Source organism: Kogia breviceps, chromosome 7 (assembly GCF_026419965.1).
Source record: "Kogia breviceps isolate mKogBre1 chromosome 7, mKogBre1 haplotype 1, whole genome shotgun sequence".
NCBI lineage: Eukaryota > Metazoa > Chordata > Mammalia > Artiodactyla > Physeteridae > Kogia > Kogia breviceps.
In genome coordinates this window covers 18417087-18486798 of record NC_081316.1, presented here as the reverse complement: position 1 = coordinate 18486798, position 69712 = coordinate 18417087, and the positions used below count along the sequence as shown (strand labels likewise).

The 69712-nt window shown below is 57.9% G+C and overlaps 1 protein-coding gene and 1 pseudogene across 2 annotated transcripts; one reads left to right on the top strand and one right to left on the bottom strand.

Moving 5' to 3' along the window:
- Positions 1 to 10864: 10864 nt before the first annotated feature.
- Positions 10865 to 42716, bottom strand: TPCN2 (two pore segment channel 2). 2 transcript variants are annotated; one of them, XM_059069328.2, is made up of 25 exons: positions 42527 to 42716; positions 37818 to 37882; positions 37010 to 37086; positions 36472 to 36649; positions 35044 to 35160; positions 30617 to 30723; positions 30051 to 30123; positions 28588 to 28687; positions 27558 to 27623; positions 27057 to 27121; positions 26453 to 26553; positions 25768 to 25849; positions 25507 to 25593; positions 21774 to 21893; positions 21614 to 21673; positions 19425 to 19553; positions 18687 to 18736; positions 17203 to 17302; positions 15118 to 15189; positions 13848 to 13921; positions 13264 to 13345; positions 13093 to 13175; positions 12723 to 12804; positions 12254 to 12348; positions 10865 to 11743 (listed from the first exon to the last, which is right to left on the bottom strand). In XM_059069328.2, the coding sequence occupies exons 1-25, from the start codon at positions 42636 to 42638 to the stop codon at positions 11665 to 11667; spliced, it is 2256 nt and encodes a 751-aa protein (XP_058925311.1). In that variant the 5' UTR covers positions 42639 to 42716; the 3' UTR covers positions 10865 to 11664. The 2 variants fall into 2 exon arrangements, with proteins under 2 accessions (XP_058925311.1, XP_066893894.1); XM_067037793.1 differs by lacking the exons at positions 36472 to 36649; positions 37010 to 37086 and having other exon boundaries at positions 42527 to 42705.
- Positions 42711 to 50384, top strand: LOC131759769 (serine/threonine-protein kinase TAO2-like; annotated as a pseudogene).
- The last annotated feature ends 19328 nt before the right edge of the window (positions 50385 to 69712 follow it).

Sequence of the window (69712 nt, the reverse complement as noted above, 5' to 3'; positions counted from 1 at the left end):
CAGGGGCAGCAGGAAGAACCTGCATTTCCTGTCCCCTGAGTGTCTGGTGGATTGACAAGGCTCCCACTCCAGGCTCACAGGCAGCCCTCCCGTCCTATCTCGCACACCGGGCAACTAAGACCAGAGGAGAGAAGGGGCCCCCGTCACAGAGCAGGGTCCTACTTGGCTGGCGTCAAGCCCTGGCCTGTGTGACCTCCAAGCCAGATGGTCACCTGTGCTCTGCTGTGGGTCAGCAAATCTCCCACTCCGTCAGTGGGCTCCTGGGAGGTCCCCTAGACCCCTGTGGCTTATGGGGCCACACTAGGACGGCTGGTAGCCCACGGGTGGCTGGAACGCCCACCTCCATCGCACAGCCGCAGGCCTGACACGTGGACCCATGCCTTAGGGCCCCGGGCAGGCTGTTTGGATCGTTCCCGTGGTACCTAGACCCCGAAAGTCACAATGTACATCTTCTTCCCGGCTCACGCAGGCTCACCCTTGGGGCCACCACTTAGGAGATCCCCAGACCCAGGCTTCTTGGGCCCATATGTGTCCCAGAAGTTGCTTTGGGTCACCTCACTAAGAACAGCGGGAAACAGGACAAAGCATCATCTGTTTTGCTTTTTTTCCCTTGAGCACTGGCCCCACTGGACGGGTCCGGGCCACCTGGAGCTTGTGATCTGAGGTCTCAACGAGCTTAGCAAAAAAAGAAAAGCTGCAGCCGCTTTGCACATTGTCAGGGGCTGCGTGAGTGTCCTGGGGTGGCCGTGACAAGGTATCACGAACGGCGCTTTGGACGCTCCTCCCAAAGGCTCTAGGGGAGGGTCCTTCTTCCAGGGGCTCCTGGTATCCCTGTGCTTGTGGCCACATCCCTCCAGCCTTGCTTCCGTGACCACGTGGCCTCTCCTCCGTGTGTCTCTGCGTCCTCTCCTCTTCTTGTACAGAGGCCTCATCCTGTTCAGGGTCCACCTTCAATCCAGGGTGACTTCATCTCAAGATCCTTAACATAATCACATCTGCAAAGACTATTTCCATATAAGCGCACATTCACAGGTACCAGGGGTAAGGACTCGGACATATATTTTGGGAGGGGTCACCACTGATTTCCCTATAGTGGTGCCAGGGAAGGGAACGCCCCCAGTGGCTCCCAGAGTCCTGCCCCTAGCCAGCAGCAAGAGCATCCCCTAGGAGCTGGTTAGAAATGCAAATTCCCAGGCCGACCTCCCCAGGCCCTGCTGAATCAGAAACTCCAGGGTGGAGCCCAGCAAGCTGTGTTCCGTAAGCCCTCCAGGCATCCCAAGATGTGCTCAAGTTTGGGGACCACCTAAATGATACCAGAAAACATCCCTTCCTGCCTCACTAACCCATACGCACAAGAGTCCTGCTTGGGGTTGCACTGGGTGCCACGTTCACTGGGACTCATTTTACATATTGGGATCCAGGAGACATGAGACATCTCGTTCCCAGGCCCACACCCACCTGTGACTTAGGGGTGGGGTCAGTGGTGGAACAGACAGAAAAAGGGCATTAGGAACTGGGGAGGGGGGTTCATTCCTGCGGGGAGACCAGAGAGGCCTCCCGGCAGAGGGGGCTGGGCCAGCCACGCCCGACATCAGGATTGAGCTACTTTCACCATCCTAATTCAGCGAACACGGGTAAGAATCCTGCCACGGTCCTGGCCTGTGAGCGTGCGTGGGAAAAATCCAACTCTGAGGGCTTCCCCGGTGGCGCAGTGGTTAAGAATCCACCTGCCAATGCAGGGGGCACGGGTTCGATCCCTGGTCCGGGAAGATCCCACGTGCCGCGGAGTAACTAAGCCCGCGCGCCACAACTACTGAGCCTGCGCTCTAGAGCCCGCGAGCCACAGCTACTGAAGCCCGCGCACCTGGAGCCTGTGCTCCGCAACAAGAGAAGCCACCGCAGTGAGAAGCCCGCGCACCGCAACGAAGAGTAGCCCCCGCTCGCCGCAACTAGAGAAAAGCTCGCGCGCAGCAACAGACAAATAAATAAATTTATTTTTTTAAAAAATCAAACCTCATTGTGTCATTCCCTTCTATATGAACACAGGCCACAAGCCAAGGTGACGGTAGGACCACCGGCCCGTCATCAGCAGAAATCACAGGCACATTTCTCACTGTGGCCACTGTTGCCCGTGTCTCAAAACAGGCTGTGGGTCTGCTCTGTCACGCATGTGGATCTGTTGCTGTTTTGCTGACAACTTTTCAATATCATTTCCCTGCACCCCGTGTTTTTTAGGTTATGTTTTTGGCAGGTGCCCAAGGGCCGCTGGCATCACGAGGCTTTAACCCTCTGTCCAATCTAGAACTTTCTAGTTCATTTTAAAGCAGTTTGCCCCTACTTTTTCCACCATCAGGACATAGTATGGAGGGAAGGGTGGGCATTCAGTCCTTTCTTTAAACGTCTGTCACGTTCCCGCCATCCAGAGGAAAGACCCGCCAGCCCGAGAACTTCTGGGTTTGCCTCTGTGCAGACACCCCAGAGGGCAATGCTACAGATGATGTTTCCACCTGCACCCGAGAGGCGTGACATCCCAAGGTCGGAGCCCTTTGGACGTAAAAAGTATCGACAAAGGAGAGGGATAAAAACCAGCTCCCAGATTCTTAAGCCCCCGTGTCCACTTGAGACTAGAAAGCGCCCAGCGGGGGAGTAGGTAGGATTTGCACCGCTGTGCTGCACCCCTTCCCCACATCTGACAACACCACACCTTACTGGGCTCAGGGTCCCCTGGAGGGCTGTACCCCACAACTGGGGGCCATGCACCGAGGCCAAAGCAGCACGGCAGCACCCCCAAACTCCAGTCAGTGGGGCCAGGACCACCTGAGGCTTCCCGGAGCCAGGTGTGGGTGATGCGGGAAGGGGAGAGGATGCCGGGATGGAGCCGTTTGAAGACCCGTCCAAAGGGACCCCTGGGAGGACAAGGGTCTCCAGCGGCGAGTGTCACCCCCGGGGACAGGCATGGCACCTGTCACAAGAGGCACTGGACGGGTGGGAGAGACCCAGCAGAGCCCCAAGGAGTCAGCTCTGAACTTGTGCCACCTTCATCCACCCGGGAAACCGTGCCCTTCACCTGGCGCCCCCTCTCCCCTGAGCCCACTGCAGGGCGGGGCCTCCGTCCGCAAATCAGGGAGGAAGAGCCGGGATGGGAGAAAGCAGCGACCACCTACCGGAGCTCCGGCCATGGACCGCGGGACGTGTCCCGGGGAGCTGGGAGCAGCCCAGCCTCCTCCCTCCCCCTTCCCTCTGCTGCGCACGTCTCCAGGTGATGCTGTGGGACAGGAGAAAGGAGGGCACGCGAGCCTGTGCTGTCCACATCCTTGGCCACGAGGTCCTTCATGCCTCCCTCCCTTGAATGGTGGGACAGCTGTATGCACTTCGGAAACTGACTATCAGAGCCAGAGTTTTACTTTCTTTTTGGTTTTTTTTCTGTTTGGTTGGTTGGCTTTTTCTTTTTGTGTGTTTTTGTTTTTGTTTTTGGCCGTAGCACGTGGCATGCGGGAGCTTCCCCAACCAGGGATCAAACCCGTGTGCCCCCTGAAGTGGAAGCATGGAGTCTGAACCACTGGACCGCCAGGGAAGTCCTATTTCTTTTTGTTTTACATTAAGAACCTGTGAACTTTTGGAGAGGCTAAGTTGACCGTGTGCCCTGGGTGTGCCTCATGACCCCGTCTGTGTCCAGGGCTGGACACTGTCTTTCTCCTAAGTGAGAAAGGGAGCTCGTGAAAGCTCACAGGCGGGGCGGGTGAAACTCCCAGAGGGAGCCCACCGGCCTCAGTGACCCAGCCCAGGGCCTGGACTCTGTCCAGGGGGCTGACGGGGCCTCTGAGGATACTCCTAAACATCCAAGTACAGCTGATACACTAGGTATCAGCGGGTACCCGGCACTGGGCTGGGAGAGGGGAGGGGAATCCCCCCACGGAAGGCTCAGCCCTTCCAGGTGGAGCCCACCCAGAGCCCCTCCCCGCCTCAGCCACTGCCAAGCTCAGGGTGACAAGGTGCTCGCCGAGGGGCCCGTTGCCGGCCGAGGACGTGAGTACAGAGAAGCCAGTGGTCCACGAAGACCCACAGTCATTGCTGTGGAGCCAAGGGCGGGAAACCCAGGAGGCCACACACAGGAAATTCATGGCCACAGCCCGTGAGGACAGCAGGCTGAGAGAGCACCTGGCCTCCGAGACAGCCCTGGGCTCATCCTCTGCCTTGCCCCCTGTGGGCTTGGGCCCCTGAACTCTCTTGTGCCTCAGTTTCCCCACTTGCAAGACGAGGACAATGACCCCCACCTACAAAGAGCTCAGCAGTGCTATTTGCACGTGTCTGAAGTGCAAATACTGCGCCTGAGCCGCCTACCCATCTCCTTTTCCAGTGAGGGAACCAGTGCCCAGGAAGGCCAGCCACGCATCCTGGCGTGCAGAAGGCAGGGTGCAGACCCAGGCCTAGGTTCCGGGTGCCCTGGGCTACTTTGGATAGTGGCTAAGACGGGAGAAAGTCACAAGGAGCCCAGCCTGCGCCCTGAAGGTCACCTCATCATGCGTGCCACCTCGCACCTCCTGTGGCGACGCACGGAGCCCACCAGGGCCTCAGTGACTCTGGCAGTCCTGCAAGTTACACCTGACGCTCCAGCACTTGCTCTGTGAATTCTCCCACTGACGCACGGCGGGATGGAAACAGAGACAAGTCTGGGCCAGGAGAGGAGGCAACGCCGTCACCAGCTGTGTGGCCATGAGCAAGCGACCCAACCCCTCTGTTGCCTCAGCTTTCCCACCTGTCAGGGGTGCCACAGCTGGGGACTTCTCAGGATTAAACTAGCCAGTTTAAAGTGCTCAGAAAAGCACCCCAGAGAGCAAGCACTCCAACCGTGGTTTTTATTGTGACTAAACATCACCGTAACTATTATTGTCCTGAGGGTTCCCTTAAGGGAAATAAAACGTTGACACTTTCTGTGTGTGCTGCTTCACAGACTTGAAAGGAGGTGTTTTCACATCCTTACCTCGTGGGGCCCCCACGGTGAGCCCTGAAACACGCGGATGACAAAACCGAGGCTAGGGAGGCTGCTGTGGGTAGGGGCTCATTTCCCTTTTCCCAGAGGCTGCCAGGAAGCTCGGAGCTGGCCTGCAGCAGCAGAAGGTCTTCAGGTGTGTTTGCAGTCCCTTCTCTTCCTCCTGGCCCCGCCTCTTCTGTTTTCACCCCCTTTCACTTCTCTCCCCCACTTCTCGTTGGCTGCCGGCTTGAGTGTGGCTGCCCAGGTTCCCTGCTGCTCCGTTTGTGTTCTGGTATATAGTGGCCCCCGGGACATATTTGTAGAGCAAATCCTAGTGTTTGACACGGGACTCTTTGTGTCCTCTCCGGCATCACATGGTGTGAATAGCTGCGGATTCTTTCACGCACAGATATTGGCTGTGCGCCAGCTACACACTAAGCACCACAGGCCCTGGGGACAGAGGAGGGAGTGGGAACACCCCACTGTGGGCAGGGGGGTCCAGGGGGGCAGCGTGAGAACACAGAGCTGCGGACCTGGGAGCGGGTGGCTGGACCCCCATCTCTCCCCACTTCTAGCCCGGGAGCCCACTCCACCCAGCCCACCCGAGACTGGCCGGGGCCCCCAGGGTCCAGCCGGCTCTCCACGGCCCGTCACGCAGTTAGGGCACAGACCCTGAGCCAAGGATGGGCGGCGCCGTCTGCCTGGACCCTGCTGCCCAAGACGTGCGTCCTGTTCAGCTGACATCTTTCCCTGAATCCTCTGCCCAGAGCAGACAGTTTGGGCTATTCTGACCCCCCCAGAAAGGGGTCCTTTCTGTAATAGCTCCCTCCCAAAACGTTGCTTTTTAAAACTTTACCAACGGCAGCGATGTGTGCGCGTTACGTACTTGCTCAAAGAAAGCAAACAAGGGAATGGGGTGGGACATTCTCTACCTGTGGTCTCTGGACCGGCAGCAGCGTCACCTGGGAACTGTTAGGAATGCGGGTTCCCAGGCCCCCGGCTGCTGTGCGGTTGGGGCGCAGGACTGGTGTTGACAAGCCCTCCTCCAGGGGATTCTGAGGCCCCCACAGGTCAGAGCCGATGGCAGAGACTCCTGCCCGACGCTCAGCCCTCAGACGGCACCAGGCTTCAGCAATGGGTGCGGCTGTAGAATGGCCTCGGCCGTGGATTCTGGCGTCAGCAGCTCCCGTATCCCCACACATCTTCCTGCCCGTTAACTGCGATGAAAAAGCAAAGGCCAAGCAGGTCTGGCTCACCTGGCGACAGGGGTTGCAGGGCCCAGGCACGGATTAGCCGACTGCTGTTGCACCCAGGGCGGCAGCCGGGCCGCCCAGGTCCTGCAGGTGTGGGCCGGCCGCCCTGGGGGGGCTCCAATTGTGTTTCCCAAGAGAATAGCTCGGCCGATCAGAGGGCCCGGGGTGGGGGGGGGGGGCGCGGCAGCTGCTGGCCGCTTTGACGTGAGGGGCGCTGTGAGGCCCACGCCCCCTTCTTTGGTTTTTAAGAGTGGCACCGCGTGGCTGCCTCCCACTTTTTTGTTTTAAGCGAGGAATTGTTCTCATGTCTTAATAAGAACCACCAATGAGCAGCAAGGCAGGAAACCAAACCCTGGCTGTTTTGGTGAAGGACAAGACTCGGAGGAGACCACATGAAACACGCACACCCGCTTGCTGGGACTCCGCTCCGAGGTTCCACCGACAGATCGGGCCCCGGGCCTGGACCCCGCCCGGCTGCCAGGGCTGGGGGGCGGCTCTTGGGAGGGGACCCAGGAAGGGACCTCGGTGACCGCCGTTGCTCCCACGAGGAACCTGGGCCTGCGGAGCCGGCAGGAACCCCACACACAGATGCTGCCGGCCGCCTCTAGGCCGCACAGAAGCCCCCCAGCCTGCCCCACGCCCCCGCTGCTGCCTACTGCCCTGGTCCAGGGGGCCATGCCTGTCCCCCACTCCAAGCCAAGGCTACAGCCACTCCCCTTCTCACCCCTGGGTCCCCAGATCTCCCCCATTGTCCACACAATTTCTCCCACGTAAATAACCGATGTTGTCTTGACCCCCCCGCCTTCCACACACCACTCCCATGTCTCTGCTCCCCTTGGCAACAGAATTCCCAGGAGGAGCTGCCCGTACCCTGTGTCTTCAACTCCCCTCCTCCTGTGCTCTCCCGTTATTATATTTTAATATATTACATCTTGGTATGTACAAAAGAATATACAGTAAGTCTCCTACATACGAACGAGTTCCATTACGAGAGCGCATTCGTAAGTCCAATTTGTTCGTTAAGTCAAGCGAAGTTAGCCTAGGTACCCAACTAACACAGTCGGCTGTATACCGCTGCTTTTACACTTGCTTCTGGATATCTGGGCTTGAAATAAAAATACTGTGCTACTGTACTCTATACAGTACAGTACACAAAAGCACAGCCACTTGTAGAGGATGCATGCACGTGACAACGTACGCCAGACACATGAACTAACTTACGTGATTGGGCACGCGAACGCACATTCGCATCTTTGAAAGCGCGCAGCTTGAAGGTTCATTAGTAGGGGACTTACTGTATGTCAATGTATGTCCACTATAAAGTTTAATAACACACCTGTATTACCCAGATGGCCCTTCTCACTCCGCCCCCGACTCCCCAGCGCTGACCCTTCTGCTGGATTACGGGCTGCCCCTGTGTTTCACTTTTGAGTAATCCTACTGCCAGTGTGTACATGCCCACACTATAGGGTTTAACTGTGGTTTTGAATTTTATAAATAATATGGTGCCACATGGAGTCTTCTGGAACTTGCTTTGTTCACTGGACATTGTGTTTCTAAGACTTGGTCACATAGTTGTTTGTGGCTGGAGATCATCCATGTTCGCTGCTGCGTAATATTCCACTGCATGAATAAACCTCAGCGTATGTGCATTCTGTTGGGGACATCTAGGTTGTGTCCTTCTCTCTGCAGGGCTCACTTTGCTCTTTTGCACATTTTACCACCTGGCACACGTGGGCAGGGGGTTCTCTCGAGTGTGTACCTTGCAGGAGAATAAGGTATGTCATATTCAACTACAATAAATAAAGCCAAATTCTTTTCCAGAGAGATTGAGTCCATTTAAATTTCCTCCAAGTATACATAAAAGTTCTAATCATTCAGTTGGTTAGAATTCTTCAGTTCTGACCTTGTAGTGACAGTGAAATTATTGCCATGTGGTTTTACTCTGCGTGTCACTAATTACTGGTGAGACCGAGCATCTTTTCACATACTTGCTGGACTTGGGAGTTTGCTTTCCTGTGAAAAGCCAGTTCAAGCCCATTTTTTTTTCATTGGTTTGTTTGTATTTTCCTTGCTAATTTGTAGGCGCTCTATATGGGGTCTAGATACAAGTCCTTCATCAGTTATATCTGTTCCAAATATCTTCTCCCAGGTTGTGGCTTGCCTACCTTATGGCACCTTTTCTTTTTCTTTTATTTATTTGGCTGTGTCAGGTCTTAGTTGCGGCACGCCATTTCTTTAGTTGCAGCATGCGGGATCTTAGCTGCTTCTCTCTGGTGTGGGCAGCCCCGGGCCCAAGGTCCAGGCCACGGGCACCCACACACCCTACCCCACCTGTGCCCCTGTGCTGCCCCACAGCCCTGCCCTCCCGCTCCAGCCATGCTCCCAGGTGGGTGCCAACCCCTTCCCCCTCCCCCCGGGCCTGCCCCCCCCCCACCAGGCCGGCTGTCTCCAACCTACTTCCTGCCAACACCCAGCCCAGGGCTCCCCAGTCGCTGGAGACACAGGCCCCGCCTCACACCCTAACCCCAGGCCCCAGGGCTCCTCCAGCCACAGCCGCATCCCAGCACGCTTCCTTCTGTCTTCAGCAGGGCAGACACAGCAGATCCTGGTGTCCTTGACTCCTGCCACTGTGCTGGGCAACCCCAGGGTCCTACAGGGCTGAGCCCCCCGCACCTGACACTCAGCCAGAGTGCTGGGGGGTGACCAGAGCTGCTGCAGCACAGGAAACAACAGGAGACCTCACCAGGGCCGCAAGGGTGTAGTGAGAAACGCGAGCACGTGTTCTTTGTCAAACGCATCTTTGGTGCAGCCGTGATATCCTCCTGAGCTCCACGGAGCGCCTGGCTGGGGACAGAGGACGCCGGGAGCGCTGCAAACCGGGTGACCCCCACCAGCCCTGCCCCCCTTAACGAGCAGCCAAGACCCAGCTCTGCCTTGAATCCGGCCCTAGTCCTCGTTCAGACAAAGGCTCAGAGGCTGACATCACTTGACACAGGGAACTGACGCAGGGACGGGTGCCCCAGCTTGTGTTCAGAAGGCACCGGCACAGTGGGCACCAGCACTGGCTTCAGTCGTGCCCCCAACCCCCCGAGGGCACAGCCCGGGCCCTCTCTGCACACAAAACATGGAACGTGGACCCTCTGAGGTGGACCCTCAGCTGGGACCGGCGCAAGGACAGGGCAGAGGGCACATCGCCCACGAGAACCAGGCTCACTCTGGGTGGACAAGCTTGCAGCCCAGGGAGGCCGGGCTCCCAGCCTCAGATCACAGGCGGGGGCACAGAGGAAGCAGACCTTCAGGGGCCCTGGGAAAAGCAAGGCCCTATCCCCTGGGGATCACGGGGTCCAGCTTACACCGAGTCAGGTCAACTGAACCTGAATCCACCACTAGATGGCGCTCAGAGCTGGGTGGGCGGTGGATATACAGCCAGAAGGCACAGCAGCTGACCAGACAGGCCTCACCCTCATCCCCAAAAGAGCAGGGCCTTGCTGAGGCAAGCTGGGTATCGACTTCTAAACCACGCTCCATGAGAGCCTCCCCACCCAAAACCAGCCTTCCAGGAAGGCAGCCTGCACAGGGGGGCAGGTCTGGGAGAGTCCTGTCTACCTCCAAAGGTCCCCAAAACCTGAGGAATATTGGGTGAATGCCCACAATTTCAGAAAAACTCTGGGATCAGAAACCCAATGTGCTTGGATACACAAAAAGTTACCAGCAGTTAGAAAACCTCAAGCAGTTGGATTTCGTGACATTTTAGAAGTGCCGTTTTTTAGTTAAGCTTTCCTCATCCAATTTCCCAGACAAGCTGGGGAAGATTGAGATCACTCCCTGCAGTGGAGTCAGCATCTGTACCCTGATTTCCCCTTCGGTACCCACAGCAGACATCACTAATAGATCCCAGCACCCCTTCCCATGAAGATTCCAATCCTTCTCAACAGAACCGCCAAGAGCTACCACCAACCACTCGAACTGGCCCTTGAAATGAGAAACCCATTTATCAATCTGGATCGATGGCAGACCAAGTGGCAACGTGGCCTGCCACACACTGCTCACTTTCCCCTCCTCCCCACCCCAGCCCCCTCTGTCACACACCCTGAGGACACACAAAGTAGGGCCACCGCTGACTTATACATGTCTTTATGCAAATTAGAAAAAGGTGTCCCCCTCCTGGGGTAGACAGTCAATGCCAGGACACACCCTTGCAGCCAGGTACCCTTGTGCAGTGCACAACCTATACAACCATACCCGAGGTAGTGTTAAGCTCCGACAGTTGTCTTCTTCTTTTCTGTAATGCAAGTACCTGTTTTAAGCTTTGACTGCAGAGGCGTCCACTTCAAACACGGCTATCTCAAACACTTTGGCAGCTGCTCGATGAGACAAAGAGCCAGGTCACCTTCCTCCATTGAGGCTCCTTTATTTTAGAAATCTTGGTTGGTTTTGATAACTGACCATTTGGACCACTTTTTTTTTTCTTCCTTGGCTTTAAATTCCTGCTCTTATGTTTTAAATTCACCAATAAAGAGTAAGCCCCTGAAACCCTCGCTCCCAACAAAAGCATAACCCCAGGCCCACACACACTCTCTCTTTCTACCCAAGACCTCACTGTGTGGCCCCAGGTGTACTACGTAATTTCCAGGTCTTGTAAGTAATGAACCTTTATTTTTTCAAAGTTTCCTGACGGTGGTTGCTGAAAGGCATCTTGCTAACACAGTACAAACCGCAAGCGCTGGTCCGACCACAGCACTGGCTCCTGACAGGCTGAGACCTGGCTCAGCCAGGTCTGGCAGCCCTGTTCCAGAGAAGCACAGTCGTGTCAGAGTAAGGAGGACAACCTCATCGGCTGCAAGACTTGTTGATGAAGATGACTGTCATTCTCACCCACAAAGAAACGCACCCAACCACACTCACACGAGCCATAAAATAATAAGACGCAGCCCAGATTCTTATCATGTAAAACCAGGATCCCAAGCTTAATGCCCTGGAAAGCTGCCGGTTGGCCTGTGCGGGCCTCACGTGGGCCTCTGGTCCCTGAAGGCCACCAGCAGTGAAGGCACCACGGAAATCACAGGGCACAGGGGGAGGGCCACTGCATCTCCCTTTCACACTGTCTCAAAGGCCCCTGTGGAGACACCCTCTTTCCAGATTTAGAAAAATAAGTCTCAGGGAAGTGGCTTATAAAAGAAAGCGGCATGGACAGCGCCCGAGGGGCCGCAGAGGTGGTCCAGCTCGGCTGCAAACCAGGGCCTGCGTGTGTCCCAGCGTCAGCGTGCGTCGGCGTGCACGGTGGTTCTGTCCAGCGTTGGCGTGCGTCGGTGTGCACGGTGGTTCCGTCCAAGGGAAAAGCCCCTCTGGTGGGCCGCGGCCGCCTCCTCCCCAGGCCGGCGCCCATCCCGAGGCCGCATCACCTGCCGCCGCCCCAGCCAGGAAGGCGCCTGGACGTCACCTGCACAGCTGCAGGTGTGGGTGGTGGCTCAGCTTCTCTATCAGCTCCTCCTCCGTGGGCTCCTCCAGGACATCCCTGCGGAATCGGGGACAGGATGGATGGGGAGCCCTGGGCGCCTCCAGAGGAGCAGTTGAGCAGAGCTGACGCAGAGGCCCCATCGGTGCTCGGGACGAGGGGCCCCTCGGAACCACCCCCCAGGGACTCGGGTCCATGTCTGGGATTCTTACATGGCGTCCCTCAAAGCCCGGGAGGACACCTCTCCACGTGGCTGTAACAACACAGCAAACGCTCCGAGACGGCAGTTTGACCACCCGGGGCTGACTCTGGGACGACTGTCACTTCTCTGCATCAGCAGAGGGACAAATCTCCAGGTTACCATGGAGACGAGAAGGGCGAGGCTTCCTCGGGCCACCTGTCTACGCCCACCAACAGAATCACCTGGAGACCAACGGAACCTGAGCGCGCTTCCCCGAAGATACTCACCGGAGAGCAGGACAGAGGCCCGGCCCCACGACAGCAGCAGAGGCAGAGACCCCGGGCTCGTGGGCACCAACCGCCCGCCCACTGCCTCCCCTCTCCACGCACCTGAACAAGAGCTCCACGGTCACCTCAGAGGTGGCCTCGAGGTCCCCCGTGAGGGACTGCAGGTGACTGCGGCGGTCCCACTTGTGAAGGAAGTTCTGGCAAGAGGCAGGGAGGGACGGGTGGCCAGTAGGCGTGGGCCCTGCGTGGAACCAGCCTCGTCCCCTGCCCCGACCCCACAGTGTCGGCCTGGCTGAGAAGCCCACCCTGGACACCGGGATCCAAGGCCACCAGCTCCTACGGGAGCAGATGCCTGAGAGCCCTCCTCCAGCCCGCCTCCCACAGGTCAAAGGTCAGGAGCATTCCAAGAGGCCCCCAGCAGCCAGGGCGAGCAGCCCCAAGGGAGGACGGAGCCTGAACCCACCAGGGCTGCCCAAACCCAGCACGGCCTCTTTGGACCAAGTTCCGGCTGGGCCCCCGCCAGCAAGTTATCAACTCCGACCGAGAGGAGCCAGGGCAGGGTCGCCGATACCTCCAGAATCAGAGCCAGGAACAGGCTGACCCAGATGACGGACGACACCAGCCACCACAGCACAAAATAGATCTTGGACCAGCTGCGGAGAACAAGGAGGCCACCGGGGCCGCCCCGTGAGCCGTGAGCCGAGCTGCTGCCCAACCCGCGACGTCGCCGTTCCCGCCCTCGAGCTTGCCCAGCCTGGCCATAAGGGGCGCTCGGCCAGCTGCCGGGCGGCACGGCCGGCGAGAGCAGGAGCCGGTCTGAGCTCTGCAAGCTCCAGGCTGAGCCCCTCCACCCCACGCGCCCCGCCATCCCCAGGGGGCGTAGAGCCAGACGCGCATGCGGCGCACGGCCGCGGTCGGGGCCGCCAGGACGGGTCACTCACGGGCCTGCGTAGCGCCGGAAGGCGTCCAGGAACACCTGCCAGTTATTCACCACCATCACGTCCCACAGAGTGACCAGGGCGGCCTGTGGGGCGGCAGACGCAGGGTCCAGGAGGCCGCGGGAGGCGGAGGCGGAGGCGGGGGTCCCGAGGGGCGGGGGGCACAGGACTCACGGCAAAGTCGTCAAAGTTGTTGGTCCAGTACTCTAGCTGCTCGAAGCTGCCGCACGGCGCGGAGCCGTTGTCAGGGGCCAGGCTGGGGGGGCACGAGCCGGGTCGGTGGGAGGCGGGGGCAGGACACACAGCCGGGCGCCCTGGCTCCGCCGCGGCCCCTGCTCGGCGCGGACCCAGCTGGGCCCCTGAGGAAGCGGGGGAAAGAGGAGACGGCCCCCGACCTCGGAGGTGCTGAGGGCGGCGAGGAGGCCAGCGCTGTGGACACACAGGGCCAGCGGCCGGCCCGGGGGGGCCCTCGGCCCTACAGTTCAGGCCTGGCCCTGGACGCCCCCCTCCACCACCGGCGCGCGGCCTGGCCTGCAGGCCCAGAAAGGCGCACAGCTGGGGACTCCGAGCCGGCACGGGAAACACCCTCGGTGCAGGCTCGAGGGAGGGCTTCGGTGAGGGGCGGGCAGGTGGAGAGGCCAAGGAAGAAAGGGGCCTTCTGGCTCCCTCCTGGGGAGCTGCGCCTCACCCCTCCACCCCCCGCCCCCGCCCCGTCACCCGCGGCTCCAGCACCCCCTGCACCTCGGAGCCCCCCTCACCTGCTGTTTCCAGGAGCCACGATGACACCTCGGAACAGGATGATGCCGATGACGGCAAAGATGTAGTAGACCACCTAGGGAGGCAGGTGGGGCCTGTCAGCACCCCCCAGAGGGACCCCCGCAAAGCCAGGCTGAGGGTTGCAGGGATTCCCAACTGTGGGCACCGCCGGCCTCCCCGGGACACTGGGGCTCCCAGGCACCTGCACCAGAGCGAAGCGGGGAGGAGCCACTGTGGGGAACCCCAAGATAAACCGGGGGCCCAGGCGTAAGAACTGAGGCCGTCCGCCCCTCCTCCAGGGCTGGTGTGGCAGGAAGAGGGTTCCACTGAGAATAGGGCAGCGAGGGCCAGGGGACGGCGTGTCGTGGAAGGGTGGCCGGGAGCCGGCCAGGCCCCTCCGGAGAAGTCCCACCACACTCTCCCCACGCCCATCAGGAGACGTCTGAGTGCACCACTGGGAAGCCTTGTGCCAGTCAGAGAAGGGGCTGCTGGCCGCCCCCGACCTGTCCCCAGCATGCCCGGTGTCAGGAGAGGGGTGCGGGGAAGAGGCACCCACCCCAGGCTAATCCAGCCCCCCTCTGGGCCTCAGTTTCCTCCACTGTTGCAAATAGGGGTCTGGGGGGCAGTGCCCGAAGCAACGTGCCACCTCTAGCATCCCATGACAGCCCATAGCACCACAGGAGCCCCCTTATTGTCCAAAACAAGAAGCAGCAGGGCTTTGTCACCCTCCCTCCTGCCCTCCGGGCCTCGCGCCTGGAGCAGCACCCAGGGTCCCTGCTCACGGGGCCCTGCACCGCCTGGGCCACAGGGTAGAGTCAACAGCGGCGTGGGGGGAAGGGCTGACCCCAGGGTGGGGGACATCACGGCTCTCTCAGCAAAAGTGACTGTGAGTTCTAGAAATCTCTCTGAGCAAGGATGGTTGGCCAACCCCCGCTGGGGGCTCTGGGGGCCCTGAGGGGTCCCTGGTGCCTCTTACATCTTTCATCTTCTCAGTGCGGCCCCTGGCCCAGGACACGGGAGGGGTTCAGAAGTGAGCGAGAGGATCTCTGGCACGGGAAGGGGTGTGGTCAGGCAGCGCCTCCAGCCAGACCAGCCCTGAGCTCCTCTCTCTGGCTTCCTGCCCCGCCCCGTGCTCCCTGGGCCCTGGTCACGCGCTCCCCTAACACAGGGACCCTCCTTCCGAAGGCCACCAGCTTCCTGTTGAGCTCTGGCTCCCCATCCAACGGCCCGGCTCCACTCCCCCGAGGGGCCAGCGCAGGCAGCCAGACTCACCGCCAGGATCCCGCCGAAAGCCCGCATGTTTTTGATCAGGTCCAGGATGGTACTAGCCACCACGGCCATCAGCTGAGACAGGGAGAAAGCACAGACCCGGTTCCTCCTGGTCCCACTGAGGTGACACCAACCCGCCCACCACCCAACACTGACCTGGAAAGGCAGGAGGAGACTGGTGACTTCCCAACCGACACACCTGTACACAAACCCCTCAGGCATCCAGACATACCTCACCTGTACACGCACCTGTACACACCCACAGCCCCCATACACACCTGTACACACACACCCAAGGCCTCACACACACACCTGTACAAACACCCACAGCCACCCATACACGCCTCACCTGTACACACACACACACAGGCCCCATACACACCTGTATACACATACCTGTACACACACCCCACAGCTACCCATACACGCCTCACTTGTACACACACCCACAGCCACCCATACATGCCTGTATACCCATCCCTGTACACACACACGCTCATACCTCCACGCCCACCCATACATACTCACACGTGTATACACCCACCCACACAGATGCATTACCCCCCTCCCTGCAGATACCTCCACCCACCCAGCCTCGGATGGGTCTAAGTCCAAGACCCTTGGTGAAGCCATGGTGTGCAGGGCCTGGGCCAACACTGCCCACCAACTCACTAAGGCTGGGTCAGCTCCACCCTGGTCTGGAGGCTCCTAAGAAACGCCAGCCTGGAGACGGCCAGTCAGCCCTGGGTGATAGGGTCTGAGATGGGGCCTCAGGGACCCCGTCAGGAACCCCGGCTACAGGCCACCCTGAGCCCCAGAGAAGGGCTCTCCAAGCAGCCTGGTTACCCTACCTGGTAAGTTAGGAGAACACAGTGCTGCATGGTAGCAGGCGGGGACCATGCTGTACGTGTGTGCACATGTGATTGTGTGCATGTATGTACATGCACATGCGTGTACAGGTGTGTACAGGTAATCACGCATGTGTATATGAGCGCACACGTGATTATTTGTGTGTGTATATACAGTTGTGCTTATATACACATATATCGTGTGTGCTCTAGAGTATGATTATATGTATGTGTGTGATTACATGCACGTGTATATACAATTGTGTGTGGTTACACGTATACACGTGTCGGTGTGTGCACGTGTATAGTCATGTGTACGTATAAGATGACGCATGTGATTGTGTGCATGTGTGATTATGTGTGCATGTGTATAACTGTATGTGTGCTTGTGGGTCTGTGTGTGTGATCACATGCCTGTGTATACTATGTGTATGTGTGTGTATAATCGCACGGGTGTGTGTGTCTGTGTCTGTGTGTGTGTGTATGAAGGCCTCAGGGCAGCAGCCCCCCTCTGCACCCAGGACCCCCGAGCCACCTTCAGATGGGAAATACCCCTGGGTGACAGGTCACTCCCCTGACAGGCCAGGAGCGCAGCTTGGTAGGAAGGACAGACATGCACAGGGGAAGGACCTGGACACTTAGAAAGGGGTCAGTTGTCCTCGGTTTCTTTTCTCCTGAAAAGTGCTTAGGAAAGCAGACGGGAGCCTCCGAGCCGGGCGGGAGCTGGGCCTGAGCACCCGCCTCCCACCCCCGCTCCCCTCAAGGCGGGTGTTACTCCGGGTGGGAACATTAAGAGAAACCGAGGCTCAGAGACGGTCACAGGCCGCCCCACTCCTGCTCTGGGGGTCCTGGAAATGAGCACTGGTAGCCACCAGCAGCCCGTGCCGAAGGCCTTGCAGAAACGCAGGATGCCTGGGAGCGCACCAGTTCCTCGCAAAGGTCAGGGACTCCAAGGATCACGAGGCCACCCCTGCAACCGGCCGAGGGGCCTCACACGGGTCCCGCCTGCACCCCCTCGCTGTCCTCACCCACAAAGCAGGGCTGGACACTCATACTTCCAACCGCCGCCAGCATGGCCCAGCCGCAGGGCAGGGCGGGCCGCAGCCTGAAGGGCCGCAGGTGGGGGGGGGGGGGTGGGCGGGGCGGACAGTGCTCGGCCCGGGTCCCTGCCCGGCAGGCACACCCACTCCCAGAGCAAGGCCACGGCGTGCGCAGGCGCCGGCGCAGGCGGGGGCGGTACCTCCATGCTGGGAATGACGCGCAGGAAGCGGAAGGCTATGAGCATGTTCACCAGCCGGGTCATGTCCCACAGCGACAGCAGGCCCCGCATCTCCGGCTTCCTGGGGAGACACATGGACGCGGGTTGGGGGAGGCCGGGAGGCCAGCCAGGAGCAGACGGGAGACACGTGGTCCAGAGACAGAGACGCAGACGCTCAGAGAGAGCCACGGAAGTGCCGGGAACGCGTCCCGTAGCCAACACCAGCCGGAAAAGCTCCATCGTGACAAGAGGGCAGAGGCTGAGCCGCCCATGCCTGCAGCCCCAGGGCGGTCACGGCAACACCTTCCAGGGCACAGCCCCGTGCACTGGCCACAGGGCTACCCGAGCCCTGTCCTACATGGGAGAACGCTGAGGTTCCGGACGCCCAGCTCAGGTCCCAGCAGAGCTGGGAGAGACGGGGCCCCGACCCATCCCCTATCCTCTGACCCCGTTCCGTAACCTCTGAGCCATCCCCTGAGCCCTGACCCTGTCCCCTTGGTGTCCCGCATGGCCGTACTGGCCTCTCATTTCCATTGAAATTTAAACCCATTCTCACCCAAGATGTTACCCCCCCACCCCAGCCCACCCCGCCTCCCCAATGCGGGTTTTAGCGCACTTGAGAAAAAAGGTGAGCCGGCCCCAAAGTGCCCGACGGTGCAGCAGCCCCACTGCTCCCAGGGCGCAGGACCCCGCTGAGGACCGCACAGCCCCCGTCTTCCCGACACAGACCCTTCCCGGGACCCCAAGGAGCAGCAGCCTTCCAGCTCCATCCCTGTCTTGGGCAACTCCCAGCTGCTCCACTGAGACGGAAGCAGCCCAGCAGAGGGACCAAGACACCAGGGCTGCCCGAGGTCGGCACGCGTGCTTGCTGGTGGCTGTACTCTGGGCAGCGAGACCCCAAGGCTGCCACAGGCCACACTGCGAGGCGCCCTGGGACCCCTGGCCAGATGTCCATCGCTCTGCGTGGCTAGAACTGGTGGCAGCGTGAGTTCAGCGAGCCCCGGGCCATCCCTGCCACCTAAAGGGAGGTGAACTGACACCCAGAGTGGGAGGTGACGCCCCCGGGTCACAGGGCCTCCAACCAGAGGAGGGCCCCAGCCCGATTCCAGTGCCCCCAGGACCTCCCTGCTTCTGGCCCCCAGCACACCTGGGCCCCGTGTCCCATCCTGGGGTGGGGGTCAGGGGGCACCGAGCCAGGGCACTGCAGGCGGCGTGTCCACAGCTTCCTGTCCCGGCTCTGGGAACACTACCCTTCTGAAGGCGGCTACGAAGCACAAGCACAGAGTCCCCAAGAGCGAGGAGAAGGGGCCTGTCCCCATAGGCCTCGGCAGGGCAGGAGCCGCGGGCGCTCCCCCGACAGTCGGGCGTTTGGCTCTAGAGCTGCCCGGGCCAGCGGCCGGAAGCCGGGCGCACACCCTTCCCCGGGGCGCTAGCGAGGCCTCCCTGGGTCCTCCACAGTCACATACCAGCCCGGGTGTGGGAAGCAGTACACAGCCAGAGTTGAGATCTCCAAAACCTTTAATCACAAAAGAAAAGAAGCTCGCTACGGCAAGGCTCACTGGCAGCTCTAACACACTGTCTCCAGAGGGGTTCTGGGGAGAAATCAGGACCAGGGGGGTCCTATCCCCATGGTGGGTGCCACGTGGGGACATCCCGCAGCTGAGAAAGACACCTGGCCTCAGGAGTCGGGCTGCACACACGAAGGGCAGCGCTCGGGAAGGGCTGGCCGAGTCCCGGGCACGGGAGAAGCTACTTGGTCAGCTGTCTCCCTCCCGCTCCCAGGGGCCCCCCGGCTCTAATCCATCAAATACGAATATTGCTGCTGTGATACGCACACCGGGCGTGGCCCCTCACTACCCCAGGCCCTGGGGAAGGGTGTCCTGAGACCCGCGGTGCCTGAGAACCCCTGCCCCTCCCTCACCCACGTGGAGGCCCCACTGGCCAGCGGGGACTGCGGGTTCCCTCCGGGCCTCCCTCAGGGGTCAGGAGAGGCAGCCTGCCACCGCAGCACACTCCCACCCACGATGCGGAGATGCAGCAGAAACCAGCCTCCTGCAGCCACCCGCCAAGCAGCTCAGCGGGGGGAAGCCAGCCCCTGTGTCACAGAAGGCGGGAGCCCCGGTGCCCGCGGCCCCCGGGCCCAGCCCAACGCCGAGCGCTCACCGCCCGCCCGAGAGCGCGCCTCGGCCCGTCTCAGACTTTACCAGCAGGACGACGGTGAGCAGCCCATCGAACACGTTGCTGGAGGAGGCCAGGTACCCCTGCAGGCCCAGAGCGAACACCTTGAGCAGCATCTCCAGCAGGTAGTACAGGATGAAGACGCAGTTGAGAATCTGAAAAGGGAGAAGCAGGACCCTGCGTTCAGTCCAGTGCCGCCTGGCTCCCCAGCCGCCCCTGCCCCCCGCCCCCCTCCCCCCGCCACCGCCATGGGGCCCAGGAGGGAGCCACGTGGCTTGGACGCCACAGGGCTCCTTGGATCCCGCCCTGCTGCACACAGCGAAACCCAGAAACCCACCACGGGAGCTGGCGGGGGCGGGGCCAGACAGCCCCGCCCCTGCCCGAGCCACGTGACCCTCTCCTCCCTCTTCTCTGCTGCTCCTTGGCCCCTCTGGGCTGCTCTTCCCGACCCCCCCGCACCCGCAGACACGGGCACCTTCAGCGCCCCCTTCCTGCTCCATACCCTCTCCTCGGGTGACCTGCACCCCATGCACGGCTTCAACAACGATTCGCACGTCTGCATCCCCCGACCCAGACTCCCCCCACCATCCGATGGGCCCTCAACGCCCCCAGGCCCGGTGTCTCCCAACCCCACATCATTTCTATGCTGGCAGGGCCTGGGTCACCCACACCTGCCCGGTCCTGTTCTGCCCCATGGCTCCCGCCCCACGGCCACAGCCGGAGCCCCACCCGCAGGCCTCTCTCCCCTGGCCTCCTCGGGGGTCTCCGCCTCCAACCTGGCTCCTCTGGTCCAATCTCCTGGGGACACCGGGCAGTGTCCCTCCCTAAGGGAAACTCCTGGCTCTCAGCAGCAACCTCCCAGTCTCTGGGGGAATGTGTTGAGGAGGCCTCATCATCAAAGCTGGTCTCAGGCTATGGGGTCACTGTCTTTCCTGAAGCCAGCAAGTATCAAGTAGCTCTTCCCTTACAGGGGGCTTCGTCGGGGTGGGGTGAGGGGGGGCATGGGGTCAGCTGAGCACTAGTGGTCACCGTGCCTGGGGTCCAGTGTAAATTCTATATTCTGAGCCAACGCTGCCTCCTTCACACTTACACAGAGATCACCGTTAAAGGCAGAAGAATAAACACTTCTGACCCTGCATTATGAGCAGTTATCATAGGGGCATAAAATGATGGAATTCTGCAAAGTCACTTCAAGAACGCTACGTGGCACTGATCTGACCAGAAGTCTCTCATAAGCAGTCAAGCTGACGCGAGTGCTTAAAACTATTGTTCAAAAAGATGAAATACAGGTCAACTGTATCCAACTTGACATTTGTCAGGAATAAAAACCAGCCACCTCTGCAATATGTTATTCACACAGAGGAGACTGAACAATTCCTGTCGAATCCAGGAAAAAAAAAAATTAGGAAAGTAGAAAATTCGATTTGAAGTGTAAAATAGAGGAATTTCAAATAGCAGGTCAAGAAGCCATTTCTTCCATTTGGATGCTGTAAGTTTAACTCTATGTTTAATATACATGACCTAATGTGTCATTTTTTAATTGGACAAATCAAGCTTTTCTTATATAATTAGAGAACCTTCAATGGTTTTCATCAACTTAATACCATTCATAATATATTTCATTAAAATAAACTTTAAAATACATGCTTTGTGAAGGTCTGGCATTAAGTAATACGGGGAGGGGGGGCACGTACAGCTTTTTGCTTAAAATCCAAAACGGAAAAATTGTTTTTAAGTTCCTAAGGAGGGCTTCCCTGGTGGCGCAGTGGTTGAGAGTCCGCCTGCCGATGCAGGGGACGCGGGTTCGTGCCCTGGTCCGGGAAGATCCCACATGCCGTGGAGTGGCTGGGCCCGTGAGCCGTGGCCGCTGAGCCTGCGTGTCCGGAGCCTGTGCTCCTCAAGGGAGAGGCCACAGCAGTGAGAGGCCCGCGTACCGCAAAAAAAAAAAAAAGTTCCTAAGGAGTTTGACCTCAGAATGTTAGGAAAGGAATTCTCTCTACACAACTCTCCCTCCGCCGTCCGGCCTGCATACCTGTTCACCTGGGGCTCTGCACGGGCTCCCGGCTGCCCCCGCATGGCCAGCACCCCGACCCCTGGGCCATCCCTGCGATGCACTAGAACAGCCCGGCCTCCCAGGGATTGGGGGCCCCAGGTGGGGAGGCTGTGCCCTCTACCCCCCTAACTCCCCATCACCCCGCACGGATGGAAGGCTCACCCCCACCACGAAGTCATCACGGTCCTCGGGCAGCACATCTGCATCCAACACCAGGAACACCTGCGGAGCCAGAGTGGACGGCAACTCAGCCCCGAAGCCAGGGGGAAGGGCAGGTGAGAGATCTAGGGGGTGGGAGACGCCAGGGCAAATCCTCACTCACACAGATGGTCGCGAGGTTTCCAAGGGCCACGATGTTGCCCAGGTAGTCAAAGTAGCGGTGGCCGAAGAGGAACTGGACGCTCTGCAGAAACGGAGACCGGTACTCGGGCCGCGGAGGGTGCTGGGGGGACACACACACTCAGAAACATGCCGGAGGTGGCCACGGCCACAGGGGCCCAACGATGCCTGTACCCCCTTATCCTGGGATTTGACCTCTTCCTACCTTACTTCCTATCCCAGGCTCTCCAGCCTAAGGAAATTGTCTCAAACAGAGTTAACGGTCTTATGCGCAAAGATGTTCATCACAGTCTTTCTAACACCAAGAGAGGTGGAAATAACCCAGACGGCCATTGATGCCGTAAGTAACCCGTGACGGACTATCACACAGTCGCCTTAAATGTATGCAAAGCGTCATGTGAAAATACACGTAAAAAACTACATGCTAATAACTATGAAAACTCAGCACAGAACGAAGGTACCTCACACACTGTGACCAGGCTGGAGTGGAACTCAAAGGAGGGCAATTAGGCAACAAACACTAACGTGAAGACACCCGTCAGACCCAGCACTCCCATACTCGGCACCCCCCCCAGAGCCAGGACAGAGGCGAGGGCAGTCACCGCAGCACGAGATGGACCGCGCCTGCGCTGTCCCACGCAGGGGGCGCTCACTGCACGTGGCCACTTGATTTAAATTTAAATCCGATCAAATTAAACACTCAGCTTCTCTGTCACGATAGCCACATCTCAAGAGGGGTGAGGACACCCATGGAGCTCTGACCCAGCCCCACACTCAGACGCATGATCCCTCGGTGACAAACAGCCACAGCCTGACCCGCTAAGAACGTTCCCAATCTTCCCACAGTCCTCCACATGGGAACTGGTGCCCAGAGGCACCTGCCCACACTAGTGAGGTGCGGGTGCAGAGAGAATTAGGTACCAATTCCCTCTGCACCAGCACCCATCCCTGCTGCACCCCAGAGGGTGGCTTCCTGCAGACCAGCTCCAGGCCGGGCAAACCGGCAACCGTCTCTGTCACCCTGTGGGCTGGACCACAACTTCTCCAAGGGAGTGTGAACCCTGGCCTTGGGGAAGACGCCCCCTCCCACCTCTGCTCTTCCTCAGGCATCTCCCTCACCCCTCAGGTACCGCAGTCTCCTCGTATCTTACAGCTACTCTTTTATCACAGATGACACTTCTTAAACTTCCCCTGCTAAACCCACTGTGTGGTTTCTGTCTCCTGCTTGGACCCAGACTGATATATTGGTCAAGAGAGATTTCAGCATTATCCATGATGTTTAAACGGTTACAAGGAGTATGGACTCATCAATTACCTCGTTATCAAGAAATAACAAACCTTGAAATGATTTCAGTGGTTGTCTCTGGGAAGGGGGACAGCTGGGTGAGTTTTTCTATTTTTCTCTACTACCTATAATGAATGACTGCTATGCTTTTAACCCAAAAAGCTTCTTATTAAAAGAAAAACAGATTTTCAGAAGCTGGCACAGTACCTTCTGTACAACCAGCTAGCAAGAACTGACCAGCACTGGAGGCCAGGCTGACGGACAGGGGGTGACCACACACGGGAGGGCTCTCGTGGAAGGCTCGTTTTCCTGGCACCAGTCTGCCTGGAGAACGCCTCTCTTCAGCAGCGATTCTAAATTCACAGGCTGCCAGGGCACCTGGGACAAGCCCCCACATGCTAACAATCCGTGAAGTACATGCCTGCCCCCTTGCAATCAGCATTTCGGGGTTAAGAGGCTATCACAAAACCAAGGCAAGGACCCCACAGCTCCCCAAACCTCTAGGACCCAAACTCCCACATCAAATCACAATTCTGGACTTTAGACCCAGGGAGCTGTGGGAAGAGAGAACATCCCATGGACCACACTAGGAAAGGCGTGGCCAGAGCAGGGGCATGGTTAGGGCAGGGGCGTGGCCTGCGTGTTAGACCATCCCTGAGTCTGTGCCCAGCATGTGCCCTGCTCCACCAGTCACAACCACAGCACCTCCTTTTTGACATCATCAGATCCTGATGCCAGAAGAGGAAGGGAGAGTCGGTTTTGGAAGACCCGGACCCAGCAGCATCCTGCAGGCCAGCAGGTAAGTGCCCAGGGAGAGCATGGCTGGCCCAGTGGACTCCACCGAGCAAACCCTGAGAAAGGAGCCTGCCTTCCCAGACGTCCTCCTGCCCAGGTCAGCCTGCACCCAGAAAAGGGCTGGATCACATGACAGCTGCCAAGAGCTGCGTCCTGGGCCCAGCAAACTTCCTGCCCCAGAATGAGGACATCATCTAGAAAGGTGCTTCCTGATTTTCTATCGTTTGAGGACCACTGTCACAGTTTCTGCAAAATCTGCATCTGATGGCACGTACTTACTATTTCCTTCGAGTCACCTGGAAGCAGACACTGTTGCCTAGCCTCTTCCCAAGAGAGGTGCTATGTGCACTAACATACAAAGTGTCCACCTGTGTGTCCCTACAACCAACTCCCATGCCCCGAGGGTGCTGCAATGAGGATGCTGCTGACAACAGACATGTCACGTACGCACCACCCGGAGCTCCAGGCCCGGAAGGGCCTGCCTCCAGATGACCTGGAAAGACCTCGGGAAAACATGTTCTTAGGAAAACCACCTCTGACTGGGGCCTGAGGCCACAGAGGCTGACCACAAGACCTGGAGAAGCTGACATTTGTTGTGGGCTAAGATGTATCCCCCAAAATTGTATTTTGGCATCCTGACCCCTAGAACCTCAGATGTGACTGTATTTGGAGTCAGGGTCTCCTAAGAGGAAATTAGGGAGAAATGAGGTCACTGGGGTGGGGCCCTAGTCCAATGTGACTGGGGTGCTTGTAAGAGGAGGAGACCGGGACACAGACACACACAGAGGGACGACCCTGTGAGGACACAGGGAGAAGACGGCTGTCTACACGCCAGGGAGAGAGGCGGACCCAGAGGAGGACCCAGCCATGCCCACACCAGGATCTCAGATTTCCAGCCTCCAGGACTGGGAGATAATAAGCCCTGTTACTTAAGCACCTCCCGGCTATGATATTTGTTACAGAAGCTGAGCTGACTGACTCAACGGTGACACAGAGCTGCTAGGAGTCCGATCAGCAGATGTCCGATTCTACCTCTTCACTCCAATCCCTGTTGAAGTCCGGCTTGGCCCTCTCAAGGCCAAGGGGCTGCAGTGGCAGCCCTCTCTGCTGCCCCCACGGTCTGCCTGTGAACAGCTCGGCTGTCTCTCGGCACCTCTGCCACCCCCCTCACCAACCCCACCCCAAGCCCCCGCCTCCCAGAAACCTAAAATGCAGGCGGTCCAGGGTCTTATGGACACAGCACTGAGCTGGATGCTGAGGCCCATTTGGTAACTTTAAAAATCAGTGTCAAGGACAACAAAGGTTTTAGACAAACTCAGGAACCTCCCAGGTTAGACACATGGGAAGAGGATAAAAGTCTATCACGGAGACGGAGAAAACTGTTTGGAAAGTTCCTCTGGGTCAAGACAACAGTCCCTGTGGTCTGTGAATTTCATGAGGTCAACAAAATCTCCCCAAGAGCCACACCATCTCTGTTCCCACATACCATCCTAGGGACCAGAATCCCTGGGAAGGCAAGTCCTGGCACTGGTCACTAAGCGTGACCCAGATGATCAATGCCAACAGACACCGAGGACTTCCCCCTGACCCTGGGTGGCCCTGGCACTGGGCAGGTGACTCTGGTCTGGCCCATTACCTCTTTAATCACCCTTTTGTCAAACTCATCGAAGAGTTTCTGAAACTCGTCAGCTGACAGCAGGTCCCCACTGCGGGAATGCAGCTTCTGCAAAGCAGGAAAGCACAGGTCAACCGAGCAGCTGGGCTGAGGGCAGGAGGGGGGAGCTGCCCCTGGCCCCACCCGGACTGGGCCAGCCCGGCTGATCCGAAATGACACCCACTTGATGCCCAGAGCCCAGAGGCGCTGGCAGGGGAAGGCGGGGGGCGGGGGGACCAGTACCTCCATGATGGCCTGTTTGCGGTCACTGTCCAGCTGGACTCTCTGAAGCACCTGCAGGATGTCCTGGGGCTTCACCCCGACTCTGTGGGGAAAACGCCCCACCATGAGCCCAGCCAGCTCAGCACCCTCGGGCGCCCCAACCTCTGGCCTGAGCAGCCCCGGGAGATGACAGGGCCTCCAAGAAGGAGCGCCTCATGGTCCTCCTGTCTCCAAAACCCCCGAGACCTCATCTTCCACCTTAGAGGGGAGCAGCTAAAGCTGGGAAGGGGGTGCAATCCGACAGGCCCTGCGGCTAACGAGCTGGGGGCACTGAAGCTTCCCCGGTGACACGGGCTCCAAGCCAGGCGGCAGAGTCGATGTGTGTCCCAGGCCCCTCTGGTCCCAACACACGAGTCACAGCACCAGGGTGTGGGAAGGGTGCCCCTGGAGGGGGACAGTCAGAGCACATGGCCCGTCACCAGCCAGGGATCTCCAGCGGGTCACGAGGACACACGAGTTAACTCAGACTTAAGGACCATGGAAAGAAACCCTGGAGCCCAGGGACGTCTTCGTGATCCCAAAGGAGCCTTGCAACCTGCTGCCAGCAGGGAGCTCGGCACAGAGTGGGTGCTCAAGAAACATCCCCCCCATGGACACACCCTCCCAGAGCATCCCCAGGGGAAGAGGGCGGGGGCCCCACACTCACCCCTTGGGGTGGGCTTCTCCCTCTGTTGTCACGGATGAGAGGACCTTGTAGGCAGCCCGGATCCCCAGGCGCCTCCGCAACAGTGAGGTCTGCAGAGACTTCTGCAAAGAGTATGGCTCTGAGGGGCTCGGCTCAGCCCTCTCCCCAGCCGCCCAGCCCCTTGTCCTGGGGCAGCCCCCACCCACCGGCAGCCCGGGGAGCAGCTCCTTGGCCCGTGGGCATCAGGGGAACAGCCCCCGACAACAAGGGCTGGTCCTGCCGATAGCCACTCGCTGTGTGATTCACTAAGGTATGCGTTTCTTCTCGGCAGATGTGGGGTCCCTGGCCCCCCTGCAAGGTGGGTTTGGGGTCACTGCAAGAAGACTGCAGCTCCCTCTAGAGGAGGCGGGGCAGGGGAGGTACCCCCAGGGTGGCGTTGGGGACAGCACCGCCTGGGAGGCAAGGAGGGAGGATGGGCCCAGTCCCCCTCACCCATGAGAGGGTGCTGGGGCAGTGCTGAGACCACTGCGGACCCTCTCCCCCTTGCCCCCTGCTGGTCAGCTTCCCGCCAGGCCTCCAGCGACAGCTCCCCTCACAGCCAGGCAGGGTGGGCAGCTCAGCTCACCATCAGGTAGCCCCGGAACTGATTGTAGATGATGGCCGTCAGCAGGTTCATCAAAAACAAGCTCCCTTGGAGAGGAAAAGGCCATGGTCAGTGGGGACCCCTGTCAGTGGGGACCACACGGGCAGGGGCAGAGCCTGGAAGGAGCACCAGCTTTGGGGGCCCAGAGGGTCGACACGGGCATAGCAAGAAGGTGAGCAGCAAGAAGGGCCCAGATGGGCAGAAACAGGGCCTGGGGCCTGGGGGCCTCGTCTGCGGATGGGGGCGCCACCTGGCCTGCCCAGCAGGCGCACTGAGGACAAGTCATCGGTGGTCACAGAATGAAAACCACGGACGGGCCACAGAGAGATGACGTCACAGGACTGGGGAGGTCACGCCGAGGTGCGGTCACAGGGTTAGGGGGGTCCACTGAGGTGAAGTTGTGGGATCTGGGGAGCACACCCAGGCCCGAGTTTTCGGGATCTTGTCTGCCCCACGTGACCCTGCAGACCTGCCCAGACTCACCTATCAGGGTGAAGGCTATGAAAAAGATGGCGTAGAGCCGGTTCTTGGAATAGGCAGGAATCATCACTGAAAGAAATTAAAGGAAATAAAACACACCCACAGATCCAGTGTCCAGTCTGATTCCCTTCATTGTCTCACACCACTGCCTTCTCAACAGAAAGGAGGACCCCGTGTTAGGAGAGCTGGGAGGTCTTCTTGTCCAACTCTGCTCTTCACACCTCTGCTTGCAAACCCACGGGGACAGGGAACTCACTACCTTTCAAGGATGCTCATTCTCTAGGCTTCCCCATGACCACACCTCCCAGACTGAAAGTTCAGCTCTCCCTTGGGTGACTCGAAGACTCACAGGACACGTGGGGACGGTGCTCAGGGTCCCGAGCGCGGCTCTCCCCAGGTATGAAAGCCAGTGGCTACCCTCCTGGGAGGGTCTCTATGGTCAGTGACCATCCGAGCCCAAGATGAAAGGCCTCAGCCAGGGCGGCCAGGCCACAGCTGAGCCCCAGAAGACCATGACCACCCCATCCTGGCCACATCCCCGTCCCGAGCGAACAGAGGCCCCATCAGCAACCCTGACACAGTGAGTGTCACAGCCACCGGAGACCCCAGGGCCTCTCACACGTGGTGCGGCCAAGCCTCACCCCACGGCTGGGCCGCAAAGAGGAGACCACCAAGGACCCCGCTGAGCACAGCTTGACCCATCTCCACACAAAGAACACCGTCCATCTCTAGCTTCTCGGGATGCAGAAAACAAGGGGAAGAGGAGAAAGGAACAGAGAAAAGGAAAGGGGAGAAAAAGGGGAAAAGTAGGAGAGAGAAGGGAAACTAGAAAAAGAGAAAAAGAAAATCAAGAAGGAAAGGAAGGTAGGAGGGAGGGCTCCAACATCACACTTTGATTCCCCAGCTCTCGACAAAAAGGCTTGAGGGGCTCCCACCCCCTGCGCGGGGCTCTCAAGCTCAGCACTGACTCCGCCCCCTGCCCCGCCCCCGCCCAACAGGGCCCCTAGCCCCGCCCCCCTCCTGCCTCACGCACCATCAGGGTTGTTGGCGGTGGTCAGCAGCACCAGGAGGGAGGTCAGAGCCTCGGGCAGGTGGCGGAAGTAGGTCAGCCGCTCCCTGTCCTGCCTGTCGTCCTGCGGGAACAGACGTGGCAGCACTGAGGTGCCGCCGGGCCTTAGGCCCCCAAAGCCCAGGCCCTGGACCCAGCAGGCCAGGACCGCCCACCGAGGCTCAGCAGCCCCGGACCCGCACCTCCCCATCACCTCCCAGCGGGCTCCGAGCTTGAGGCCGAACAGGACCTAACTCAGGACCTCCGGGCCCAAGGGCCAGCGTCCGGGGATGCCACACACCCACACGGACACCAGCCACTGCAGCAGCTGAACAGCTCCGGGCCAGCCTGGCAGAGAGCATCACAGCCTAGACACAGAGAGGGCCCACGCGGGGGCCAGCCAGCCCGCTCTCAGCCAGACTCTCCACACGCTGTGCCGTGTGCCTTACACCCAGTGTGGGCGGAAGGTGTGGCGCCCAGACACACAAAACCACCTGATCACTTAGGGAGCCTTGCAAAGCCGCTTTCCCAGCTGCCACCCAAGGGCCAGCTCTCCAGCAGACACCCTGGAACCCTCGGCATTCCCAGGTCAGAGGCCCACCCCAGCCCCCCGCGCCCAGTGCACCCACCCACCCTGTCCTGGGCTCCGCGAACAGCAGGGTCACTGGACAGACACGCAGGGCCTGAGAGTCTGTTAGCCAGTCTCACGTCTCACAGCCTAGGTGCCCCCGACACCCAGACACGCACACACACGCACGCACGCATGCGTGAAGCGGAACTCCTCCCCGGGGGTCTGAGGCATGGTCTTCGTCTTCCCTCACGGGCAGCACAGCCACAAGCCCCAAGTGTTGCCACGAACTCACTGCAGACCAGCCCTGGCCAAGCACCGGGCACGATCCCAGGACAGAGGCGCACGGCAGTCCCGCCCTGAGGAGGACGGTGACCCGACCGGGACACGAGGAAAGAACACGGGACGGCAGATGCGAGGCAGGCCCCACGGGTGACACCCCAGCACAGCAACAAGCCGCCGGGGGCCGGGCAGCAGTGAGGGGCTGCAAGGGAAGGGGGCCCACGCGGGGAGGCGAGGAAGTGGTGGGAGGTGCCCTCTGGAGAGGCGGGCGGGGGCGGCGAGAGGGGCCGTCCTGGTGGCTAACGTGAGGGGCCTCCGTCTAGGGAGGTACGGAGAAGGCGGGTCAGCAACCGGCCCAGGAGAGAGGGGACTTGGCACGGGGAGGAAGAGGCAGCCGGGCAGAGCCGAGTAGCCAGAGCCCAGGAGGTCCGGGGCAGACACCCTGGAGATGTGGCCGCTTAAGAAAGGTGCCTGGAGTCCAGGTGGGCGGGTGGCCTAACCCGAGAACGACCTGGCAGATTAACCAGGGGCGGCGCCGTCGACCACCCTGCGCGGAGCCTGCCCGGCTGGGGACGGGGAGAGCGCAAAGGGCACGTACCTTCCCGCCGGGAAAGAGCAGCATCCCAAGCATGGCGAAGAGGCACAGGTGGACGGCCAGCAGCAGCCCAACGCTGGGGGCGAGAGCGGCACTCAGCGCTGGGCAGACGGGGCCCAGGACAGCCGACCTGGCCGCGCAGGGAGCTCCCCGCAGCCGAGGCCCCGGGCCAGGTCCCTCCTCCGCCCCAGACCTGCCGCCCTCCCACCCAGGGGTCCTGCTCCGGGGAAAAGCTCAACCCCAGGGGAGTGTCCCGGGGGCCTGGGAGAGGCAGCGTCCCGGGGCCCCCGGACTCTCAGAGGGGAAAGGCCACTTCCATTAACCTGGGCCAGAGGGGGAAGGGTCATCCACGTGAGTCATGGTGGGGGGGATGGTGGGGCAGGGGGGGTCAGAGCCGAGGTGGGAAGTGCCCGCAGGATGGAGCAGGGGGCGGGGCTCAAGGCAAGGTCATTTAGGGGGTCGCCCGGAGTGTGAGACAGAGACCCCCAAATGCCCGCCCACCGGCCTCCCCAGGTCAGGGGAGGGGAGCCCTGCCCTGCTCGGCCAGCCCACCCGACACCAGAGCCCACCTGGCCATCTCTGGCAGCGACCACCTGATGCACTTGAGAGCCTTCTTCATCATGGAGGAGTTCTGCATCAGGAAGAAGGGGCGCAGGAGCCGGCGCACCCGCACGGGCTGGAAGAGACCAGGACCCGGGACCCTGAGAACAGCCACTGCGGGCTGGCAGACGGCACGCGGGCCCAGAGGCCCGACGCTCTGTGCGAGGACGGCCACGGCCCGGCTGTCTGCGGGCTCCCAGCGTGCCCGGCCTTGACCTCGCAGGCTCAACACCCTCCCCGCTCCCTCCCGGGGCCCAGCTCGGAAGCCCAGCCCCCAGACCTGCCGGCACCACCGGGGAAGGGGGGCGACCAGCGTGCCTCTCCGGGGCACCGGGCTCCCGCTCCTGCCGCGGCCGGGTGCCCTGCACTCGTCTGTGAAGCCGGCTGCCCTGCCCTCTGCGGGCTCTTCAGGGCCTCTGCTCGGCTGCGGGCCTCAGCCCCCAGCACAGATGGACAGAAACCGAACAGGAAGCCCACACCTACACACACACACACACACACACACGTGAACACACACCAAACAGCCCTCCTCCCCGTCCTCAGGACCCCAGCCCCTCAGAGGCTCCCCTCAGGGGCCCTTCCTCCCCCCCCCCACATGGACACAAACACCACGCGTTTCCACAGCCTGCCACTGCAACAAAAATGACACTCGCCCCTTCGTTCACCCGTTTCCCGCTCCCACCCCAGCCAATCTGTCCGCCTGTCCAAGGGCAGGGGACCCACCTACGGTGACCGCCAGGCCTCTGAGCCCAAAGTCACCTCCCGTCCTCCTGCCTGGATTGGCAGCTGTCTCTCCCCCCGCCCGGCGCCCTGGCCGCCTCCTCTGTGCCCTACCATGTGCTGGACGCCCGGAGCCCCCTCCTCCCTGCTCTTTGGCCTCACGCCTCAGGGAACATAGCCGTCCTTGGGATTTTAAGGATCACAACACGTTCAATCTCCAGCCTCAGAAACGTGAGGCTGATGGAGTCACCTCCCGGCCCAGCCCTCCAGGGCTGCCTGGAGGCCCAGGGCACCCCCATTCCCCGCCCCCGCAGCCCCCCACTCAGCGGGCTGCTTGCACCCGGCCCTTCCATCCGCTGTCAATGCCACCTCCGGCGCTGCATGGGCGACCTTCCTTCTCACCACCCGCCTCAATCCTTTTTTCCCCCCCGCACACATCCGATGCTTCCTGGTACCGTCAGCCCCTCTCACAACAGAACGAGGCCCCGCCAGCAGCGGCGCACAGTAGGCCCTCAGAACGTCTGCAGCGTGAGTGTCCCAAGGACTCACTCAGCCTCCCCGAGCTGCACTCGCCCTCAGAAGGGGCCCCGGCTGCCGACAGGACTGAGAAGGGAGAAGGAAACAGCAGTGAACGGGCGAGGCTCAGGGGTCTGCCCCACTCCCAGGCTGAGGGACCAGTGCCCCAGCTCACTCAAGACCCGCTCGCTGCCCCTGGGCGAAAGCTCCATTCTCGGGGCCCATCTCGGGGGTCTTTCAGCCCGTCCCCCAGGCCGAGCAGGAGCTAGGGGTCCAGCCGCACCCACTCCCCGGGCTCTGGGCCCTCGCCTGTAGTCAGACACAGACCAGAGCATGGCTTCTTCCAGACGCAATCACCCCACCCAACCCAACCCACCGAGGGCCTTCCCGATGGCTGGGGCCACATCACTGCCACGGATGCAGGGAACACGTGTGAAGGGTGGGAACACGTGACCTGCCCGCAAGGAGAGCCATCCCAGTGCGAGCTAAGCCCCTAGCGAGGCTTAAATCACACGGAGAGTCACAGCCTAGGCCTCTGAGCCTTTAGAAAAAAGCTACCAACTAATCTGCAGAGAACTAGTCTCTTATGAGAAACAGCCACGGCGGTCATGACTACGGCCTATCAGCTGACCAGTAGACCATGTGTGACCTGATCCTCCAGCCACAAGGCTGGGGAAGCAGGACTCCATCAGGTGCAAAAGGACAGGAAAGACCAGACTAGAGCGGGTCAGAGGCCCCGGTCCTCCTGTAGGCCCCAAGGCCGGGGAGCTCTTGAAGACCAGCCAACTGGCCACGGAGAAGAACCTTGGGCTTGGTGTGCAGACAGTTCTGGGTGATGGGCCAGTCCCAGCCAGAAGTGGATGGCGTATAGCGTTACAACCTCCACGGGAAGGTCCCCTAGAGACGGCCCCACAGCGGGAGCTTTACAGAGGGCAGGGTCCACCCTGTATGGACCAGAAAGGTAATGACTCCCAGGGGGCCAGGGCCATGGAAAGAACAGCCTGGGCGTCTGGGGACGAGACCGTCCGAGAGGACACGTGTGGGTGGGCAGAGAGTGCCCCCACCACGAGACAGCAGGAGGAGGCTCTCTGGACAGATGACACGTCTGTGGACGTCCTCAGCCTCTCCCACGGCCACCCTGCACCGATCTCCACAGGCCACAGGCAAAGTGGCCACAGAGCAGGGATGGGGGTGACGTCCGGGGCCAACCACATGGACCCCCACCCACCCAGGCCACTACTGGGGGCCCACCCTGCCAGAAGCAGAGCCCAGAGCCGGCCCCCAGGCGGCCCCCGCGGGGACCCACCAGCCCCTCCCCAAGCAAGGCCCTCAGCTGTCCTCAGCGGACATGCAGGCGGGCGGGCATGGGCTCTGCCCGCCCTGCCCTCCATGCCTCTCCCAGGACCAGCATCTGAGCCTCAGGACCAATGCTGCATCCATCCCGGGCACGGCCCACAGCTCCCACAGGCCTTACCACGGCCCTACACCGAAGCAGCTGGCCTGTGGGAGGGCCTGGTGGCCCTGAGGCGGGGCGGAGGGTGGGGGGGCAGCCACACACACCCCTTTGTGGGGTGGGAACCCAGCAGAGGTCCTGAGCGCTAGGACAAAATGGGAGCAGCAACGCCTCCACTCCCCACCCCACAATCCCGGGCCCTGCTGGTCTGGAAGCATCCGCTCCCGAGACGCTTCCACCAGGGACGCATGCTGGGCCCACTGGGCTGGACCACAGCTGTTCATGAAAAGAGGGCTGGGGGCCAGTGTGGGCAAAAAAGCGCCAATTACCAAGGACAGATTGGGTTGTTGCTGCCTAGAGGGGCAGAGAGGTCTGCGTCCAACATGAAAAATTATCACAAAACTCCAGTAATACAAAGGCAGGACCACCAAGGACCCAGGCCCCTCAGGAAGGAAAGTCTGGGTCCCCGTACGAGGGCACCCAAGGCATGTGGGGCTGGGGCAGGGGGCAGCTGGGCTCCTGGGCCACTAACCAAACAAGGCCTGCGGGTCTTCATGGCCAGTTACACAGACACAGGTTTGTACACAGCAAAGGCCCTCTCTCCTGTCCCCCTCCTCCTAATCTCACGCGAGGCTCCTTGGTAAGGTTCACAACCCAGCCTTAAAGGGACAAATGCTCAGGTGACATGAGACGGTCCCTCAGAAGTGGAGCCAGTGGTGGTTAGGCTGATGTCTGTCCCCTTCCTGGGGGCGGGTAAGGGCCTCCTCCTCGGTACGAAGAACGCAGCACTTTCTCAGGGAGAAGCATGTGCTGTCGTGCTCCTACAGGGCCATGGCGGAGGCATGGGGGCTGCAGGGAGCACTGCGCCCTCCACCTGCCCTCCGGCCCTGCTGTGAGCCAGGCCAGGACCCGCCACTGACACTTCTCCTTCATCGGCCGCCCCTGCCTAGTGGGAAGCAGGCAGGAGGCACGGGCTGGGGACCCGCTGGCTCCCGTCATCTTGCTGCCCCCGCAGGCAGCACCCAGGGCATCCAGCCTCCCCCTCCTCCAGCACCCCCAGAACCAGCATCATGGTTGCACCTCCTGGAGGAGCCAGCACCCCGTCCCCAGAGGGCAGGGTCCCAGCTCGCGGAGCCCCTCCCCTGAGCTTCCAGGTTCCATAACCCCGATCTCCTTCCTTTCCTCCCCTAGCCCCCGGTTAGGTGGGCAGGGGGGTTGCTGCCTGCAGTTCTGTGTTCTCTGGGCCGCCTTCTCGATTTCTTGCTTACTCAACCCCTGTCTGAGGCCCTATGTTAAATTTTCTCGACTAAAGCAGCTGATGCGCTTCTGTGTCCCCGACCAGCCCTGATGGCTCAGGATGTCCCCAAACCAACGGTTCCCAGCTCTGCTCTATCAAATCACGGGGCGATGCTTCTGGGTGTTCGGGGGGAACAAAGATGCTGTCGTCAGCAAGGCTGGGGGCTGCCAGCTCGGCCGAGGCAGGGCAGGAACCCCGGAACTCGCCCCCAGGGCCCCGCGCCTCCCCTAGGCCTCAGTGTCTTCATCTGCAAGATGGGGACAAGGCTCCCTGGCCCGTGGGTGACTGACGTGCTCTGGAGGGCGGGCAGAGCCGGGCAGGTGGGCCGGACGGATGCAGGGCCTCGGGACTCCCGCCCACCGTTCACCTGGGCAGCTGCGTCCCCCCAACCCCCCGAGCTCCCCACCTACCTCCTGACAAACGAGGCTCAGCGACACGATCCAGTCCACGAGAGACACAAGCAGCACCACGAGGTAGGCCAGCAGCCAGGGGTTCTTCCGGAACTGGGCCCACCCCACCAGGTAGCTCTGCAAGAGGGACGCGGCTGAGCCGGGGGTGGCCACACAGACCCCGGCCGGGCAGCCGGTCTGAGGCCCGCGATGCACGCGCGCGAGGCTAGGCAGCCTCAGCGAGCAGCACGGTCCCCGCGTGACTCAGAGCGGGAAGCTGAGCATCGGTCAGAAGGCCCACGGTCCTCGCCCAGCCTGCTCGGGACCCCGGGGAGCCCGTGACCCCGGGCTCTGCACTGACCGGCTCCAGCCCGTGTCCCCACGGGTAACGGGGTCCCTGCCTGTCCTGCATACCCAACCACCACTGTATCTTGTGTCTAGGAATCATTCCAGAAAAGACTAGGAATCTGAGCAGATGCACGGGGCACGTGCCTTGGGAAGGCGGGAGTTTGGCACCTGTTCGGCGCCCCTAACTGTCCCTTCCCATCACTGACTCCCGCCAGAGGTCACAGCTTGCAGATAAAAACATGTGCCCTCTCTCACCTTTCGAGACTTCCCAAATGGACCAACCATTCCAAACAGGCTAATGAGAACTTCTAACCAGTTTCAGTTCCAGTCTAAAAACCCCCAGACCTCCTAACCACATTATAGGCTAAAAAAGAAGAAATAAGAAACTGTCAGGGCCCTCAGTCACACACACATGCACCACCGCCCACCCACGTCCCTCGGGGTCAGGCCACAGAGGCCAAACCACCCTGCAAGCGGGTGCCCTGCAGGCAGGGTGTGGACGTGCATGTGGCCCTGAGGCTGGAGCAACCCAATCGCTGTTGTTTGTTAGAAGTGACAGAAGGCGGGGCCAGTGGTACACCCTGCGTCTCAATGGGAAGTCTCTACAGCTCTGAAGCCCTGACACAGCTCAGCTCACGCAAGCAAGGCAGGGCCCACCTCCAGCTTCTAGAAGGACCTGCATCAGGGAAGCCAGAGCTGCACACAGCCGGGGGCGGGACAGCAGCCCTTCTGCCGCACGCCAGCTCCTCCCCTCTGGGCTTCTCCTCTGTCGGGGCCGGAGCCGGAGCATGGGCCATGGAGAGACGCCCAGTCCCCTCTTGTTCAGTGGGGGTCCCTCCCCACAGCAGCACTGCCAGACCCTCGGCCACTCTCTCCTGGGGTCCCGCAAGGCTGTGTGCCCCCGATGGCTCGGCCATCCCCCATCGATGGTCTGGGAGGGGGAAGAGCCGTCCAAGAGGCAGCCTAGGCCTCTGCTCCGCGGGTCGAAGCGCACAGTGGGACAGGCAGCTTGCTCCAGGAGTGCGAAAAATAAACCCAGGAAGCAGCAGCCGGGCCGGGAGGGCGCGGGTCCCAACCTCAGCACCTGTGCAGCCCCCTCACCTTCACGGAGACGTCGGCCGCGAAGACCAGCAGGCAGAGCGCCTCGATGCCCTCGGTCAGGCCGCAGGGCGGCTCCCAGGGGGCCGAGCGGTAGCGCACATCAGAGGTGCTGGTGAGTGAGGAGGGGGTCTCAACAAAAGCCAAAGCCAGGATCAAGAAAATGGTGAAGCTCAGAATCCTGGAAAAGGGACCAAAACTGGTCAAAAGGCAAGAACCAGCCACACTCTGGGGCCAAAAAAAACAGATGAGCAGGCGAGACGCCTGGAAGGCAGCAGGGCAGACTCCACGGGTCCAAAGGCCGGAGCCCACACTTCCTGCTCCGTGGCCACTCGTGTGTGTGGTCAGATAGCACGTATCGGCACAAAACTCAATAGCCATGGCTGGCCGGAAGGTTCTGGAAAGGAACCCTCATCACAGAGGGGCCGGGCTCTGCTCCGATAAGGAGGGGAGACGGCGGGGAGGGGAGCCTGCCTGCCCCCCGAGACCAGCCCCCTCCCCAGGCCCGGCTATGGGAGCCCCGCGGCGCGTGCACTCTCACCACTGGCTCATGCTGGAGTAGTACCGTCGGTACAGCCACAGAGACCTCGCGTCCACGCGGTGGTTGATGGAGCGATACTGGAAGTGAAGGTCATGCGGGGCACGTGAGGGTCCCCCCCGTGCCACACAGCACAGCCAGCCCCGTGCAGGGCACCCCTCTCACCCACAACAGGCCCGAGGCGGGGACACAGGCTGGGGATCGCAGGGTCCAAGTCCACTCAGTACAGGGACCAGGGGCTCGTCGGGACCCAGCAGGGTCAGACCCTCCCAAGCTGCAAGGTTTCCGCAGGGCCGGCGGGTGGACAGACACTTGCTGGCTGGATGCACAGCTGTGCCCTGTCTGTGAGGCTCTCCCCTCCTCCGTGCAAGGCTGACCCCACCCCACCTCAGCTGTGTCAGCATGCAGGATGCCCCCAACCTCAAACCCCAAGTGAGGCACTGGTGGCTTCTACAGTCTGTTTCCCTAATTAAGCCTGTGTGTCGTCTGCAGGCAGGGGAAGGTCTTGCCACCTTTGGGCATCTTTCACGGGACCGAGATCAGGGCAGCACACGACAGGCCCTCGGCAGGTGGTGAATCAGTGAAATGAGGGACGAGGGACCCCGAAGAGCACCCAGCACATGTCTCCTTAAGAGGGACTCGAGGGGACCATGCCCCAAAGCCCAGTCGTCGCAGCTACAATGACCACACGGTGCAGCAACCACCGCAGCCCTGGCCCCAGGATGGCAGGAGCGAAGGGGCCGGTGGGGCAGCCGTCGTGCAGTCCCCACGAGCCCCAGGGGACGAGCCGCCGGGAGCAGGCGCCGCCCACCTGGATGGCATCTTCGATGAAGACCACGGCCTGGTCCAAGCACAGATCCCGCCCGGCCACGGCACCTGCGGGTGGAGGGGACAGGTCGGGTGAGGAGGGGGCTCGGGAGGCACTCACCCGCTACAGGGCCACCGAGAGCAAGGCAAGAACCCGGCTTTCCAAGGCTCTGGAACGAGACGCCTCTTGCCCGGCAGCGTGTGTGTGTGTGTGCGTGTGTGTGTGTGTCCGTGCGTGCGCTGTGTGTGTGCATGCACTCTGTGTGTGTGTGTGCGTGTGTCTGTGTGTGTGCGTGCGTGAGCTGTGTGTGTGTGTGCGTGTGCATGCGCTCTGTGTGTGTCTGTGTGTGTGTGCGTGCGCTCTGTGTGTGCGTGTTTCTCTGTGTGCGCGTGCGCTCTGTGTGTGTGTGTGTCCGCACGTGCGCTGTGTGTGTGTGCGTGTCCATGCATGCACTGTGTGTGTGTGCGTGTGTGTGTCTGTGTGTGTGTGTGCGTGAGCTCTGTGTGTGCGTGTGTCTCTGTGTGCGCGTGCGCTCTGTGTGTGTGTCCGTCCGCACGTGCGCTGTGTGTGTGTGTGTGTCCGTGCATGCACTGTGTGTGTGTGCGTGTGTGCGCACGCGCACGCCCACAGGGCAGGACCCCCGAGTGCTGGGCCCCAGGTGGGGCAGGGTCTGAGCACGGGCTCCGGGCCCAGAGGACGAGGAGCTCCCACGGTCCCCACCCGCTGGGGTGGAGTGACGGAGGGCCCAAATCAGCCAGCGAGACAGAACCAGGCTCAGGGGGCTCAGACCCCGGCTCCCCACCTACAGGCTCCAAGGCTCAGGGCCGTGGGCTTAAGCTCACTGTGCGCATCTCCTCCTGTCAAATGGGGGTGTTAAGAGCCACACAGCTTGGCCCCCAATGCAGTGCAGGACCCCCAGGGCCGGCCCGGCACACGGAACGTGCTCACCGCCACCCGCTGCCCCGTCCCACCACCGGCCTCCAGGTGACCTTTGTCAGGACGCTGCACCCCAGCTTACGCAACTGTAAGATGAGGCAGCGCTACCGGCCTGCGCCCTCACCGAGCAAGATCGCGGACTTAACACTCACACAGGAAGGTGACGTCTAGAAGCCTGAGGCGCCGCGTGACCCTCCACCAAGTACTGAGCACTAAGAAGGACCTTCTGAGGCCATCGTGGCCCCTGCTCGTGCCACGGGCCCACAGGGCCAGGCGACCATAACCGAGTCACCCCGAGAGCGGGAACCGAGGGAACCTTCACCAACCAGGGACTGGGGTCCTCGGGGCAAGGGAGGCTGGGGTGGTGCAGCTCTCTGACTAGGAGGGGCCTTCAGGACAAGTCGCGTGGCTCAAACCTCTGGTCTGTCACCTCGGCCTAGGGTTCTGCCCACTGCATGGTGGGCAGCTTTGCACAGAAGCCTGATGTAAAGGGCCAAGAAAGACATGAGGAGCCACAGCGCACAGGACAAAGGACCCCCCAGAGAGGCCCCGGAGAGGGTGCAGCCCAGGCCCCTGGGGGAGTAGAGCCGGCACACAGCCCCCAGCAGCTCGCAGATCCGGGCTTGGAAATGAGGTGCGCAGGCCTGCCACCATTTCTGTTGAAGATTCTACTTTCACATCTGCCCTTGAGCCCAGCAGCTGCCCAAACCGCCCTTAACCGGTACCGAGAGATGCGGAGGCCAGAGGCGGGGGAGGCCGGGCACCTGCGCAGAGCTCCGGGCCCCTGGCCCCTCTGCCTTCCGACCCCAGGGACGCAGCTGCCGCTGTCCTCGGGGCCTGTGCCCACCGGGGACGTGGGGGACCCTGGACAGAGACAGGGGGCTGGACTCTGTCCTGTCTCTGCCATCGCCTTGCTGTGTGTCACCCAGAAACAGCAGCCTTGTCCGTCTGGGCCTCAGATTCCCCCCACGGATGACCTCCATGCTCACATGAGGGGCTGAAAAGTTCCCCCACGGAGGCTCTGAGGGTGGCGACTGCTTGCTTCCCCTGGAAGCGTCCCGGGAACGCTGTGATGTGAAGGCACCCTGTTTTGTTCCCTGCTATACCCACAGAGCCCAGGACAGCATGGGGCTCAGCACACAGCAGCCCGCAAGTCCCACTGGTCGACTGAGTGAACAGCCGAGGGGCGCCTGGGAGGGCAGGGTGGTCTGAGGGGACACGAGAGGCCCCATGTCACCAAATCCCCGGGTGAGAATGGGACTCAGCCTGGAGAGATCCAAGGAGACGAGCTTCCTGGATAAGCAGAGACAGGCAGCCAGGGCCCCCAGAGCTCGCTCCAGGGCCAGGACTGGGGGCAGCGAAGGGGCTTCCTCTGGCCACCCGGCCCTCAAGGCACCAAACCTCCGGAAAGCCATCCCACGCGGCTCCGCGGCCCCGACACCGGCCTCCCTTTCCCATGCTGCGGTGGCCGGAGGGATCCCGTCACACACCCTCAGATGGCAATCACAGCTTTCCGTGGGTCCCCACTGCTCCAGGAGAAAGTCCACACTCCGCCCCCAGTCCGGCAGCTCCCCTGCTGCTTCCTCCACCCTGTGCCCTCCATGCCACTCACCCGGAACTTGGCTCCGCCAAGGCCAAGCTCTCCAAAGCCTCCCAGGCTGTCAGCCCTACCAGGAGCACTGTCCCCCAGCTTGGCGTCTGGGGACTCATTGCCTCGGGTGGCGATCAGCTGTCAGCAGCCCCCCACCACTATAGAATGTTGGAGCACAGAGGACATGGGGGCTCAAACACCTCAGCCCTGCACTGGTCCCCCTACCCCAAGTCTACCCTCCCCAACATCCCAGAATAAACCCCCCTCCCCCTTGGCTCCAGCCCCTGCCCACTCCCCAGTACCTGGGTGGGGTCCTGACTAGCTGCCTCTGTGTCCCTGGACAAGCCCCTTACCCTCTCTGTGCCTCAGTTCCTGCGGGCCCTACACAACAGGACTGATGGGCAGGCTGAATGGGTTACTGTAGCTGAAGTGCTATGCACAGTAAGCTCTTCATAAACATTTGCTATTACTGTTGTTCTCAAAGCCCCTTCTATGGCACAGTGACCCCTTGTCCTCTGACTTTTCCATAACCAGCAAGAGGGTAATTCCCTGACCAGGAACAGGAAAAGGACTATCCCCACCCTGTGGTCATGGCCCATGAGGTGGGGCTGGGTCTGGACCTGACCACCGGGCCCACTGGGGTCCACGGGGCACCCAGCAGCAGCCCTCCCCCACCCTTGTCGGTAGGAGAGTCCAGCTAGCTGCGGACAGGCGGACCCTGAGCTCAGGGCCCCATCCAGGAGCCCCGCACGGGAGCTGGGCAGAAACTGAACGAGGGTCTGCAGAGCCTGGCTGGACAGCCTGACCAGGGAAATCCAGAACACAGAGTGTCCTGTGCATGTCCTCAGAAGCCCGCACCAAGGCCACGGCGTCGGGACCTAAAAGCCGTCCCCAGGGTCCCCCCTCACCAGCCAAACTGCCTGCCCCGGCACCTGTCTCTCGCGTGGGTCTCATCTGCCCTCCATGCACTCTCCCTGGGCTGGACCTGCAGTGATCACGGTTCTCCACCCAGAATGGCCACCAGCACTGACGCGCACCCGCTCTGCCACCTGGACTCTCTCTGAATCCTCACAACACCCCGACCACCCCCCTTTTATTGAGACTCAGAAAGGTTAGGCAACCTGCCAAGGTCACAGAGCCGGGAGGTGGCCTCCCGACGCAAAGGCTGCATCCCCTGAATGCCACCACGACCAGAACCCCGGGAGTTCTGGCACGGACTGGACGGAGAACTTTCCCAGGACAGCCTCTGAGATGGGCAGGTGGGCACGTTTTCCATCTCCTGCCAGGGACCGGCCCCAATAATCCCAGGACAGGCACACACTGTGGACCCCTCCCCAACAGAGGAGGAAAGTGAGCCCAGAGACAGAAGGTGGCCCGGAAGGAGCACCCAGTGGGGGTGCCTGCAGCGGCTGAGACAGATCCCAGGTCTATTTCCTTGGACAGGTCCTGGACACTCTCTGGGCCTCAGTTTCCCCCTCTGCAAAACGAGGCTGAGGCCCTTCCATCCCTAACCCAGCACCCGGTGCCCTTGGGGTCTGCCAGGGACAGAAGGACTTCACCCTCCTCACCCTCCTTGGGATTCTGCAATCTCTCTGCGGGTAAACAGGAAGAGCAGGATGGAGCTGCAGAGAAGGAAGGAAGGAAGCTGCCCGGGTCTGGGGAGGCCTGCCCCAAGCCGACGCTGAAGGAGGAGCCTCACAGTTCACTCCCAGCTAGGTTCGAATCCCACCTCGGCTACTTCCTGGCTGTGTGACCTTGGGTAGGGGAACGCCCCTCTCTGTGCCTCACTTTCCCCAGTAAGAACTGGGGAAAACGGAACTGCTTCCTCCTAGGAATCACCAAGGCGATTCACGGAAAGCACGAGGCCCCGGGCGCGCCGAGGGGGCTGCAGGAGGCTGGCTGCCCCTGGGCTGAGCGAGGCCTCTCAGCCCGACTGGTCGGGGGCAGGGCGCGACCCCGCAGAATCTGGCTGAAGCCCGCGCCCTGGCCGGGGCCGGGGTCCGCACGGCGCAGCCGCCCCGCCCTCGGGAAGGCGGCTCCCTGGCGCGGCGCGGCCCGGGCCCGCTCGGACCCCGGCCGGGGGAGCGGGGCGCGCCCGCAGGGACAGCAGTGACGCGGCGCGGGCCGGCGGGACCCCTACGCGCCATCCCTGCGCGGCCCGGCCCCTCCACAGGCCGCAGCTCACCAGGGCCGACTTGGACGCTGTGACAGGAGGGTACGCCCGCCGGGGAATCGCGGCCACTGGCGCCGCGGGTCCGGCTCAGAAGGGGCTCCGATTCCTCCCGGGGGTCCGCCATGGGGTCACAGCCGCTCACCCGGACCTCACACAAGCACAAAACGCGAGCGCCGAGCTCCACTGCGCAGGCGCAATGTCCCCGCCCCCGGGGTTCGGGAGGAGGCGGGGACAGCCCTGTGAGGTACGAGACGCTCCTTCCTACCAGCCAATGAAGACGGAGATCTTGCTCTTGGAGGCGGGGGCTTTTATCCGACCACGCCTCCCGGTGGGTGGGGCTCAGCTTCCTTCCGTCAGGGAGGGGCTCTAAGGACCCTCCTAGGGCTGGAAGGAAGGCCTTCTGAAAGGGTGGTCCCGGGCCAGCTCCGTCAGCATCACGTGGGCACGGGTTAGAAATGCACATTCTTGGGCCCCCTCAGACCCGCAGAATCGGAAACTCGGGGCAGGGCCCAGGAATCTGTGTTTTGCATGTGACTTTTGGGTACATGGGAGTGATGCCAAAGGTCATCCACCAAAATGGAAAATGAGTTTACCCTCTGATAATGAAATTAGGGAGGTTAAGTATAATTGAGGGTAAAGTTTATAATGACAAGTGACACATTTGAAAAAAATATTTATGCTATATATAAAAAGTATTTCCAACATTAATATGTAAAGAGCTTTTTTTCTATTGCTGCAGTGACACATTACCACAAATTTAGCTTAAAACAACTCCCACTTACTATCTCTAAGTCCTGGAGGTCAGAAGTCCAGTGGCTGGCCAGGGTTCTCATCTCAAGGCCTCAGGAGGCCAATCAAGGTTTCAGCCCACCTGGGCTAGACTCATCCAGGTAGGTGGCAGATTCACTGCCATGGGGCTAGGACTGAGGTACCCATTTCTCCTCTTTTTTATAAATGTATTTATTTTGGGCTGTGTTGGGTCTTCGTTGCTATGCACGGGCTTTCTCTAGTTGCGGTGAGCAGGGGCTACTCTTCCTTGCGGCACGCAGGCTTCTCCTTGCGGTGGCTTCTCTTGTTGTGGATCACGGGCTCTAGGCGTGCGAACTTCAGTAGTTCTGGCGCGTGGGCTCAGTAGTTGTGGTGCACAGGCTTAGTTGCTCCATGGCATGTGGGATCTTCCTGGACCAGGGCTCAGACCCGTGTCCCCGGAAGTGGCAGGCGGATTCTTAACCACTGTGGCACCAGGGAAGCCCTGAGGTACCCATTTCTTGCTGGATGTTGGCTAGGGGTCATTCTCGGCTCCTAGAGGCTACTGCATTCCTTTATTTATGCCCCCCCCCCCCATCATCGGAGCCAGGAAGAGAGCACTGAATCCTCCCATGCTTTGAATGAGATGCCTCGAGATGCAGCAAGGTGCTTCCGATCCTTCTGACCTCCCCCTCTGCAGCATCTCTTTGCTTTGAAGGGCTCATGTGATTACACTGGACACATGGGATAATCCAGGATAATCTTCTTAGTTTAAAATCAGCTGATTAGGGCTTCCCTGGTGGCACAGTGGTTGAGAATCCGCCTGCCAATGCAGGGGACGCGGGTTTGTGCCCTGGTCTGAGAGGATTCCACATGCCGCGGAGCGGCTGGGCCCATGAGCCATGGCCGCTGAGCCTGCGCGTCCGGAGCCTGTGCTCCGCAACGGGAGAGGCCTCAACAGTGAGAGGCCTGCATACCGAAAAAAAAACAAAACAAAACAGCTGATTAGTACCCTTAATTACATCTGCAAAATCTCTTTTGCCGTCTAACTGACTGTAACCACAAGCATGGTGGTGGGGGGAGAGGTCATGGGGCCCATAATTCTGCCTCCCATAGAGCTCTTAAAAATCAGTAAGAGATTCTAAAGCAGAAACTAACACACCATTGTTAAGCAATTATACTCCAATAAAGATGTTAAAAAAAAGAGAAAAAAATCAGTAAGAGGGACCTCCCTGGTGGCGCAGTGGTTAAGAATCCACCTGCCAATGCAGGGGATGCAGGTTCGAGCCCTGGTCCGGGAACTAAGATGCCACGGGGCAACTAAGCCTGCCTGCCACAACTACGGAGCCCACGCGCTCTGGAGCCCGTGCACCACAACTAGAGAAGCCTGCATGCTGCAACAAAGTTCCTGCATGCCACAACTAAAAGACCTGAGGCAGCCAAATAAATAAATTAATTTTTTTTTAATCAATAAGAAAAAGACTAAACTCCCCCTTGGTGGGAAAGGGGCAAAGGGTAAGAACGAGAAGTACACAAAAGAAATATGAATAATGAATGCTCAAAGCAAAGCTCCAATGCGTTCATGGGTTTGCTTTGTTTTTTTCTTAAACAACCTGCATGCAGTTTAAAACCTAGAAAAGGCTTCCGCCCTGTCTCCATCTTGGAATTGGGAGGAAGACGGAGAGGGACCCTGGGACGGGACTGGGGCTGTGGTGAGGAGGGAGGCCAAGACCGAGAAGAGGAGAGGGGCAGAGGGTATCAGGACCACCCTCAGCTACAATCTTTCTGCTGTCCTCGGGAGAGAGAAAGGGAAAGGGAGGGGGCAGGGGCGGGAGTGGGAACTCTCACCCTTGGACTCCGGTGTGAGAGGGGCTGTGCCGTCGGAAGTCCTCGGGGTAGGCCACCTATCAGTGGCCAAAGATCTGGGGCTCAGTCCCCTCTGTCCCAAATTTCCAGGCCTGACCCCACGCCTCTCAAATATCCGGGTCTCAGCTCCTGAGATTCCAGATGTCTGAGACTCCTCTCTAAACCTGGGGCTCTGTTTCACAGGATTTCAAATATCTGGGGTTCAGGACCCTGCGTGCACCAGTATCCAGGGTTCGTTCCCCACGAGTTCAAATATCAGATTCAGCCTCCCCCCCATTCAAATATCTGGGGTTCAGAGCCCACAATCAGAAATCCGGGATTCAGCAACCAGCGCCCTCGAGGAGGAGGAGGAGGAGGACTGGACCGCGAGGTCAGACCACGTCGTCACCCTGTCCCCTCCAGGGGAAGCTTCCTCGCCGGCCCCTCAGGAAGGGGCGGGTGGATGGGGGAAGAGGTGGCAAGGGGAAAGGTCTCCTTGCCCCTCTCCCTGCTTGGCAGAGCCGTTGGCGGACCCCAGGAGGAGGTGGAGGCTCTGGGCACCAGAGTGACCCCTAGTAGGCCAAGCCCCACTCTCGGGGCCACCATGCCGGGCCGGGAGCCTGAAGGACCCCGACGTGGCTGAGCTCTTCTTCAAGGACGACCTGGAAAAGCTCTTCTCTGACCTCCGGGAAATTGGCCACGGCAGCTTTGGAGCCGTGTACTTTGCCGTGGGCGTCCGGAAGACTGTCCTACAGTGCGAAGCAGTCAAAGGAGAAACGGCAGGGCATCAAGGAGGTGCGGTTCCTGCAGAAGTTCTGGCGCCCCGATGCCATTCAGTACCGGGGCTGTGGCCTGAGGAAGCCCATGGCCTGGGTGGTGCTGGAGTATCTCGTGGGCTCAGCTTCTGACCTTCTAGAAGTGCACAAGAAGCCCCTTCAGGAGATGGAGATTGCAGCTGTCAAGCACAGGGCCCCTCACAGCCCGGCTTATGTGCACTCCCACAATGTGAGACCCGTAAGGACATGAGGCTGGAAACATCCCGCTGTCAGAGCCAGGCTTAGTGAAACTGGGGGACTTCGGCTCTGCATCCGCCATGCACCTGCCAACTCCTTCGTGGGGGGCCCATACTGGATGGCTCCAGAAGGGATCCTGGCAATGGATGAGGGGGCAGTGAGGTGGCAGGGTGGATGTCTCGGTCCTCAGGCATAACCTGCACCGAGCTGGCGGAACGGAAACCATCGCTGTTTCACGTGAATGCGACCAGTGCCTTATACCACACTGCACACGGCGAGACCCCGTGCTCCAGCCAGGACACTGGTCTGAGTACTTCCGGAATTTTGTCCGCTCCTGCCTTCAGAAAATCCCCCAAGACAGACCAACCTCAGAGGTTCTTGTGAAGCAGCGCTTTGTGCTCCGGGAGCAGCCACCCGCAATCATCGTGGACTTAATCCAGAGGAGCCAGGATGCCGTTCGGGGAGCTCGGCAACCTGCAGCACTGCCAGATGAAGAAGATACTATTGCAAGAGGCGCCGGTGGCCCTGGCGCCGAGGCCCCAGGGGAGGAGGAGGCCGAGCCCTCCATGCAGCGGGCCGAGACGCGGGCCGGTCTAGAGAGCTCGGTCCACAGCCTGGCGGACGCCTCTGACAAAGAGGCGCGAGGCCCTGGAACCCCGGGCGGGAGACGCCCTCCGCGATGCAGGAGGGCGAGTCCGCCATCATCTCCCACAGCTCCATCATCCACCGGCTGCCGGGCTCTGACAGCCTCCGTGACGTCCCCTACCCGCCAGAGATGAGCCCGGGCCCCCTCCAGCCGCATGCAGCCCCGGGTCCCACGTCTACCACCTCTTCTGCCTGCCGATGGGCCTGCTGGCGCGGCCGGAACCGCTCCGCCAGCCTCCGTACTGCCTGCCTGCTCGGCCGCCGTCACACCCGGGAGCCCGAGCAGGGCTCGGCCCTGCGGCAGCCGCTGCAGACGGAGGCGACAACGGCGCCAGAAAGTGCTGCCGGCATCGGAGACGAGGGTGAGGGCTGGGCCTCAGGAGCAGGAGCTCGAGGCGCAGCGGGCTGGCTTTGGGGCTGAGGCCAAAAAGCTGCCAAGGTGGCACCAGGCTACCGGGGAGGAGGCGGAGCGACGAGCTGGCCAGGCTGAGGAGGGTAAGTGCCAGCAGCACGTCCTCGGGCAGCGGGAGACGAGCCGGCTGCCCCGCCGGAGGCGCAGAGGCAAAGCTACAAGCTTCGGAAGCAGCTGAAGGAGGTGGGATAGGGCCGCAGCGGTGGGTGGGGTTGATGGCAGGTGAGGCGGGCCCTGAGCTCCTTGCTGTCCGGGAGAAGCCCAGCACACCCAAGCGGGAGAAGGCTGGGTGGCTTTTGCGACCGAAGGAGTAGCTACAGCAGCGCCAGGCGGAGGAGGACGCTGGGCGCCGGGACTTTGAGCTGCAGTGTCGCCAGGACAGGCGCGAGATGCTGCAGGCTCGTCACAGCCTGGACCAGGACCCGCTTCGAGAGGCAGGCCCCCCCCCCCCGTTCCCCTCCCAGATCCCAGACACCTACATCCTTCTCCATTTGCCTCACTTGTGGTTGCCTTTCCCCTCTGCCCTCATTCGTGTTATGGCTCGGCTTCTTTCCAACACCTCTTTCGCTTCTCGTGCCCACCAGACCCTGCTAGAGTTCCCATGCCCGCCAGGAGCTTGGCTCCCCCCTTTCACCTCTCCTCTGCACCCCGCATCTCCCACCCTCGGCTCCCTCTCCCAAGGAGTCCTGGCGCTCTCACTTCCTTGACACCAACAAGGCTTTCGGACCAGTTTCTGGGCCCTGCCTCTCTTTTGCCTCGGGACTTGAGCAAGAAACAGACACAGAAGGACTTGGAGCGTGTGTTGCCGCTACGGCAGCGTGAGGCCACACGGGAGCCGGAGCTACGGCAGCTCCAGGCCGTACAGCGCGCACGGGCTGAGCTCACCCGCCTGCAGCACCAGACAGAGCTGGGCAACCAGCTGGAGAACAGTGAGCGGCGTGAGCAAGGTGCGGCAGAGCACGCGGCCCAGGTTCGCCAGCAGCCCAAGAGCCCCAAAGTACGTGCAGGCCAGCGTTCCCCGGGGCCTCCCGCTCCCTGCTCCTGGGGCTCTGGGACCACCTAACGCAGGCACCCTTAAAGAAGAGCAGCCCTGCTAATCTGGCCAGGAGGCAGACCACAGAATGCTGGGAGGGCTTCCCTGGTGGCACAGTGGTTAAGAATCCACCTGCCAATGCAGGGGACACGGGTTCGAGCCCTGGTCCGGGAAGATCCCACATGCCACGGAGCAACTAAGCCCGTGCGCCACAACTACTGAGCCTGTGCTCTAGAGCCCGTGAGCCACAACTACTGAAGCCCGTGTGCCTAGAGCCCGTGCTCCGCAACGAGAGAAGCCACCGCAATGAGAAGCCCGCACACCACAACGAAGAGTAGCCCCCGCTTGCCACGACTAGAGAAAGCCTGCGCACAGCAACGAAGACCCGACACAGCCAAAAATAAAATAAAATAAGTAAATTTTTTTAAAAAGGAGAAGAATCCTGGGAGAGGAGGAGGAAGCAGTTCCAGAGAGGAGGATTCTGGGGAAGGAAGGGGCTGCCTAGGAGCCAGGAGAGCAGAGGATATTGGGGGAAGAATCAGGAACCCCAGTCCAAGTCCACAGAAACAGAGGAGTTTCGTTGATGAGAAAGTTTGGGGGCCACCTGAGGAGGAGCTAGAGGAGCTTAGAGTTCCGTCCCCGGCGCCCCGGGAGAGGAGCACCATAGGCCAGGAGGGATCCGGGGAATGTGGAGGTTGTAGGCAAAGGAGGATGGTAGCCTCCTGGAGGAGGAGTTTGAGCTTGGCTGGGTCCAGGGTCCAACAGTGACTGCAGTCCCTGAGGAGGAGGGGGGGGGGGCTCCGTTTAGGACCCCGAGGGATCCTGGATGCATCTGTCCCTCACCAGACATCGCCCCCAAACCCCCTCCTGCACATCCGAGGCCCAGCCCTGCTAGCCAGCTCCCTGGACTCTTGTCCCGGGGCCTCTTGGCTGGACCCTCCTCTGCAGCGGGATCCTCCTCCGGCCTCCTGCTCCTGGTACATCTGCTGCCATTCCCAGGGCTGGCGGCCAGGGGTGTGGTGGCCTGCAGGCAGCCCTGCTGGCCCTCAAGGTGGGGCTGGTGGGCCTGGGGGGCTCCTACCTACTGCTCTGTACAGCTCTGCACCCGCCCACCCGCCCCCCCCCCCCCGTCTATTCCTACTGCTGGCTCAGGGCACTGCACTGGGGGCTGTCCTCAGTCGGAGCTGACGCCGAGGCCTCATGGGTGTCCCTCTGGGTCTTGGGGCTGCCTGCCTCCTAGCCTGGCCAGGCCTGGCTCTACCTCAGGCAGCTCTGGAAGCCGGGGGCAAATGGGTGCGGCTGCAGGGCCCCCGGATGCGCCGGGGCATCTCTCGACTCTGGTTGCGAGCTCTGCTGCGTCTGTCGCCCATGACCTTCGGGGCCCTATAGGGCCGTGGGGGGCCTGGGCCTATTTGCACTCTACCCCAAGACCAACGAGGATGGATGGCTTCCGCAGCCGCCTGCCTATCCCTGGGCCCCAGTGGGATAATCCACTATCCAACACCCACTAGCCCTGTAGGCAAGGTTTTGGGCCCCGTGCAAGGGCTGGAACTGGCTCCTGGTACAGGCCAGCCAGGGTTGAGCCACCCGCCTGCCCCGCTGGGCCATCCACACACTGGCTGGTTGGCCGTGAGCGGCCCAGCCATATCCCCTGGCTGCTACCACGCGGCCAGCGCCGGCTAAGCCTCCCTGCTTCACACCAGCCACCACCAGGGACTCTAGCTGCGCGGAGATCCCGAACCCGCCAGTTCCGGGGCCCTGCATCCCTGGAGGTGACCAACTCTAGCTCCTACCCAGCCCAGATCTAGAGCATTGAAAATGCACTTTACCACCCACTACTCAGTGAAGTTTCTCCAGTCCCAGTCCTCTCCTGCCCTTCACCTCTCCTGCCTCGGCATGCTTCCCCGCCTCACCCCTAGCCCTTTGGGCCTCTAGACCGGCAGCGTCCTCTGCTGTGGAGTCCGGAGATTATATTTGGGGTTCTCCTGATGCTCCCCCCTCACCCTAAGTTGTTGCTGTTCTCCCCCCTGTGCGCCCATCCTCACCCTCATCGACTCAGGCCGGGACCAGGGCTGGCAGTGTGTGGGAAGAGTCATGTGGGGATTTTTTCTCTCTTTGCTTTTGTTTTTCTGTCTCCCTTCCAACCTTTCCCCCACCAAAAAAAGAAAAAAGACAACACAAAAAAATACCTGAGCAGAACTGTAAAAAAATAATAATAATAATAAATAAATAAATAAAACCTAGAAAACAATAAGCCTTCTTTTTTTTTTCTTTTTTGCGGTACACGGGCCTCTCACTGTTGTGGCCTCTCCCGTTGCGGAGCACAGGCTCCGGACGCACAGGCTCAGCGGCCATGGCTCACGGGCCCATACGCTCCACGGCACGTGGGATCTTCCCAGACCAGGGCACGAACCCGCGTCCCCTGCATCGGCAGGCGGACTCTCAACCACTGCGCCACCAGGGAAGCCCAAGACACTTTTGTTCTTAAAAAAGGAAATAATAGATGCACACAGCCCTTTGCAAAAATGACCCATCCCCCAAGGACTCGTCTTTACTGCAATTAAAGAATCCCTTTGGGGCTTCCTTGGTGGCGCAGTGGTTGAGAGTCCGCCTGCCGATGCAGGGGACGCGGGTTCGTGCCCTGGCCCGGGAAGATCCCACATGCTGCGGAGCGGCTGGGCCCGTGGGCCATGGCTGCTGGGCCTGCACGTCCGGAGCCTGTGCTCCACGGCGGGAGAGGCCACGGCAGTGAGAGGCCCGCGTAAAAAAGAATCCCTTTGATGTTCGTACAAACTCATGAGGCCTGAGTGGAATGCGGTGCCGTGTAAGCATTTACATGGACTTTATGCAGTCAGTCAAGGCTGGTTTGGATGCAGGTGGGGTTAACAGAAGGAGTGCTCATAAAAGGGGAGAGAGAAACAAGGTTTCTCAGATGCCAGTGTATGCCCCTGTACAACCAAACTGACCCTGGGGTGCAGACAGATGGCCTCTGCGCCATGTCCTCTACTGGCTTTCAATAAGTAAGTCAGCCTCGTGCTTGGAGGTGCCCGTGGGGAGAGAAAGGGCTGGCGGGGCCCTCTGGGCAGCCGGGTCCTCACGACAGCCTGGTGGTCCCATGTGTGGGTCTCCTGGAGCCCAGGGCACTGACTGAGGGGGACAGGGCCAAGGGAGCAGAGCTGGCCTGGGAGTGAAACCAGAGGGGCACCAGCCTGGCCTCGATGTGACCTCAGGCAAGTCACAGCCCCTCTGCGTGCCTCAGTTTCCTCTTCTGTGAAGTGGGATCATGACAAAACCAAGACCGCTGTGAGGCATGAAGGGGATGGCACTGGCGCTCAGCGCTCTCTGGGCATACACAGCCCCCCTAGAGGCAATGCAACCTCCGCTGAGGTCCAGCCCCCGGGTGAGCTGCCTCCTCAAGACCCAGCCTCTCTGTGAGGTAGACCAGGAGCCATCACTCAGCCGGTCCCGCCCAACAAGTGTCTACTGAGCACCCACTGCGCGCCAGACAGCAGTCTGGGTGCTGGGATACAGCAGTGAACAAAACAGGCGCTTTGGGGTGCCGGCACCCTGACTCTGCTCCTTCCCTCCACCCCTAGGCTGGCCCAGCTCTGAGACCGTAGGCATGCCGTGTCCCCTCTCTGAGCCTGTTTCCCCATCTGTACGGCGGGGGGAGAATTACACCAGCCTCACACAGCTGTTGGGAGGGTACAAGCAAGGTGAGACATGTCAGGCACTCAGTGTCAGGGGCCAGCTGGCCCTCGGAGCTCCGCGTCTGTCTGGTCCAGTGGAGGACACAGATGGAACTGGAAAAGAGGATGCTGTGACAGGCTTGGAGGAAGGGATGCAGACTCAGTGGGCTCTGGCCACACCCCCCAAAATGCCATGGGATGGGGAAACTGAGACCAGAGGTGACAAAGGCTCTGCCAACCTCTCCCCTTGTCTGTGGCTGACGTTGGATGAGGGCACCAGGCCTCCTCCCAGCTCTGCCCATGGGTCTTTCTGGTGCCGCAGACCAGGAAGCAGGCCTGCAAGAAACCCGGGCTGTGACAGTGACATCATCTGACACCCCTACCCCCATCTTCCTCTCTCCTTCCCCTTCCTCCCGTGGACCTACTGTCCCTCGTCCTCAGCCCACAGGCAGGTGACGGCCACAGCCAGAAGCTGCCCTAGGGACTTCCCTGGCGGTCCAGTGGTTAGGACTCTGCGCTCTCACGGCCGAGGGCGTGGGTTCAATCCCTGGTCGGGGAACTAAGATCCCACAAGCCGTGTGGTGTGGCCAAAAAAAATTTTTTTAATAAAATAAAATTAAAAAAAAACAAAAAAGAAGCTGTCTTAGAACCAGGGTTCCCAGATCCTCGGTCCCCTCAACCCGCCGGACACTGGGCAACAGCAAAGAGGCCACAGAGCCATTCCTCCCCCCTTGGGGATGCTGCACCCTGCGTAGGCTGTGGAAAGGGCAGTAACCGGGGTGATCTCTTGTGCAGCCTCAGCCCCCTCAGCAGAGCAGAACTCAGCCTGGGAAGAGGCAGCCCTTGCTGCACACTGTAGACAGCTGCACCCAGACACAACCCAGAATTATCTCTGAACGCACCTGCTGTGGCATCAGTGACCCTCCCGTCAATATCTCGTTGCTCACGGAACTTCAGTCAGTCATCTTCTTCCTCCTCCCGATTTCTACCATCCCACACCCGTTATTTATCTTATCAGTCTCTTCAAACTGATTTAAATGGATTGGTTTTCCCTGCTTAGTGTCATTGCAAGCAATAAATGTCCCAAACCCAATTTCACGTGCTACTTATGTTTTTCCTAAGACACATTCAATGAAATCTTTGTATTGGTTATCTATGGCTGCATAACAAGTAACCCCAAAACATTATGGTTTAAAATGACATTTGCGGTTGGGGCTTCCCTGGTGGCGCAGTGGTTGAGAGTCTGCCTGCCGATGCAGGGGACGCGGGTTCGTGCCCGGGTCCGGGAGGATCCCACGTGCCGCGGAGCGGCTGGGCCCGTGAGCCGTGGCCGCTGAGCCTGTGCATCCGGAGCCTGTGCTCTGCAGCGGGAGGGGCCACAACAGTGAGAGGCCCGCTTACCGCAAAAAAAAAAAAAAAAAAAAAAATGACATTTGCGGTCTCCCAGTTTCTCCCAGACTGGAATCCGAATACAGCTTAGCTGGGTGGCTGCCTGCGTCTCTCCAGGCTTGCAGTCAAGGTGTGGCAGGGGCTGCAGGCCTCCCCAGGGGCCGGGCTCACTCAGCCCCAGCGGCTGTGGGCTCGGTGCAGTTCCTCACGGGCTGATAGACCCCAGGTCTCAGTTCCCTGCCCCATGGCCTCTCCATAAGGCAGCTCACAACAGGGCAGCCGGCTTCATCAGAACAAGAAAGTGAGAAAAGTCGGAGAAGACGAACGCGATGGAGATCACGGTCCTCTAGAACCTAATCTTGGAAGCAACATCCGTCACTCCTGCAATGGAGCAGTCTCAGAGCCGCTGGTTTACAAAGCAGGTGAGAAAGGGCATCCTTGGCGCAGACTCTGTCCCCTGCCCTGCGCCCAGGCAAGGAAACAGACCTGAGATTCAAGAGGGGCCAGCGTCCTCCTGTCTCCTGCCAGCCCCTATCCCACATACACCGTAAATGAACGAGGAGTCCACCCACCACCCTCTGCAGCTGCCTTTCCAGCATTGCTCTTGTGGTCCTTGTCCCCAGAACCTGCAGTGGAGGAAGATGTCCTCTTGGTGGGGACACTGGCTTTGAGTCAGCCTGGGCATCCTTCACGCCGTACCAGGGCCACTGTCGGTGGCTCGCAGCATCAACAGAGAGCTTTCTCTCCCAAGATACCCACCCGCCGGACGCACCAAATGTGGTTTGGATGACAGAGATGCCCCCACGGCTCCCGAATGCTGGCCCCCCCCATCAGTGTTCTTCTGGGCAATGTGCCAACCGCGTTGGCACGTTTCTGCACTGTTTTATAGGATTAGAGGCTGCCGGGGCATGGAGGAGACCCCAGAGGGGCCCAAACGTCTTGCCAGCCTGGGCCCATGACCGTCAGAGGCCGGGCACCCTGGGCCTGCCCCTGACGCTGCTTGATCTCCATTTCCTTCCTGGTCAGTTCAGGCCAGCGCCCACCATGGGGCTGGGTCTCCCCTGTCACCTGCAGGAGCAGAAAACATGTGCCCATGGTTTATGTGCCCATAAAGCCAACGTAGCTTTGTGGTTTAATTCATTCACTCACTCATTCATCCATGCATCTGTTGAGGGCCTCCTGCATGCCAGGAACTGGCCTAGGTACTACTGAATTAGACAAAAGATGCTCCTCCTAACAGTTTCAAATGATTTCTAAAAGCACATGGAAAAAAAAAATTTAAATCACCCGTCCTCATGGTTATGAGGGAAAATCACGGGCCTGGAATCGTGCCGATCCGAATTCCTATCCCTGCCCACGACCCCACCTTCCTGAGCTTGGGCAGCCCCACCGCCTTGCTGAGCCTCGGTCTCCGCCTGCATGAAACGCGGATAATGACGGCGGCAACTCCCATCTGCAGCGACAAGGGACACGCAACAGGGCCGCAGACCCTGTTCCTGCCCCCTCCCTTCTATACCATCTCTGGGAGAAACGTGACGCGGTGTGTTAAGACCGCCAAGGACTCTCAAGTCCCTCGTCACACTTCAGTCTTGAAATGACCACCTGTTGCACTTGGGGAAACTGAGGCTGAGAGAGGCCACATGCTTTGTCCACAGTCATGCAGCGAGCGAGGGACACAGTGGACAGCAAGCCTGCCCAAGCGTGGGAAGAGAGCACATCGGCTGAGCACGGGGCCAAACGCAGGGGCGTTGGTGAGCAAGACCTCGTCTGTGCCCTGGGGACCAACCCCTGGGAAAACCAGATCCTTCCCAGGCAGGGCACAGGCCACACTGGCTATTTTGAGTTCTCCCACACGTGACACGAGCAACAGGAATCTGGGGAGACCCGGATCACTGGTCGCCTCGGGAACCGAGCTGCTCGGGTGGCGGCCAAGGGATGGGTTGAGGGTGACAAGGGTCTGCAGGGCGGGGGCTGGAGAGCAGAGCCCAGATGACTTCAGGGTTGGGGTACCTGCTGGAGAGAAGGCCCGTGGGGAGCTGGAGTGAGAGCCTGGGAGAGGCGGGGGCCGTGCCAGGCTGGGGAGGAATCTGGGGCCTTTCCAGGTCAGGCAGGCACACCCGTGTCCTACTGGGCTGGGATCCTGAGACAGGGTTTGAGCGGTGTGTTAGGATGGCAAAACCCCAGAAGCAGGTCAGGGAAGGGAAGGAAGCCGTAGAAGGTGCCCCATCAACCCCTAGCAGCCAGGCTCAGTCCCCGTGGGGACCTCAGAGAAAAACCCTCAGGGTGTCCCCGCCGCCTCGGGGCGAGGAAGCCTAGGCGCTCCTCCAACTCCCCTGCGACAAGGCCATTGGCTGGAGCCGTTCCCAGGACGTGAGTTTCCCCGCGCAGAAAGGCACAGGTGCTGACCGGAGGGTTTCGTTGGCCTGGCCTGGATCTGTGGGTCCACAGAGCTACCAGCCGGAACCAAAAGCATCCACTGAGAACGAGGGTGGGCGGAGCTCAGACCATCCCACTCACAGCGCCCTATTCACCGAGCACCCCGGCCGCGCACTGAGGCACAGCCAGGAGCACACAGTCAGGGCCTCGCTCTCGGAGACCGTGTCTCATAGAAGAGACCAAAAGTGAGAAGGGCACCGTGCGGAGATGAAAAGCACACACTGGATTCATGCACAGAGGGAGTGAGGGACGGATAAGCCAAACGTGGCACATCCATACAAGGCATATTATTCAGCCATAAAAAGGAATGAGGTGCTGAATCTTGATGGTAAATATGCTAAGCAGAAGAATCAGATACAAAAGGCCATGTAATGTAGGATTCCATTAATACGAAGTGTCCAGAAGAGGTAAATCCACGGAGACAGAAGGCAGGTTGGTGGTGGCCAGGGCCTGGGAGAGGGGAGGGTCGGAGAGACTGCTAAGGGGTACGAGGTTTCTCCTCTGGGTGATTAGAGTGTTCTGAAGTTACAGAGTGGTGATGGCTGCACAACCCGGTGAATATACTGAAAATCATTGAATTTTATACTTTAAAGGGCTGAAGTTTATGGTAAGAGAATTCATTAAATCTCGATCCTAAAAAGCACACCCGGGGACTTCCCTGGCAGCTCAGTGGTTAAGACTCCGTGCTTCCACTGCAGGGGGCCCGAGTTCGTTCCCTGGTTGGGGAACTAAGGCCCCACATGCCGTGCGGCATGGCCAAACAAAAAAGGAATAAATAAAAATGTTTTAAATGAAAAACACACAGAGAGGGGTCCTCTTTACATGAGATGGTCAGGGAGGGCCTCTGGGAGGAGGTGACATTTTAGCTGAGGTCTGAAAGATGAGGAGGAGCTGGCCGTGGGGCAGGGCAGGAGGGGGCATGGCGTGTAGGGGGAGTGACGGCGGGCTGAGGACAGTGAGCTTGAGGGGAGGGGGTCGAGGTGCAGGGAGGGGGCGGCAGCAGACCCCATAGGGTCTGGCATCCGTGCTGAGGGGTAGCTCATTCTGACAGCAGTTGGAGGCAGCCGGAGGGTCTCAAGCTTGGGAGAGAAACATGATGGGATTTATGCTTTTAAAGTGTGGTGGCTGGACGGGGTGGACTAGAGGGGACAGGAGGCAGAACACCACCCCCCCCCCCGCCGCCAGGAGACCACACGCCTCCTGGGAATTCCCAGGTAAGACTGGGGCTTACCCAGTACAAACCCGTTCTCTCCCCCATGCCCTAAGAGGGACTGTGGGTGGGGACACCTTGCTCCATTGTGGCCGTTTGTATCCTGCAGTATCTTAAAGGTACCCTTGCCCTGAGATGATAAACCCCAGGGTGAGGGAGAAAAGGTCACAGCACAGAAAAGGGGCTGAGCGGGCGACCGGCTCCGGCCGCAGGGAAGGTGAGAGCGAGGCAGCAGGGCAGGGACGGAAGCAGACCCCGGGGCCGCCTGGAAAGCAACGCAGACTTTGAGCTTGCTGTCCGGCCAGCTGCCCAGGCTCCTCGGGGCAGGGAAGGGGGGGTGGGGGGAGCACAGACCCAAGGGCCAGAGTCCACCAGGACCAGGAAACCTGACGGGGAGGGACTGGTGGTCTTCCGGGCTGGGGACGGCGGTCCTGCCAAGGATCTAAGCCAGGCCAGCGGATCTGGCAGGTCACAGTCAAGGTTTGTTCTGAGGGCGGAGGGGAAATCCCCACACGGCTCAGGACCACGTGAGCTCCTCAGAGAGCCAGCGACGTCCCAGCAGCTGGAACAGCGAAGCATCTTGGAGAAGGATGTCAAGGGAACTTCGCTGCCCTTCAGAGCTGGCTGAGGGAACCTCACTGGACCCATTCATCCCTCATCAAGTGTCTTCTGTGTGCCAAGTCCTGGCAGGGCTTCATGGGAGGCTTCCTGGAGGAGGTGACATTGGAACCGGGCCGTGAAGGATAGTGGGAGTTTTCCAAGGAACAGCAGGTAGAGAGAACACACGAGCACAGACCTAGAGGTTGGAAAGGGCCTGCACCAATCAGGGAACCGAGCAGCCCTTGCCTGGCCAGAGGTTGGAAAGTTGGGGGGACTCCTCCAGGAGGGGGGTAACCCTGGGGTCTCTCTGCCAGGAGCCCCCTCGAGCTGAGCCAAGCTAGGATGGGCCAGCGACTCCCTACCTGGTTGAGTCCTTTGACTCTCCCGGCTTTGCTTGTCCATCTGCCCCCAACCCCTGAGACCCTTCCCCAGGTGAGGTTGCAGGTGGCACAGGGACCACAGAGGTGAGGGAACCCCACATTTCTGCTGGGAGGGATTTGGTACAGTTCAGAGCCAAGAGGGCATGCATTCACCTCGGCAACGGCTCCCGCCATCTCAGGGAGAGGCCACTTTGCTGCCCCCCTTGTAGGGAATCCCACCACGGAAAGAGGCCTTAAAGACAGGCAGTCATGCCCTCCCTATGGACAGGGAAACCACCAGCACATAGGGTGCATTCTCAGGGTGGAGGCTGCAGCCCCGGGATGGGACCCAGAGCTCATGCATGAGCTGGAATTCAGTCCCACTTGCCCTCTCAGCCAAGTGCACCAAGGACATGTGACCCAAGGACAGTGCACGATGGCCCCGCTTGCAGCTCTCTCTGCCAGGCCTCAAGGTCTGGTGACAGGGGCCTGGAAAGGCCCAGATCCCCATAGATGTCATGCTCTGCTCTCTGGTGCTGCTTGTTTCTATTGGCAATCGGCGCACCTCGAGCTGCCATCAAGCCTGGGACTTTCACAGATACTTCTGCTGCTATTTCATGCTATTTCAAGAGAGCTTGAAGGCAGTTTGGGGAAGATGGAAGAGTGATGCATCTTTTTTGATCTCTCCAAATTCCCCTATAAAAATGGACAGAGCACCTAGGATAGCAAAACCCAAAACTCATGGGTTGCAGCAGGATGGAACTAGACGGCCAGGTGGCCATGGCAGGCAAGCAGGTGGAGATGAATCCCCAACAGATGCAAGAGCCATGTGGTGTCAGCCTCTGCAAGAGAAGACGGGGAGGCAAGTCAACGGGGCTCTGATGGTCCTGAGAACTGAGGACCCCCCACCCCAGTTGCCAACAGCCCTCACTGCAAAGCGTGGTGGTCCCATCCGAGAGCAGACGTCAGTACCTCACGGACAGGCTTCTATCTGTGGTGGCCGCAGGAGGACAGCAACGAGGTCACACGGTGCTGGGGCAGTCTGGACCCTGCACCCACGACCAAGTTATTAAAGTACCAGAAAACTTCCATGACTGCCCTTCAAAAGTCCACATCTCTTGTAATCACAGGGTCAAGGTTTTAGAAAACCAGACCCAAACTCTGACCCCGTGGGGTCAGCACGGCCGTTTGAAATCGTGGCCACACGGGTTCCCTGGGGTGAAGTCAGGGAATCGATGGGAAAGAGGGGAACCCCAAACATTGGAACGGATCCCATTTGGAAAGATTGCGGTGCTGCTGGACCTCCAAATCCCTCAGACACTCTGTTGCCTGCAGAAGCCGTCCCAAGTCCCCCCTCCATCACTCCTAAGGGAGATGCTTCCTCTAGGGCCTGCCACCACCTCTTGCTTCTGGATCTGAACTCGAATCGCAGGAGCAGGGGTATAAAATCTGACCCAGGGGGACTTCCCTAGGTCCAGTGGTTAGGACTCCTCGCTTTCCTGCCGAGGGCACGGGTTCAGTCCCTGGTCGGGAACTAAGATCCCTCAAGCTGAACGGCACGGCCAAAAATCAAAAATCTGACCCAGGAAGAGGTACTGCATACAACAAAAGAAATGACAGGCATTACCAGTTTCCATTGGCAGAAACCTCGGGAATAAACACGGCAATGGCCCTGCGGGTGTCAGACCAGCATGGAAGAAACGTGATGTTTTCTGATACGGATGCAATCGCCCATCCCAGACTCCCAAGTGTTAACCCAGAGCTGGGCGTGGCTCTAATAGAATGCTCGTGTCATTGACTGAAGTCTGGACCCAGCGGTGGCTCCTCTTTTTTTTTTTCCAAAATCAAAATTTAACTTTTTTTTAATTGAAAGAAAGATTCTTTAAATTCGACAGTGCTTTACAATTTTCAAAAATTTCACACACATACTCAGCCATGAAAAAGAACGAAGTAATGCCATTTGCAGCAACATGGATGCAACTAGAGATGATCATACTAAGTGAAGTCAGTCAGAAAGAGAAAGAAAAATGCCATATGATATCACTTATATGTGGAATTTAAAATATGACACAAATGAACTTATCTACAAAACAGAAACAGACTCTTAGGCATAGAGATCAGACTTGTGGCTGCCAAGGGGAGAAGGGGGAGGGAGAGGGATGGACTGGGAGTTTGGGGTTAGCAGATGCAAACTATTACATTTAGAATGGATAAACAACAAGGTCCTACTGTATAGCACAGGGAACTATATCCAGTCTCCTGGGATAAACCATAATGGAAAAGAATATTTTAAAAGGATGTCTCTGGGCTTCCCTGGTGGCGCAGTGGTTGAGAATCCGCCTGCCGATGCAGGGGATGCGGGTTCGTGCCCCGGTCCGGGAAGATCCCACATGCCGCAGAGCGGCTGGGCCCATGAGCCATGGCCGCTGAGCCTGTGCATCCGGAGCCTGCGCTCCGCAATGGGAGAGGCCACAACAGTGAGAGGCCCGCGTACCACAAAAAAAAAAAAAAAAAAAAAGGATGTCTCTATGTGTATAACTGAGTCACTTTGCTGTACAGCAGAGATTGCCACAACATTGTAAATCAACTCTACTTCAATTCAAAAAACTGAAAAAGAAATTTCACACACATGGTTTCATATAATCTCATAATAACCCTGTCCCTCCCCATCCCCTGTGTTGCCCCTCCCCCAACCCTCTCCCCACTGGTAACCACTAGTTTGTTCTCTATCTCTGTGAGTCTGCTTCTTTTTTGTTTCATTCACTAGTTTGTTGTATTTTTTTAGATTCCACGTATAAGTGATATCATACAGTATTTGTCTTTCTCTGTCTGGTTTATTTCACTTAGTATAATGCCTTCCAAGTCCATCCATGTTTCTGCAAATGGCAAAATTCTGGTGTTTTTTTTTTTTTTAATGGCTGAGTAGTATACATTGTATGTATGTACCACACCTTCTTTATCCATTCATCTGTTGATGGACGCTTAGGTTGCTTCCATACCTTGGCTATTGTAAAGAACACTGCTGTGAACATTGGGCTGCGTGTATCTTTTTGAATTCGTGTTTTTCTTTTCTTCAGATATATTCCCAGGAGTGGAATTGCTGGGTCCTATGGTAGTTCTATTCTTGGTTTTCCACAGGGGCTGCACCAATTTACATTCAGTGGTGGCCCATTTGAGATGGAGATGAGATTATGGGATTCCCTTGGTAAACTGTAAAGGACAGTTTTTTAACTTTGGCACTTTTGATATTTGGGACAAGATAATTCTTTTTGTTGGGGGGGGCTCTTAGGGGGGTTGCTTAGTGGCATCCCTGGTCCACTAGATGCTAGTAACACACCCCTCCTAGTTGTAACAACCAGAAATGTCTCTAGACATTGCTAAATGTCCCCAGGTTGGCGGGCAGTGTGTGGTAGCAAAATCCTCCCTGACTGAGAACCCCTGCTGTAGAGAAAGTTCTCCAAACACTTGGGGAAATAGGAATATTGGAGTGGATTCATTATATACAACCCACTCGTCCACGTCCTAACCATGACCCAAGAGGGCCTTTCACCAAAGCTTTGAGAAATACAGTGGGGAGGGGAACACAGCCTGTGGAAAGTCTTCGTGGCTGTCCTCTGTGGGCTAGCAATGACCTTGGGAGACGCTGCCATTGAAACAGGCTTCCTGAATTCCATGAGGATGAAGGAATCCCAACACAGCAGGGCCCCAGGAGACAAGGGTGTAGTTACCATCATGGAAACATGAATAACCAGAGTAGCTCCTTGGTAGTGGCTAATTGCTCAGGAAGTACCTGGGACTGAAATGTTTGGTTTAACCCCATACAATTGGTGATAGGCAACCATTTTGGGGGTTTTTTTTGGGGGGGGGAGTACGCGGGCTTCTCACTGTTGTGGCCTCTCCCTTTGCGGAGCACAGGCTCCGGATGCGCAGGCTCAGCGGCCATGGCTCACGGGCCCAGCCGCTCCGCGGCATGTGGGATCCTCCCAGACCGGGGCACGAACCCGTGTCCCCTGCATCGGCAGGCGGATTCTCAACCGCTGTGCCACCAGGGAAGCCCTAGGCAACCATTTTTGACCTGAACTACCATTTACCATGGTTCAGACTCATAAAGGAGCAGCTAACTGAGATTTACTTGATTGGAATAAGCAAAGAAAACCCTCTAGATCTGATTCACAGGACAACAAACTGACCCACCATATCGATGACATGGGGCGGATCAGACCCAATGAGCCAGAAACATAAACCCTCCAGAAATCTTGGTCAGACACATGCATGTCAGCGGGTGGGAAGTGATCCCCACAACATGCAATGAAATTTCTAGAAGGACAGTGGTCTGGGACGTGTTGAGATAGCCTCGCCAAAAGAAAATACAAGCTGCTAGACCAGCCAGCTCCTACTGCTAGGAAAGTCTCACAATGCCTGGTGATCCTCTTTAGATTTTGGACACAACATACATCTTATAAAGTGTGCTCATCCAACTGGTCTACCTGTAAGGCTGCCTGCGACCTGTAAGGCAGGTGTGAGTAGATGCCAGGGCAAGAGAAGGTTCTGGAAGGCATCCAGGATGCACAGAAAGCTACTATGCTGCTCAGGCCAAATGACCCAGCAGAGCTGATGGAGCCTGAGGTGTCAGGAGATGGGGGGATTCTGTGGGAAGTCTTTAGCAGGCTCCTACTGGGGTATTGCAGAACAGACCGTTCAAACTTTGGAGCAAAGCACATCTTCTTCTGAAAAGAACTCTTCTCCTTTTGAGAAGACAGCTCCTGGCTTGCCTCTGGGCCCTAATAGAGACTAAATGTGTAAACACAGTTTGCAAAGTTACCACCGATCTGAGCTGTCCATCCTGAACTAGGCGTTACCCAACCCAGCAAGATAGACACTGAGATGCCCACCACGGCACTCCACGGTCAAGGGGAAGTGAGACACAGCAGACCAGACCTGAAGGCACAAGATGGCCTGTCTGATGGCATCAGCCAGCCTGTGTCCCCAGCCACCCTGCTCTGCATGGGCCCAGCAACCCAAGCTTCCCTACTCCAAAGCTGACCCAGCTCAGCCACTGCTGCGAGCCCAGGAACCCCCGGGGGAGACCATTCCCCGGGCAACAGCCAGCCACCTGGCTGTGGGTTGATTTCACTGGACCACTTCCATCATGAAAGGGGCAGTGATTTGATTTTCCTGGAATTATGACTTTGCTCTGAACATGAATTTTCCTTCCCTGCCTGGAAGTCTTCCACCAAAACCACCACCCGTGGACATACGGAAGCTCCTTGGTCATTATTACACCCCACAACACTGCTTCTCACCAAGGAGCTCATTTCTCCACAAATGAAGGTGCATCACCAGGTTTGAACCCACTGGCTCCTTGGTCTCACCATGTTCCCCATCGTCCTAAGCATCGTTGAATGAAGGGATGGTCTTTTAATGGCTGGGTGATGATACTTTGCTGTTTCTAGGGTACGGCCTAGGCTCTGAACCAAGAGACGAAGAAGGGGGTTATTGTACCCTCTGGCATGACTGGTCCTGGTTCAGAGGGGGAATGCAGTGGAGAGACTAAGCCCAGAGTCCAGAAGATTCTCTGGGGCTGTAGGCACACGGGCTTCAGTAGCTGTGGCACACGGGCTTAGTTGCTCCATACCATGTGGGATCTTCCCGGACCGGGGCTCGAACCCATGTCCCCTGCATTGTCAGGCGGATTCTTAATCCCTGCACCACCAGGGAAGTCCCATGCATCTCCATTTTTGGAGGGAGGATTAGTGTGTCTTTGGTTGAACAGGGGACAATGGGGTTCTGTTAGGCATAGAAAGATATTATCGTTTTCTTTTTTTTCATTGGAGTATGATTGCTTTACAATGTTGTGTTAGTTTCTGTACGACAAAGTGAATCAGCTGTATGTATACGTATATCCCCTCCCTCTTGAGTCTCCTTCCCACGCCCTCCCCTTCCCACCCCTCTAGGTGGTCACAAAGCACCGAGCTGACCTGCCTGTGCTATGCGGCAGCCTCCCACTAGCTGTCTATTTTACACTTGGTAGTGTATATATGTCCGTGCCACTCTCTCAGTTCCTCCCACCCTCCCCTCCCCCGCACTGTGTCCACAAGTCCATTCTCTACATCTGCGTCTCTTTTCCTGCGCTGGAAATAGGTTCATCAGTACCATTTTTCTAGATTCCACACACACGTGATAATATACGTGTGTATATATATTATATATATATATATATATAAACAAATATATTTGTTTTTCTCTTTCTGACTTACTTCGCTCTGCATGGCAGACTCTACGTTCATCCACATCTCTACGAATGACCCAGTTTCATTCCTAGAAAGACATTACTGTTTTCTTTATTTAAAAGTTAAGTGAAGGGACCCCCTCACACCCATTAGGATGGCTACTGTGAAAAACGTATGGAAAATAACCAGTGTTGGTGAGGGCGTGGAGAAATTGGAACCTTTGCGCACTGTGGATGTGAATGTAAAATGGGGAATGAAAACAGTATGACGGTTCCTCAGAAAAATTAGAAAGAGAACAACCATAAGATCCAGCAATTCTGATTCTGGGTACAACCCCAAAAGAACTGAATGCAAGGTCTCAAAGAGGGATTTGCAACCCAAACACAGAAGCAACCCAAGTGTCCATCATCGGGTGAATGGATAAACAAAATGTCGTCCATCCGTACAACGGAATATCATTCAGCCCTAAAAAGGAAGGAAATTCTGACACAGGCTACAATGTGGATAAACCTTGAGGACACGATGCTCAGTGAAATAAGCCAGTCGCAAAAGGACAAATACTGTGTGATTCCACTCGGAGGAGGTCCCTAGAGTCCTCACATTGATAGAGACAGAAAGTAGGATGGTGGTTGCCAGGGGCTGGGGGAGGGGAAGAGGAGTGTTTAACGGGGACAGAGGTTCAGTGTCACTAGATAAAAAGAGTTTTGGAGATGGTTGCTGGTGTTGGTTGCACAACAATGTGAAAGTACTTATTGCCACAGAACTTAGAAATGGTTAAAATGGCAAGTTTCCTGTGAGGTGTATTTCACCACAATTTATTTGAAAAGATCCTGGAATTAAAAAAAAAAAAAATTTTTAATGAGTTGAAAGACACACACATACCAATCAGTGTAATCTGTCCAGCTGGCCCAGGCGTCGGGGGAGGGATATTCCAGCTCCAACAGCTGAGGGGCTAAACAATTCTGAGTTTTATGTGGAAAACAGCTATTTCTGCCAGAAAGTTTAGGAAACATGGCCTCCCACAAACAGGAGACAACAGAGCACTCAGACTGGAGAGCAACTCTGCAATTTTGCACTTGTTTCATGGAAAACTGTGACTGATTCTTGGGGGGATCAAGGCATATTTTGTTGTTGTTGTTTTGGGTTTTTTGGTTTGTTTGTTTTTGAATTTTATTTTATTTTTTTATACAGCAGGTTCTTATTAGTCATCCATTTTCTACACATCAGTGTCTACATGTCCATCCCAATCTCCCAGTTCATCCCACCACCACCACCACCGTCCACTTTTCCCCCCTTGGTGTCCATACGTTTGTTCTCTACATCTGTGTCTCTATTTCTGCCCTGCACACCGGTTCATCTGTACCATTTTTCTAGGTTCCACATATATGCATTAATATACGATATTTGTTTTTCTCTTTCTGACTTACTTCACTCTGTGTGACAGTCTCTAGATGCATCCACATCTCTACAAATGACCCAACTTCATTCCTATTTATGGCTGAGTAATACTCCATTGTATATATGTACCACATCTTCTTTACCCATTCATCTGTCGATGGGCATTTAGGTTAATTCCATCACCTGGCTATTGTAAATAGTGCTGCAATGAACACTGGGGCGCATGTGTCTTTTTGAATCCTGGTTTTCTCTGGGTATATGCCCAGTAGTGGGATTGCTGGGTCATACGGTAATTCTATTTTTAGTTTGTTAAGGAACCTCCATACCGTTCCCCATAGTGGCTGTATCAATTTCCATTCCCACCAGCAGTGCAAGAGGGTTCCCTTTTTTCCACACCCTCTCCAGCATTTGTTGTTTGTAGATTCTCTGATGATGCCCATTCTCACTGGTGTGAGGTGATACCTCATTGTAGTTTTGATTTGCATTTCTCTAATAATTAGTGATGTTGAGCAGCTTTTCATGTGCTTCTTGGCCATCTGTATGTCTTCTTCGGAGAAATGTCTATTTAGGTCTTCTGCCCATTTTTGGATTGGGTTGCTTGTTTTTTTTAATGTTAAGCTGCATGAGCAGTTTATATATTTTGGAGATTAATCCTTTGTCCGTTGATTCATTTGCAAATATTTTCTCTTATTCTAAGGGTTGTCTTTTCATCTTGTTTATGGTTTCCTTTGCTGTGCAAAAGATTTTAAGTTTCATTAGGTCCCATTTGTTTATTTTTGTTTTTATTTCCATTACTCTAGGAGGTGGATCAAAAAAGACCTTGCTGTGATTTATGTCAAAGAGTGTTTTTCCTATGTTTTCCTCTAAGAGTTTTATAGTGTCCGGTCTTACATTTAGGATTTTTAGGATAGAATTCACCTGTGAAGCCGTCTGGTCCTGGACTTTTGCTTGTTGGGAGATTTTTTTTTTTTAACTTTTTCTTTCTTTTATTTTATAAATTTATTTTATTTATTTATTGGCTGCATTGTGTCTTTCTTGCTGTGTGCGGGCTTTCTCTAGTTGCTGCGAGCGGGGGCTACCCTTCATTGTGGTGCACTAGCTTCTCATTGCAGTGGCTTCTCTTGTTGCGGAGCTCAGGCTCTAGGTGCACGGGTTTCAGTAGTTGTGGCACACAGGCTCAGTAGTTGTGGCTCGCAGGCTTAGTTGCTCTGAGGCATGTGGGATCTTCCCGGACCAGGGCTTGAACCTGTGTCCCCTGCATTGGCAGGCAGATTCCCAACCACTGCGCCACCTGGGACACCCTGTTGGAAGGTTTTCCTCCTGCTTCAGTCTTGGAAGGTTATACTTTTCTAAGAATTTCTCCATTTCTTCCAGGTTGTCCATTTTAGTGGCATAGAGTTGCTTGTAATAGTCTCTTAGGATGCTTTGCATTTCTGTAGTGTCTGTTGTAACTTCTCCTTTTTCATTTCTAATTTTATTGATTTGAGTCCTCTCCCTCTTTTTCTTGATGAGTCTGGCTAATGGTTTATCAATTTTGTTTATCTTCTCAAAGAACCAGCTTTTAGTTTTATTGATCTTTGCTATCGTTTTCTTTGTTTCTATTTCATTTATTTCTGCTCTGATCTTTATGTTTTTTTTCCTTCTACTAAATTTGAGTTTGGTTTGTTCTTCTTTCTGTAGTTCCTTTAGGTGTCAGGTTAGATTGTTTATTTGAAATTTTTCTTGTTTCTTGAGGTAGGCTCGTATTGCTACAAACTTCCCTCTTAGAACTCCTTTTGCTGCATCCCATAGGTTTTGGATCATCGTGTTTTCATTGTCATTTGTTTCTAGGTATTTTTTGATTTCCTCTTCGATTTCTTCAGTGATCTCTTGGTTACTTAATAACGTATTGTTTAGCCTCCACTAGTTTGTATTTTTTACAGATTTTTTCCTGTAATTGATATCTAGTCTCATAGCATTGCAGTCAGAAAAGATACTTGATCTGATTTCAATTTTCTTAAATTTACCAAGGCTTGATTTGTGACCCAAGATATCATCTATCCTGGAAAATGTTCCATGAGCACTTGAGAAGAATGTGTCATCTGCTGTTTCTGGATGGAATGTCCTATAAATATCAATTAAATCAATCTGGTCTATTGTGTCATTTAAAGCTTGTGTTTCCTTATTAATTTTCTGTTTGGATGATCTGTCCATTGGTGTAAGTGAGGTGTTAAAGTCCACCAGTATTATTGTGTTACTGTCAATTTCCTCTTTTAGAGCTGTTAGCAGTTGCCTTATGTATTGAGGTGCTCCTATGTTGGGTATGTGTATATTTATAATTGTTATATCTTCTTCTTGGATTGATCCCTTGATCATTACGTAGTGTCCTTCCTTATCTCTTGTAACATTCTTTATTTTAAAGTCTATTTTATCTGATATGAGTATTGTTACTCTAGCTTTCTTTTGATTTCCATTTGTATGGAATATGTTTTTCCATCCCCTCACTTTCAGTCTGTATGTGTCCCTAGGTCTGAAGTGGGTCTCTTGTAGACAACATATATATATATGGGTCTTGTTTTTGTATCCATTCAGCGAGCTTGTGTCTTTTGTTTGGAGCATTTAATCCATTCACGTTTAAGGTAATTATCAATATGTATGTTCCTATTACCATTTTTTTATTTGTTATGGGTTTGTTTTTGTAAGTCCTCTTCTTCTCTTGTGTTTCCCACTTAGAGAAGTTCCTTTAGCATTTGTTGTAGAGCTGGTTTGGTGGTGCTGAATTCTCTTAGCTTTTGCTTGTCTGTAAAGCTTTTGATTTCTCCACTGAATCTGAATGAGAGCCTTGCCGGGTAGAGTGATCTTGCTTGTAGGTTTTTCCCTTTCATCACTTTAAATATATCATGCCACTCCCTTCTGGCTTGTAGAGTTTCTGCTGAGAAATCAGCTGTTAACCTATGGGAGTTCCCTTGTCTGTTATTTGTCATTTTTCCCTTGGTGCTTTCAATAATTTTTCTTTGTCTTTAATTTTTGTCAGTTTGATTACTATGTGTCTCGGCATGTTTCTCCTTGGGTTTATCCTGCCTGGGTCTCTCTGTGCTTCCTGGACTTGGGTAGCTATTTCCTTTCCCATGTTAGAGAAGTTTTCGACTGTAATCTCTTCAAATATTTTCTCAGGTTCCTTCTCTCTCTCTTCTCCTTCTGGGACTCCTATAATGAGAATGTTGTTGCGGTTAATGTTGTCTCATGGGTCTCTTAGGCTGTCTTCTTTTCTTCTCATTCTTTTTTCTTTATTCTGTTCCACGGCAGTGAATTCCACCATTCTGTCTTCCCGGTCACTTATCCGTTATTCTGCCTCAGTTATTCTGCTATTGATTCCTTCTAGTGTAGTTTTCATTGCAGTTATTGTATTGTTCATCTCTGTTTGTTCTTTAATTCTTCTAGGTCTTTGTTAAACATTTCTTGCATCTTCTCAATCTTTGCCTCCATTCTTTTTCCGAGGTCCTGGATCATCTTCACTATCATTATTCTGAATTCTTTTTCTGGAAGGTTGCCTATCTCCACTTCATTTAGTTGTTTTTCTGGGGTTTTATCTTGTTCCTTCATCTGGTACATAGCCCTCTGCCTTTTCATCTTGTCTGTCTTTCTGTGAATGTGGTTTTCCTTCCACAGACTGCAGGATTGTAGTTCTTCTTGCTTCTGCTGTCTGCCCTCTGGTGGATGAGGCTATCTAAGAGGCTTGTGAACATTTCCTGATGGGAGGGACTGGTGGTGGGTAGAGGTGGCTGTTGCTCTGGTGGGCAGAGCTCAGTAAAACGTTAATCTGCTTGTCTGCTGATGGATGAGGCTGGGTTCCCTCCCTGTTGGTTGTTTGGCCTTAGGCGACCCAGCACTGGAGGCTATAGGCTCTTTGGTTCGGCTAATGGCCGACTCTAGGAGGGCTCACACCAAGGAGTACTTCCCAGAACTTCTGCTGCCAGTGTCCTTGTCCTCACGGTGAGCCACAGCCACCCCCCGCCTCTGCAGGAGACCCTCCAACACTATCAGGTAGGTCTGGTTCAGTCTCCTCTGGGGTCAGTGCTCCTTCCCCTGGGTCCCGATGCACACACTACTTTGTGTGTGCCCTCCAGGAGTGGAGCCTCTGTGTCCCCCAGTTCTGTCAAAGTCCTACAATCAATTCCCACTAGGCTTCAAAGTCTGATTCTCTAGGAATTCC

What these genes read in the sequence shown, in the direction of transcription:
- TPCN2 (XM_059069328.2), bottom strand. Translation starts at nt 42,638, where the DNA reads ATGGCGGACCCCCGGGAGGAATCGGAGCCCCTTCTGAGCCGGACCCGC. An exon ending in CGGCCGACGTCTCCGTGAAG is followed by an intron (nt 35,161 to 36,471) that starts GTGAGGGGGCTG and finishes TCCCTCTTGCAG; the next exon opens with AGCTACCTGGTGGGGTGGGC. An exon ending in TCGCTGCCAGAGATGGCCAG is followed by an intron (nt 30,124 to 30,616) that starts GTGGGCTCTGGT and finishes TCTCGCCCCCAG; the next exon opens with CGTTGGGCTGCTGCTGGCCG.